Below are 72,089 nucleotides of genomic sequence, written 5' to 3' on the forward strand. Positions count from 1 at the left end.
CATATATTGCATTTAAATGATTCGTACTCAATGCCTTGTTTATATGCTTTAAATTTATGGCCCTTTTTGTTGTTGCCAAAAGGGGGAGAAAAGACAAAATTGGGGTACTTTGAAAAAAAATTGAAAAATGTTGAACCTTTAAATCTTTAAAATCCTCATTATGCATATTGTCAAGGGGAGTCTTTCTTGGCTGTATCGACTTTTGCATGATGTATTTGTCATTATCAAACAAGGGGAGAATGTTGACCTTATAGGTCATACCCTGTTTTGATTATGACAAATACTCTGGTATTTAATGTCTATCAGGTTTGTGTGCAGGTTCATATCAGTAAGATGGCATGATGACATATGTTATCTTGAAGCAAAAGAAGACCCAAAAGATTCATTTTTTGTAGTTTATATTATGTTCTATTCGGGTCTGTAATAGTAAAGTAGGAAAGGTCTATAATAATTATTGATATCATGCATTAGGATCTGATAAGCTCAAAGACCTTAGAAAAACCGTAGGTCCATGCACTAGCACTTAGGTTGGTCCCCAAAATCACATATGCTATCAGAGGAACCTATTGAATTGAAACAGAACTTAAAGGACTAGAATAGTGAGCTTTCGAGCGATCGAACCTTGGTGTTCAAAACACCTCAATCAACCAAGCTGTTGAATAGTCAGCGTATTGACCTAATTTAAGGGACCGAACTCATAATGAACTGAGTGTCCACGGTCAACCAAACTTGAACCCTAACTTTTTCCAACAACTCAGGTGCCTGAATATTAGCGTTCAAATCACCCTCGGGTGGCCAAACATAGAACTTTGGTAAACCGAACTTGAGACCGGGCGATCGAATCTTAGACAAATTGAAAAATTGGTTTGGTCAGCAAACCAAATCCTCATTCAGGCACCTCCCAAACATTCAAAATTTACTTTTTCTGTTGTGTCTATTTGGGCAACCAAACCTTTGGCTCAGTCGACCAAAACTCTCGGGTTGGCCTAATTTTTATTGAGGTTAAATGGGGTAAAACAGGGTTAAATTTCTTAAACTCTTTTAAAATAAATTTAATAATTCCCTATGTATCCCCAATAGTTATAAAATTGGCCAAGTCTATAAATACAAGTTCATTTGCTCAGATTAAGCATTGATTAACATTTTGATTAATAGCAAAATCCTTTGAAATTTTTCAAAGCCTATTTTTCATACAAAGCTTATACTCTCTCATACAATCATTCCTTTGCTAAATCAATCTTTGTGAGAGCTCATTGAGTGATTATACATTGTTCTATTTTTCTAGAAACTTGCATTGTATTTGTTTGAAAACTAAGGTGTAGTCCCAAAAGTTGGGGGGGGGGGGGGTTTAATTGGGTTTAAAAAAAATATTTCTTTTAATACTTTTCAAGAATCCTTAATCTCTTTTTAAATCTTTTAGTGAATTCTTGACTTCTTGTTGATTTATCCAATACACAAGAAATACTTAAGTCATTATACAATTCTAAAAAACAATATTCAATCCACAACCATATGCCAACAAAGTAACCAATCAATCAAACATTCAATCAAGAAAACTTTAGAACAATTCTCAGCTTTTTTTAACCGCCCTACGTATATAAATTTGATTTAAGATCTGTAGTAATGAATATGTAGGCCCTGTAGAGAATGCAATTTTCCTATTAATTGAAAATCAAAATAACATCCAATCACTCTTTCCAAAATCAGAATTCAAATAAACTTTCAGTTAATAGGTTTTGGATTGTTAACCAATCAACGTACTCCCTTAAGGTTTCCGTAAAATATTGATTAACCAATGTACTCCCATTCGGTTTCTGCAAGCCCAAGAATAAATTAAACTTTGGTTTACTTAATTTCCAATATACGTTGTTTTTATAATTGAAAGAATTACAACATCCACATAGTTTATATTTTTTCTGGAATTCAAAGAGAGTAAGGGAAAGAGAGTGACACCACTGTTTTTACGAGGTTTGGCTTGTCCCCAACCTACATCCTCGCCTTAGGAAAACCACCTAAGGATTCTACTATACCTATTCCTTTCCAAGTGGAACAAAACCATTACAAATAACCTCTTTTTCAGGAAGAGAAACCTCTCCAAGTGACAACCCATCCTTGGTCCAACGATCCAAATCAATCTTGAATAGTCAAAGAACTACTAAACAGAAGTAAGAATATATGTACAAGAACACTCTAAAGAAAAAAAAAATTTGTACAAGTTAAAGCACCTAATATACTTCAAATAAAATACTATATAGAAAATACGAAGCTCAAGATTTAGATGTCACCAAAGGTTCTTTCTTATAGATAGAGACAACTTAGTTGCAAATCAGAACCAAGACTCTTAATCAACCAACAATTTTGTAGAGTTCTCCTAGCAAGAGTGTAAGCACGTGTGGATTTAGGAGAGTATGAACGAGAATGCTTTGTATTGCTTGAGCGTTTATTTTCATTGAGCAAGGGAGGTATTTATAGACTCTTTTGTGGAAGAGTTTCCTTATTTACCAAGTTGACTTGGAGTGTTTGGTCAATTTCACAAAATATTTGAAATCATAGAATTTATTTTGAAAAAATTCCCTTTTAGTTCGAATTTCAAAATCTCCGTGGAGTCAGTCGACTGACTCACTCAACTGGGTCAAATTTTGTGAAGGTCAGTTGGCTGGACAGGCGGCTGACAACGTTTTGTCTGTCCAAGAATTATTTCAATAAATATTCAGTCGGTTGACTAAACTAGGGTGTCAATCGGCTGACTAATCCTAGTTCAAATTATCAATCGGCTGGGCAGGTCTTTCATTCTTTATGTTTGTCAGTCGGCTGACTGAACTTAGTTAAAGCCTGGTCAATCGGCTGGATAGACCATTCTTTTTAAATATTTTCATCTCTGATTTTTAAACTCTAGTTTATTTTGAAAAACTCAAATACAACTTCTTCAAAATCATTTTCAAGAGTTTGTTTAAGAGATGGTCTCTAAGTCTTTTGATCATAAAGAGCTTCATATATTTAAATAGTATTGGATTGAAGTACTTACAAATATCTTTCTAAGCATAAACTCATTTAGCTCTAAGTCTTCAAGTTTCTTGATGTTCATATTTACTTCAAGTCCCACTTAGCCTTTAAGCTCTTCATTTTTATTTTATTGCTTCACTATTCTAAGAAACTTTCACTTGATTGACTTTAATTTCTGGCTTGCTTCCATGATCATGAGTGTTGTTTTACTTAATCTTGAAATAAAGTCACTCAACAACACATGTTAAAATATCCTTCATTTTTTTTTCATCAAAATAGGATTGAAAAGCCTAGTTAGGCCAATAATCTCCCCCTTTTTGATGATGAAGAACGAGGAACAAAGATGAGGATAAAATAATCTCCCCTTTACTATTAGCATTCTTTAACATGTGACATCAAATATGTATAGCGTGTGGAAGAGTTCGATATGCTCAAAGTCAAAGATAACAATATGCTCAAAGTCAAATAAGGCTCCTCATTGTTCAACATGTTCATTATAAAAATTCCATACACATCATAAATATAACATCTTTGCTTTTCACAATCTCTCCCCCTTTGGACATAATTCAAAAACAAGGGGAAATAAATAAGAAAAGCAACCAAGCTAAGTGTTTTGTCATACAATGTGCCAAAATACAAAAAGGTTACAAATGTTAGAGTTTTAAAAAACATCAGTTTTCTTCATCAAAATAATGTTCTTCATCAGCTGCATTCCCTTCTTCTTCCCTTGAGTTATCATCTTCTTCTTCTTCAAAACCATGCTCTTCTTCCGTGTCTTCCTTATCACCATCATCTCCATTTTTGGAGTCCTCATCATCACTTCCATCATCACTAGCAAGAGCGGAACTGATATCCATAGGATTAGTGGTACGAGAGGAACTGGCTAAGTGTTTCTCGATGCGACTTAAATGATCATCTAGTGACAAGTAATTAGCTTGAAGGGAAGAAAAGTTGGTTTGAAGGGATTGGAGCCTTGTTTGCATATTTTGGCTAAAGGTAGTGAATTGCTTGTAGAAAGGATTAAACCATGCAAGAGGAGCGATAATAGGGGGTTGATGCACTTGACTGCCACTTCCCTTTAGAATCCATCCATTGTTATACTTTTCATAACCCATTAATTTGAGAGTTGTGGAATTGAAAATGTCATAATGGGTGTGTTTGACAAAGAAATCAGAAGAGGATGATATGTGAAGTTTTGCAAAAAGCATATTTAGGATTCCTCCATAGGGAAGTGTAACTTGCTGTGCCTCTACATGCGATAGCATCCATTTAAGCATAAGACTCGGTAAGTCTAGTTTCTTGCCCTTGAGCAAGCACCAGAAGACGAAGCAGTTGGCTTAAGAGATATATACGTGGGATCCAGCTTGAGGGAGTATATTATATGTAATGATTTTTTGTAAAATTTGAGCTTGATGATTCAAATGTTTGTATAATGGAGGATTGTCAAAAGAAACGGACTCAAAATTTAATATCAAAGGAAGAAATTCTTCCAGAGTGAAGTGCTGTTCTAGAATCCAAGAAGTACCAAAAGTAGGACACTCAAAATCTCCATTGGTGATTTTAAAAATTTTGGCAAGGGATTTGGGAGTGAGAGAAATAGAATTTCCCATCACTTTGGTAGAAAGTCTGTGTTCTTCCTTAACAAGATTTGCGTAGAAAATTTTGACAAGGTTTGGGAAGTGTCCTTTAGCTTGATAAAGAACGAAGTTTTTCCATCCTAGGGCCTCGAATAAAGAAATTATTTGTAGGAAATCAGATGTGAAAAAAGAACCATCAAGGACTTTACCTAGGATTGGGTCCGCCAAACTTAGTTGATTTCGATAAAAGCTTTTGGCATGTGGGGCTACAAGGCATTGCTCAATTGATGGATCTTTAGTGGGTTGAGATGAGGTGGAAGGTTTCTTACTTCCAACAGATTTGATCCTTGGCATTGTGGAGCTTTTCTATGGAAAAATGAAGGTGGTAATGCTAGATTTTGGAAATGGAAGATAAGGTTTTAGTGATTTTTGGAGGATGAGGAACTAAAGAAAGGAAGAGAATGAGAGCACAGGTGAGTAGAAACCCTAGGTTAGTTGGATGACAACTCGAACGACTCGGTTTTTTATAAACGAGTCTAGGGTTTTTCCGTCAGTTAGTTAGCTGACTGTAGGGTTAGTTGACTGACTACTCTCTGTTTCAGAAACCATAGCTCAGTCAGTCAACTGGGTCATGGGTCAGGCGGCTGACTGTAATGCTCTTCTCATTCATTTTTTCAGTCAGTCAGCTGGGCTTGTGATCAGTCGGTTGACTTGTTAATCTTTCTTAAATTTTGACTTTTTACTCAATTTCTCTACTGTGCAATAGGCCAATCTATCTTCTAATGTTTATGAACCTATCTTTTGAGAGAGGTTTAGTAAAGATATAAGCTCATTGATCATTTGTTTTAATAAATTCAAGAGTTACGTCTTCTTTTTGAACATGATCTCTTAAAAAATGATGTCTTATGTCAATATGCTTAGTTCTTGAGTGTAAAATGGGATTTTTAGATATGTTTATCGCACTTGTGTTGTCACACTTAATTGGTATTATTTGATAATCTAGATTGAAATCTTTTAACTGTTGTTTCATGTATAGTATTTGTGCACAACAACTCCCGGCTGCTACATATTCAGCCTCGGCGGTTGACAAGGCCACGAAATTTTGTTTCTTTGAAAACCAAGATACTAATGATCTTCCTAAAAAGTGACACGTGCCACTGGTGTTCTTTCTATCAATTTTGCATCCGACATTATCTGCATCTGAATATCTAATTATTTCAAAGTCGGTGTCTTTTGGATACCATAGTCCTAGTTCAATTGTGCCTAATAAGTATCTTAGAATTCTTTTTACAACAACTTGATGAGATTCCTTAGGTTCTGATTGAAAACGTGCACACATACACATAGTAAACATTATGTCGGGTCTACTGGCTATTAAATATAGTAAACTTCCAATCATGCCTTTATAATACTTTATATCTACAAATTTTCCTTTCTCATCTTTATCTAGGTTGATTGAGGTACTCATAGGGGTTCCTATGGGTTTACTATTTTCCGTATCGAATTTTTTTATCATTTCTTTTATGTATTTGGATTGACTTATAAAAGTCTCATTCTTTGCTTGTTTAATTTGTAGTCCAAGAAAATAGTTTAATTCTTATATCATGCTCATTTCAAATTCTTCTTGCATACATTTTGCAAATTCTTTACATAGATGTTCATTAGTAGCACCAAATATTATATCATCTACGTAGATTAAATTAAAAGTATGTCATCTTTATTGGTTTTAATGAACAAGATACTATCAATTTTTCCTCTTGAAAACCCCTTTTCTATTAAAAATCCACTAAGTCTTTCATACCAAGTCCTAGGGGCTTACTTTAACCCATACAAAGCCTTAATTAGTTTAAACACATAATCAGAATTTTCTATATCTTCAAATCTAGGGGCTTGTTCAACATATACCTCTTCATTAATATACCCATTTAAGAAGGCACTTTTAACTTCCATTTGGTATAACTTAAATTCTTTGTAGGAGGCATAAGCTAATAGCATCCTTATAGCTTCCATTCTAGCTACAGGGAAAAAAGTTTTGAAATAAGGAATAGCTTCCCGAGAGGGGGGGGGGTGAATTGGGTTCTTTTTATATTTTAATAATTTTTAAGCTTTTAATTTTAATTACCCAGAAAACAAGATATATATGTATGATAACCACACTTAAGAAATACTGAAGTTTAAATTCACAAGTCAATCAATGAAACCAAGATAATTAAATCACTCAATCAAAAATATTAATGCTTTTGTTGATTTCCTTGTAAACTCTTAGTATGCACTCTACTTGATTAAGATTTCTGCAGATTAACCAACGTACTCCCTCTTTGGGTTTCCACAAACGATTAATCAAAACGTACTTTCTAAATATCAAGTACCTTTGTTTCTTTCTCATTTAAGAACCTGCAACCTGCACTTTTAAATCATACAACTATAGCAAGTAAAGAATATAAAGTAAAGTAGAGAGAAAGAGACAAGAATTTTTACGAGGTTCGGCTTCAACACAGCCTACGTCCTCGCCTTTGGCAAAACACCAAAGGATTCCACTTTATCAGTTCCTTTACTTGGTGGAACAATACCTATTTACAACCACTCCTTCTGTTAGGTTAGAGCTTGCCTCTCCAAACAATAACCCCTTGTTTGGTCCAACGATTCAACAACTCTGAATTGGTTAAGAATGATGATAAAGAAATTTGTGTACAAAAGAGAACTCTCACAATAGAGTAAATTAGTACAATGATCAGCACACTTATACTTCAAGGAAATTCAAATATAAGAAATTTGAAACTCAATGCTTAGTATGAATTACTAAATGATTTTTCAAAGAAAATGAAAGATTCTGATTTTTGAAAGCTTTGCTTCAAAGTATGAATCAATATTAGATCAGAAATTTAAACTCAAGAAAGTTTTAGATCCTTTGAGAATTTTGAATACTTGAAGATCAATTGATCTAAAAAACCTTTGAAAAACTTTGCTTGATCTAAAAACCTTTGAAAGTTTCTTGATCTAAGAACTTTGAAGATTGTTGGATCTGAAAACCTTTGGAGATTGCTTGATTTCAAAAACCTTTGAATATTGCTTTAATAATAATCATCATATTAAACCTTTGAAGATTTTGACTATTTATAGATGTTTTAGAACCCATCCATTACTCCCAAAGATTCCTAAAAATCGTTTCCAATTATTTTGAAATAAATATGTTCAAAAACGTGGTTTAAAAAATCTTCCCGTTGAGAGATTTAATGCCAACGTTCAAGTGGCAGTCGCCTGTCATAGAGTACTCTCTCAACACAGAATGCTAACAGTCGCCAACCAGAACCAAGGCAGTTGCCTGGCTTGTTCACGTAGGCGTCTGACAGGTTAGGCAGTCGCCTGTCTAGCTACTGACTTTTTAAAAAAATCATTTTCTTAATATGGCAGTTGCCTGCCTCATCATGGCAGTCGCCTGACCCTTCATTATTTCAAAAAGTTTTTCTTTTCTGAAACCCTTTCTTTTTATTGATTTAAAAAACATTCTTTAGAGTATATATATAAAAACATATTTTTGAATTTCTATGAGCTTCAAACCACTTTATACTTGAGATTAACTTTGAAGTACTTACATTAAAAAAACTATAATTCTTTTAGTCTTCAAAACTTGTTCTTCCATCATCTTTGTTGTTGCAATCTTTCCTTTGAGCTTTTCACAGTATAACTTTGTTCTTCATGCTCTTTATAATCCATAGGCTTTACTTTGTGTTCTTTAAGGATTCTTTTTAATCCATAAACTTCCTTATGCACTTGAGTTTTCCTGAAAACTTTTATTTAAAACATATTAAGCATATCATTTATTTGTTATCATCAAAATAAGAATTGTAAGCCTTATTACGCCAACAAGTTTTATCATAGTTTATCCCTTCCTCTTGGTTATACCCTTTAGCTACAAGTCTAGCTTTATTCCTAATGACTATACCATTTTCATCCTTTTTGTTTCTAAATACCCATTTAGTTCCAATGATCGAGCAATTTCCAGGTTTGGGTACTAATTGCCATACTTTACTCTTTTCATATTGATTTAATTCTTCTTGCATAGAAATTATCCAAGAGTCATCTTTAAGGGCTTCTTCAACATTCATAGGTTCATCTTGAGATAGGAATGCATAGTGATTACATAAATTCTTTAAAGAATATCTAATAGTTACACCTCTAGATGGTTCACCTATAATTTGATCTTGAGGGTAATTTCTTACATACTTCTACTCTCTTGGTAATTCAAGATTTTCTCTAGGTTTGTCTCTTGAGGTTTCTTCATTTTCTTCTTTTTCTTCCTTAATTTCTAGATCATCCTCCTTTTTGAAAATATCATCCTTTTTCTTCATTTTTGATTTCTTTTGAAAAAGGGTTTGATTCATCAAAGTTTACATGAATTGATTCAATAATGGTTAGTGTTCTTTTGTTGTAGATCCTATAGGCCTTACTATTTGTAGAATATCCCAGGAAAATTCCTTCATCTAATTTAGCATCAAATTTTCCTAAGTCATCTTTGTTATTTAGAACAAAACACTTACACCTAGAAACATGGAAGTAAGCTATGTTAGGCCTTCTTCCTTTCCATAATTCATAAGGTGTCTTGTTTAGGCTTGCTTTAATAGAAACCATATTAATTACATAGCAAGCTGTATTTACAGTTTTGGCCTAAAAATACTTGGGTAGGTTATTCTAATTTAGCATAGTTCTTACCATTTCTTGAAGGGTTCTATTTTTCCTCTCAACAACTCCATTTTTCCTCTCAACAACTCCATTTTGTTGAGGGGTTCTAGGTGCTGAAAAGTTATGGCTTATACCGTAATCATTGCAAAATTTTTCAAGGTTCTTATTTTTAAACTCTCTTCCTTGGCCATTTCTTAGGTTTGAATCATTGTAACCTTCCTCATTTTGAAGTTTCTTGCATAGAGTTATTAGCAAATCACAAGCTTCATCTTTGTTAGCTAAGAATAGTACCCATGTGTATCTAGAGTAGCCATCAACAATTATGAAAGCATATTGTTTTCCTCCTAAACTTTGAGTTCTAGTAGGTCTAAATAAATCTAAGTGTATGAGTTCTAGGGGTCTACTAGTCGATATATATTTCTTCTTTTTAAAACTTGTCTTGATTTGTTTTCCTAGTTGGCAAGCATCACAAACTTTATCTTTGATAAACTTAGCATTAGGCAAGCCCTTTACTAAATTCTTTTTAGAAAGCTTGGATATAAGATCCATGCTAGCATATCCTAATATTTTATGCCAAAGCCAGCTATTTTCACTCTTGGAAGCCAAGCAAGTTACATCTTGAGAAATTAGGCTATCAAGGTTTATACAATTATTCATTTTATGTGCTGTGAATAGTAGTACATGATCCTTAGGATTTTGTATTACACATTTTTCTTTCTTAAAAGATTATTTCAAATCTTTATTCACTAAGTTGACTAATACTTAATAGATTATGATTTAGACCGTCCACTAGCAAAACATTATCAATAGTGAGTGAGGAATCTTTACCTATTTTACCAGTTCCAATAATTTTTCCTTTTGCGTTGTCACCAAAGGTTATGTATCCTCCATCCTTTTGAATAAAAGAAGTGAACTTTGATTTATCCCCCATCATATGTCTTGAACAATCGCTATCCAAGTACCATTTTTCTCTAGATGGAGTGGACCTAAAGCAAACCTACAAGAAAGGATTTATGTTGTTACTTTTGGAACCCAAACTTTCTTAACTCTCTTTAAGTCTTGTCTAGTGTTAGCGTTTATCTTCCATTCATTTTTTACTTTGATGTATTTTTTCTTAAGTGGACAATTAAACATTGTATGTCCTTTATTTTTACACATGTAGCCAGTAGTATGCTCATAAATGTTTGTCGATGAAGTACTTGCATTGTGTTTAGATTGATTTACAAAATATCCCATAAACAAGTTTTTCTTTCTTTTGTTTGGTGATCCATTGTAACCAATTCCTTCTTTATTGTTGGCCATCCTTTGTTGTCCTACCATTTTTTCAAAGTTTTCTTTACCTCTGGTAAACTTGTAAATAATCTTTTCCTTATCTTGAATTTGGTTTTTAAGGTCAACTATTTCTAGTTCTTTCTTGCCATCTTCATTCACTTGAGATTTTGCTAATTTTTGAGACATGCCATTTACTTTCTTCTCAAGCTCATCAATTGTTAAGTCTTTTTCTTTTTCAACAATTTTTGAGGATTCAAGCTGATTTCTAAGTGATTCATTTTGTTCTTTTAAAATTATGTTCCTTTTTAAGACCTTGATAAACTTATTATGAAGAGAGAATAATTCAGCTTGAAGTTCTTTATCAGAGTGCATACTTTCACATGAATCATTATATGATTCATCACACGAATCTTTTGAGAAGGAGTAATAAGAGTTTACCTCTTTGTTGTGTGCCATGAAGCACATGTTTGCCACTTCTTGTTTTCTGGATTCACTCTCCGATTCACTTGAACTTGTGTCGTCCCATGTTGCTTTCATTGCAGGGTTCTTTTTCTTCTTGAGCTGAGGGCAGTCCGGTTTGACGTGTCCGGCCTTTTTACAGTGATAGCAAGTGGGAGGTTCATTTTTGCTCTTGTATTCCTTTTTATTATTTTCACCTTTTTCAGTTTTTGACCCTTTGAATTTTCTAGTGTATTTTTTATTTCTTTTGAAGAGTTTTCCAAGTCTTCTAGTTATGAAAGCTAATTTTTCATCGTCTAATTCACTGGAGTCATTATCTTCTTCACTTGAAAGTTCTTTCAAGGCTTTTAGAGTTATAGACTTCTTATTTTTATTTTCAATGTTTCTTTCTTTTATAACCATTTCATAGGTTAAAAGTGATCCTATGAGTTCATCTAATGAGGTTATTTTAAGGTTTCTACCTTCTGTTATGGTTGTGGCTTTTGGTTCCCAAATAGGTTGAAGTGCTCTTAGAATTTTTTGAATCATCTCATGGGTGGAATATGTTTTTCCTAAGGCACTTAGTGAGTTTATGATATGTGTAAACCTAGTGTACATGCTTGTTATGGTTTCATAGGAATTCATTCTAAAAGCTTCGTATTCAGTAGTCAATATATCAATTCTACTATCTCTAACATCTACTGTGCCTTCGTAGGTTACTTCCAATTTATCCCAAATTTCTTTTTCCATTTTACATGCCATCACTCTATTGAATTCATTAACATCAAGTGCACAATAGAGGGTGTTTATTGCACTAGAGTTAACTTACAACTTTTTATGATCTATTTCGGTCATCTCCTTATCTTCCTTAGGTACTTCTTTTCCATCCACTAGTTTAGTGGGGATTAGGTTACCATTTGTGACAATCTTCCATGCCTTCAAATTCATTGTTCGAAGGTAGATTCTTATATGTTGTTTCCAAAAGGTGTAGTCGAGTCCACAAAAAAATGTGTGGTCTAGTTGAGGATTGACCCTCACCAATGCGAGATACACCTATTTGTACCATCTAGATCTCTATATAGATTCTTGTTAGGATTTACTATAATGAGGCTCTGATACCAATTGAAAACTAAGGTGTAGTCCCAAGAGGGGGGTGAATTGGGTTTAAAAAAATATGTCTTTTAATACTTTCAAGAATCCTTAACCTCTTTTTAAATCTTTTAATAAATTCTTGACTTCTTGTTGATTTATCCAATACACAACAAATACTTAGGTCTTTATACAATTCTCAAAAACAATATTCAATCCATAACCATATGCCAACAAAGTAACCAATCAATCAAACATTCAATCAAGAAAACTTTAGAACAATTCTCAGCTTTTGTTAACCACCCTATGTATATAAATTTGATTTAAGTCTTGTAGTAATGAATACATAGGCCCTGTACAGAATGCAATTTACCTTTCAATTGATAATCAAAATAACATCCAATCACTCTTTCTAAAATTATAATTCAAATAAACTTTTAGTTAATAGGTTTTGGGTTGTTAACCAATCAACGTACTCCCTTACGATTTTTGCAAAATATTGATTAACCAACGTACTCCCTTTCAGTTTTCGCAAGCCCAAGAACAAATTTAGCTTTGGTTTACTTAATTTCTAATATACATTGTTTTTTATGATTAAAAGAATTACAACTTCCTCATAGTTTATATTTTTGCTGGAATTTAAAGAGAGTAAGGGAAAGAGAGTAACACCGCTGTTTTTAGGAGGTTCGGCTTATCCCTAGCCTACGTCCTTGCCTTATGCAAACCACCTAAGGATTCTACTATACTTGTTCCTTTCCAGGTGGAACAAAACCATTAAAAATAACCTCTTTTTCAGGGAGTGAAACCTCTCCAAGAGACAACCCACGCTTGGTCTAACAACCCAAATCAATCTTGATTCGTCAAAGAACTGCTAAACAGAAGTAAGAATCTGCGTACAAGAACACTCTCAAAACAGAGCAAATTTGCACAAGTTAGAGCACTTAATATACTTCAAAGCAAATACTATATAGAAAATACAAAGCTCAAGATTTAGATGTCACCAAAGGTTCTTTCTTATAGATAGAGACAACTTAGTTGCAAATTAAAACCCAAGACTCTTAATCAACAAACAATTTCGTATAGTTCTCCCAGCAAGAGTGTAAGCACATGTGGATTTAGGTGAGTATGAACGTAGAATGCTTCGTGTTGCTTGAGCATTAAGTTTCATTGAGCAAGGGAGGTATTTATAGACTTTTTTATGGAAGAGTTTCCTTATTTACCAAGTTGACTTGAAGTGTTTGGTCAATTTCACAAAAGATTTGAAATCATAGAATTAATTTTGAAAAACTTCCCTTTTAGTTTGAATTTCAAAATCTCCTCGGGGTCAGTCGATTGACTCACTCTTCTGGGTCAAATTTTGTGAAGGTCAATCGGATGTATAGGCGACTGACGGCGTTTTGTCTGTCCAAGAATTATTTTAATAAATATTCAGTCGGCTGACTAAACATAGTTAAAAAATGGTCAGTCAGCTGGACATACTAGGGTGTCAGTCAGCTGACTAATCTTAGTTCAAATTATCAGTTGGCTGGGTAGGTCTTTCATTCTTTATGTTTGTCAGTCGGCTGGCTTAACTTAGTTGAAGCCTGGTCAGTCAGCTAGACAAACCATTCTTTTTCAAATATTTTCATCTTTGATTTTTAAACTCTAGTTTATTTTGAAAAACTCAAATACAACTTCTTCAAAATCATTTTCAAGAGTTTGTTTAAGATATGGTCTCTAAGTTTTTTGATCCTAAAGAGCTTCATATAATTAAATAGCATTGGATTGAAGTACTTAGAAATATCTTTCTAAGCATATGTTAGCTTTGGTGCAATCCCAAGAGGTGGCGTGAATTGGTATTTAAAAATTATCGCCTAGGTCAATTGGTTAATCAAAAATATACACGTGTGATAAAAGTGAAGTGCAGAAATGTAAAGAACACGCACGATATGTTATCGGGGTTCGGGCAACTGTGCCTATGTCCTCGCCTTGGCCACACTAGCACAAGGATTACCACTAGAATGCTCACTTAAACGGGTGGAGCGGCACCTAATACAACCAGGTCAATTTAAGGGACTGACATCAACCGACACGCCTTAACAGGATGACGCACCTAACTTTCCTAGTCGGGTCTAAGCCAATCCGAGACTATTCAACAGGGCTAGTCTCCCTCTTCAGGCTTGTGCCTGGAATACAGCCAATGTGTATAAAATGTTCATACACGGAAATATGCTGCTAGACAAGAAAATGTGTGCACCAATATAGTTCAGTCAATAATGCAAGCACGAATGATATGTAAATATGCTCAGTGCTCTAATGTGTGCTAACCACTCAATCAAGTATGATAATAAATCAAGATCTAGAGTTCGTATCTAAGCAAGATTTGAAACACAATATTTGAATATCACAATATCAGATCAAGGTTTCAAATATGCTAAGCAAGATAAATCAAACAAACTCAATAGGATATTTCAATGTATAAAGCACAATGAAGTTGTTTGAAAGACTAGCTTTTTACAAAAGGATTTTTGCACACAAAATCTAGTTTTAGGTAACTTGCAACAATAATGCAAGAACCAAAAACCCTCAAAGTATTTCCACACTAGATTTATCAAATGAAATCGGCGGAAGTACTTTTAGGCTATACTCTCAAATAAAATCAATCAATCAATATACCAAGAAAGAGTATTAGCTTGAAAGATTTAAGCACAATAGCCTTATAGAAATACTCACAATTTTTAGAGAAAAAGAATGAGGAGTATGTGAGTGTTTTCAAGAAGTATTTGGCTAATATAGGGTTTTTAGGATTTTGAGAGTTGAGAGAATTTTTGCCCTAATCAAGTTTGCTAATCCTTGCTAATTAAGACAAATGAATTGGTATATATAGGAAGGAGGATTTTTTGACCGTTGAGGACACAATGGGTAGAATTAGAATTTTCTAAAAGACCATTAAGAAAATTAACCCAGTTTACCCCATTTAAAAAATCAGTAAAACTTATTTTAACCTGCAAGGTTCGGGTGCCCGTCCTGAGTTTCGGGTGCCCGAATAGACACAGTCAAAAATTCAACTTTAAGAGGTTCGGGTGCCCGAATTGAGGACCGGTTGGCTGAACCAAAGTCAATAGCCAAATGTCCGAGGTTCAGGTGCCCGAAGCTAAGTTCGGTTAACCGAACCAGGTAGTTCGATCGCTCGAGCCTCCATTTGAACGTAAACCATTGGTCGCCCGAGTAGTTGAAAAGTGCCCTGATAGGCTTTCGGGTGCCCTAGGAAGGTACATTTAAAAAGGATCGGGTCCCCAAAGACCAAGTCAACATGTTGATTGGTTTGGTCGCCCGGGACACTTTAAATGGCAAAGGTTCGGTCGCCCGAACCCTCTCAGCTTTTTCCATTAAGTTCTTTTGAGCCTTATTTTGAATCCCCTGAATAAGATAAGTGATGTAGGGGACTTTGTGTCCTTTGTGTAGGTACCTAAGGTCCAACTAAGGTTGTTTTGAGCATACCTACATACCATGCATGATGTAAATTATTACAAGCCATACAAGCGCACAGTTCATAATAAATTACATCCAAGAATGAAGAAATAAAAAAAATTGAATACAGAATTCAACACAGAGATCTTCATTCTTCGGTACGAACACCGCACGTCATCATGATATGTCTTTTAGTCCTAAAGAGCGCACAAGGTGAACCTGCATGCAATTCTCAGTACAACCATTAGTACTAAGAGTATTTGTCATAATTAAAATTGGGTGTGACCTATAAGGTCAACAATCTCCTCCTTTTTGATGATGACAAATACTTTATGCCAAAGTGGGTTCAGCCAAGAAAGGCTCCCCTTGACTTTATGCATAAAGATAATTAAAGTAATGGGTAATAAGAGATGTAAATAAAATGAAGTACAGTAATACCCACTTTTGCCTCTTCTCCCCCTTTTGGAAATAGCAAAAAGGGTTAAGCAATAAAGCGCGAAGGCAAAGTATGTCATTTAGAGACAGAAGGTATATTGGGAGGAATTTAAAAAATTAGGCAGCATGCCGTTTGAATATAGACCATTCCCAATCATAACCCTATACCTAAGTGACCTGTTTGGAGTTTCCATAGACAAAATATAACATATTTCAATTAAGGAACCCAAATAGAGTATACATCAAGGAAGTAAGAATAGTAGGCAGTACATTTATAATTTTAATGTTCTATACTCCCCCAATGGATGATTGTGTAAGGATGAAGATTAAATGTCATTTGGCTTTCACTCATCCTTTCAAAAATATTGTCACGTGAATTTAATCATAATCATCTTTTGTTTGCCAAAAACAAGTTCGAATTTCCACAAGGTATAGTAAATGAAAACATGTCGGCAAGATACCAAGTGTTATACTTGTGTGATAGTGAGCCTACCAACTATAATCATGCTAACTAATAAAAAAAAAATATTTGCAAAAGCATGATATTTTGAAGTGAGCTTGATATCTAATATAGATGTTTTCAAGACATGCACATTTATATTACCTAGTTAATGTATTTGCCAAATGATATATAGAATGAAAGCACAATACATATTTATTTTTTAGGGCCTAATGATTTTAATGTTAAGTGCTCCCCCTAAGACTATGCATTTTATTTATAAATCAACTTGAGTAAAATTTAAATATTATTTAAGAAACATAACTCAAGTTTTAAGAAGTTTAGCATTTATAAATGATATAAAGTTATGTGCAGTAATTTTCAAAAATTTTGGTAGCATTTTGTTTGAAAACATGATCAATCCATAAGAACCTGCCAATGTCCAAGCACTTCAAATATATACGCATAATCAGCTCTAAGGAATTTAGAATTTTAAAACAAGTGAGCTAAGTGTAAATACTTAAAGTCTAAGATCAAATTATACTTGCACACTAGGTATTCAAAGACCGTTTCAACTAATTGGGCAAGTGCTACAGAAAATTCGGCAGCATGCCGACTGTAAACAGGACATTTCCCAAATTTTACCTGCACAAAAATGATTCTCAAACAAGCAATATTTCAAGATCAAGGCATGTGAGAACCTATAATCTACCAGCAGTCAATTCTCATCAACTGCATCTGTCATGCAAGAGGCTTTCTATACTAAGCATGCATTTCAATAGAATAGTCATCCAGGCATAAATACATGCAAATCAAGGTACTGCAGATATATATCATAATCAAAAGCACAATCATCATATCATAGTATCTGCATGTGTGTGATGAGTGTGATCATCAAAAGAACCAAATATGAAAGTTGTTTTAAAAATAAATACAGTAAATACAGACCAAATGAAAAATGTATCTGAATAAAACATAACAAATGATCAAATAAGGAGCCGTAGTATAATGGAATGGATCCTCATGAAGCACTCCTAGGTCTCTCCGTCATCATGATCATCATCCTCCTCCTCACCGCTCACCTCCATCTGGTCATCCTCCCCAATGTCCTCTTCATTCATCTCTCGCAATCGCTCACCAAGGATATGGAAGTTAGCCCAAACTTCAGACTGGAATTCAGTGAACTCACTGTATAGGGAGTCTAGTGTAGCCTATGAAGAAGAAATCTGGTTAGTCATGGAGATACGAAACTCCTGAAATGAGGCAGAGAGATCGGTGATAGCTGCCATGATCTCGGCGTTAGAAGGTACATAAGGTAGCTCATGTGGGGCCTCCTGAGCTCCTGGGTCTCTATCGTGTGTAGTGTGCAACCACATGTTGCTAGTGAGCTCGTAACCTATAAACTTTAAGGTGGTGGAGTTGAATACATTGGAGGGACGGACTTTCTTCATGGTAGCTAGTGGTGACCTATTCAACCTTTCCCTGACAAATATCTTAGATAGAATCCCACCGTAGGGCAAAATGATCCTATTTTCCACGGTTTTGAAAAACATCCACCATAGGATCAATCTAGGTAGGTCTAGCTTCTTCCTGGTGAAGAGGCACCACATGACGAAGCAGTCCAAGTAGGACACATGATCCCTCGATCCTGACTTGGGCAAAATATTATAGGAAATCAGGTGGTGTACCACCTTTGCCTCCAGAGTCAAGGATCTATAGCTGGGGGTATGGGTTAAGTCAGCTATTGGATTTTTCATGACCAAATTAACAAATCTACTCATAGTGAAGTCCTTCTTGGCTATCCAGGTGGAGGAAGAATCAGGGCAGATGAAGTCGCCACGCTGGATATCAAAAGTCTTTGCCAGGTAGGCATCATCAAAGTGGATATCTATCTCCAGCACCCTGGTGTAGTAGCCCTGGCCATCTTGAGCAAGATTGGCATAGAAGAGCCGGATGAGCAATAGGTACATCCCCCTGGGCTGAAAGGCGATGAACTCATACCATCCTTGATATTGAAACATGTCAAGGACATTGCTAAATTGGGTCTACATGAACTCAATATCAAGGATTTTTCCTAGAATGGGATCCTTGAGGCGAAATACTCTCTCACATTTTATTCACCGATTGGGTGCGGGAAACCACTCGTTTAATGGAACACTCGTGGAAACTCGTCTTTGTTCTCTGGCCATGGGAACAAATCTCAAGTAAGACTGGGCTAGACTCAGGAAAAAAATAGAGGAAGCACTCAAAGGAATGAGAGAAAATGAGCTAAAACTCGTGGAGAGCTTTATATATCAGTGTGATTCGGGCGCCTGAGCATAAGTTTGGTCACCTGAACAACTTTAAATATGAGAACATTCTGAGTCTTTTCGGTAGCCTGAAGAAAGGTTCGGTCGGTTGAATTTCAGGCGCCATTTTGTATTTTCGAGGATCGGATGCCTGAATTAATTTTGAACTGATCCAATCGGTCGCCCGAAACCTCAGTTAGGTAGCCCAAAAATATATGCGGGGACCCGAAGATAGGTCAGCAGCCCAAGATGATTTGAACACGAACGCTTAGCCGCCCAAAGTGGTCAAAAGTTTGGTCAAACTTCTTGTTCAGTCAATCGAGTACAAATATACTTATGGGCTTGGTCGCCCAACCTTGGTCTATTTATTTGTATTTTATCTAATTTTTAAAGCAAGAGACCCCATGGATTATCTGTAGGATTTAGGGCAATGATATGGCTTCAAGGTAAGATTAGGGCAGGATTTTTGACTTTAATTTCCAAACCTCAAGGCTGAACAATTGATAAAGTATGCTTAATGTTAGATGTTCATATTTAAGCAAGGGGTTAAGCAATTTGAAGTTTAAATGCAAGGCACACATGCCATGTTCACTTAGGAGAGGATTTTTATTCAAATAGCCAATAATTTATATTTAAGCCAACAAGAATATTCACTTAGACTTGAATTTACATATTGGCTTAATTCTCCAAGATACTTGGTGTGCTTTTGAATGGTGAATATACTAAGAATTTATATTTATTAGTCCTAAACCACTACCTAATCCTTTTGAGAATGCTACCCCTTATGACTAATCCTAATTATTAGGGAAGAACTATGTGATCATGTAATTTTTGTTTGAGCAAGTTCTTCCTTGTTTTTCAAGGGATTTTCTTTCTTAACTACCCATACCATTTTTCTTCTTTTTATTTTAGATGGGTTAGGGGTAGGTGATTCTTTAACTTTCCAAACCTATTTGGGTTTCACACCTTTCCTTTTAAACAGGCAGTCAAATTTTGTGTGCCCCTTCTTTTTACATAAGATGCATGTGGTGTGAATGTATGGACTAGATGAGGTACTAGCATAATATTTTGATTCTTTTACGAAGTACCCCATGTATAGGTTTTTTTTTTCTTATTTTCAATTCCATTATAACTTATACCTTTCTTATCTAAGGTCATCTTTTGTGCACCTAGCAGTTTATCAAAGTTTTCTTTGTCTCTAGTAAACGTGTAGATGATCTTAGATTGATCTTTTATTTTCTTTTTTAGATCTTGAATTTTTGAGTTCTTCAAATTTTTGCAAACACTTTGAAGTTTCAAAAGTTCTTTAGACATGTTTGCTTTACTTTCAAGATCTGCAATTAAGTAATTTTTATTATCATCATTAGAAACTTTAGATTTCAAAACAGTTAATTCATTTTCTAATAATTCATTCTTGCTTTCTAGTCTATTGATTTTCAAAATATTTTCTCTTTCAGCGAGAACTTTAGAGTCACATTCTTTCATGCATGCTTCATACTTGTTTTCCAAAACAGAATATTTCTTATTACATTTAACAAATAACTTACGAGTCCAAAGATATTCAATTTGCAATTCTTAATAAGTAGGCATACTCTCACTATCAATGCTATCATATGATTCAATATCAGATGCATCATTCAATTCATCACATGAATCGTCACCAGATTTATCTACTAAAACAGAAGGAACGGAGATAACTTCATTTTCAGTTAAGGCAACAAGGCACTGGTTACCACCCTTAAGATCAGTAGAGCTTGAGTCTTATGGAGAGATCACATTGTTTTTCCTGGGTGCACCATATCTCCTTTGAAGTTCATCCCATATCTGCTTAGAAATACTACATGCCATAACTTCACATAAAACGTTAGAATCTAAAGTGTGCAGTAGGGTATTCATGGCATCAAAATTTGTTTGCACTAAGTTCCTATCATGATCATTCAATTCATACTTAGATTTAGGAACATCAGTACACCCAATAGCTTTCATTGGCACATAATCACCCTGATCAATGACTTTCCATAGTTTCCAATTCAAAGTTTTCACATATATAGTCATTCTGAATTTCCATATAGCATAATCAATACCACAGAATACAGGTGGGTGTGTGACCAGTCTTCCCTCACATGAAGGGGATGCACTAATACGAGCCATCATGACCTTTTAATTAAGTGACGTCTAAGTCTAAGTTACGAGGCTCGGATACCAATTGTTAGCTTTGGTGCAATCCCAAGAGGGGGGGGGGAATTGGTATTTAAAAATTATCGCCTAGGTCAATTGGTTTATCAACAACATTACACAACCTAGGGTTTATTTATGCAATCAATAAACAAACATACATATGCGATAAAAGTGAAGTACATAAATGTAAAGAACACACACGATATGTTATCGGGGTTCAGCCAACTGTGCCTATGTCCCTGCCTTGGCCACACCAGCACAAGGATTACCAGTAGAATGCTCACTTAAACGGGTGGAGTAACACCTAATACAACCAGGTCAATTTAAGGGGCTGACCTCAACTGACACGTCTTAACAGGAAGACGCACCTAGCTTTCCTAACCGGGTCTAAGCCAATCCGGTACTATTCAACAGGGCTAGTCTCCCTCTTCAGGCCCGTGCTTGGAATATAACCAATGTGTATAAAATGTTCGTACACGAAAATACGCTTCTAGAGAAGAAAATGTGTGCACCAATATAGTTCAGTCAATAATGCAAGCACGAATGATATGTAAATATGCTTAGTGCTCTAATGTGTGCTAACCACTCAATCAAGTATGATAATAAATCAAGATCTAGAGTGTGTATCTAAGCAAGATTTGAAACACAATATTTGAATATCACAATCTCAAATCAGGGTTTCAAATATGCTAAGCAAGATAAATCAAACAAAATCAATAGGATATTTCAATGTATAAAGCACAATGAAGTTGTTTGAAAGACTAACTTTTTACAAAAGGATTTTTGCACACAAAATCTAGGTTTAGGTAACTTGCAATAATAATGCAAGAACCAAAAACCCTCAAAGTCTTTCCACACTAGATTTATCAAATGAAATCGGTGGAAGTACTTTTAGGCTATACTCTCAAATAAAATCAATCAATCAATATACCAAGAGAGAGTATAGGCTAGAGAGATTTAAGCACAATAGCCTTATAGAAATACTCACAGTATTTAGAGAAAAAGAATGAGGAGTATGTGAGTGTTTTCAAGAAGTATTTGGCTAATATAGGGTTTTTAGGATTTTGAGAGTTGAGAGAATTTTTACCCTAATCAAGTTTGCTAATTAAGACAAATGAACTGGTATATATAGGCAAGGAGGATTTTTTGACCGTTGGGGACACAATGGGTATAATTAAAATTATCTAAAAGACCATTAAGAAAATTAACCCAGTTTACCCCATTTAAAAAATCAGCAAAAATTATTTTAACCCGCAAGGTTCGGGTGCTCGGCCTGAGTTTCGGTTGCCAGAACAGACACAGTATAAAATTCAACTTTAAGAGGTTCAAGTGCCCGAATTGAGGACCGGTTGGATGAACCAAAGTTAGTAGCCAAATGTCCGAGGTTCGGGTGCCCAAAGCTGAGTTCGGTTAACCAAACTAGGCAATTCGGTCGCCCGAGTAGTTGAAAAGTGCCTTGACAATCTTTCACGTGCCCGAGGAAGGTATGTTCAAAAAGGTTCGGGTGCCCAAAGACCAAGTCAACATGTTGACTGGTTCGGTCACCTGGGACACTTTAAATGGCAAAGGTTCGATCGCCTGAACCCTCTTAGCTTTTTTCCATTAAGTTCTTTTGAGCCTTATTTTGAATACCCTGAATAAGATAAGTGATGTAAGGGACTTTGTGTCATTTGTGTAGGTACCTAAGGTCCAACTAAGGTTGTTTTGAGCATACCTACGTACCATGCATGATGCAAATTATTACAAGCCATACACGTGCATAGTTCATAATAAATTACATCCAAGAATGAAGAAATAAAAAAATTGAATAGAGAATTCAACACAGAGATCTTCATTCTTTGGTACGAACACCGCACGTCATCATGATATGTCTTTTAGTCCTAAAGAGCACACAAGGTGAACCTACTTGCAATTTTCAGTACAACCATTAGTACTAAGAGTATTTGTCATAATCAAAACTAGGTATGATCTATAAGGTCAATAGCATAAACTCATTTAGCTCTAAGTATTCAAGTCTCTTGAGGTTCAGATTTACATTAAGTCGCACTTAGCCTTTAAGCTCGTCATTTTTATTTTATTGCTTCACTGAGAAACTTTCACTTGATTGACTTTGATTTCTGGATTGCTTCCATGATCGTGAGTGTTATTTTACTTAATCCTGAAATAAAGTCACTCAATAACACATGTTAAAATATCCTTCATTTGTTATTATCAAAACAAGATTGAAAAGCCTAGTTAGGCCAACATTGTTGTTGTTTGATTTTCAGATTGAGAGTTGAGCAAAGATTTTTTTCTCAATTTTATTTAATAAATCTTTGTATGGGAAAAATCTTGTAACTAGTGAATCTTTGCATCGTTATTGCAAAACTCATTGAGCTTGTATTTTTGAGTGTGCAAAAATCTTTTGATTATCTCTTGTGCTTGAATATTGAGAAAATAGTTTTTAGAGATATTTAGAATTCTTTTGGTAAAAATCTTTGAAACCCTAAACTGTGATTGAGATTTACATCTATACATAGTTTTAAAGATTAGCTTGTTGATACACTCTCTTGCTTGATTGGATATAGTCATTACTGTTGAGTATTGATTGTACACATATAACACTGAGCTTATTGTTCTTACATTTTTTGTGTGCATTGATTGTTACTAGTACAAATCTGCTTGATTAAGATGCAAACATTTTGTACACAAATTGTATTGTGATTCTATTGTATTCCAGATGTGGCCTAAGGGGGCGTTGATCCAACTCGGAAGGATTGGTTGTAAAAGGTTGAGGTCAGACCTGTTTTAATTTGACCTGGTTATATTATGATGCCGCTCCACCCATGAAGTGAGCCTTAGTGTAATCATTATGCTTGTGATCTAAGGCGGGGACGTAGGCAGTTTGCCGAACCTTGATAACATATTTGGTGTTATCTCTCTTTACCTACTTTACCTTGCATGCGTAATTAGCTTACTTGTATAATTTAATTTCAGCATATATATATATATATATATATATATTGATTTATTTTATATCTGCACTAGATTGACCCTAGGGTTGTGTAATACTGTTGCTAGTTAATTGACCAAGGGGAGAAATTTTAAAATACCAATTCACCCCCCTCTTGGGATTATAGTAAAGCTAACAGACCTGAGTCACCCTGACTAGGGTCGAAGTTAATATATCCAAGGACCCAGGTCTGACCTAACTACCCAAGCCCAGGTTAACTTTGACCTGGGTCAATTGACTTATCTAGGACCCTAAAAACCTCAACTTTGGCTCATCTCAACTGGAGCTAGCCCATCTACCCACGACTCAACCTCAAACTCAATTGACCCATCCCACATCTTAAAACCTAGCCCAAAAGGACTAAGTCCAATCTCTCAACCCAATCCTAGATCAGACCCAACTGGACCTAACTTAACTAGCCTAACCAAATCAACTTAGACCTAACTCGAACCAATATTGAACCTCAACCAACCCAAACTAGAAAAAAAAAAAAAAAAAAACCCTTATGACCCAATTTAATTAAACCAAGCCCCTTTCCTATAAGCCCAAACTCCCAATGCCTAAACATAAGCCCATTCTTAAGCTAAGCCCCCTGTGTTGACCTTATATTTCATATCCCATTTTGATAATGAAAAATATCTGTATATCTTATCTTTGACCTGAGTTTGAGTGCAAGATCTCTCTACATATGAAATGGAAAAGGATCATATCACTTGGTTGTGTATGGAGAGGCTCAAAGAAAAATGAAGACAAAGTGTTTACATTTGTATTTTATATTTTTAATCATTTGGGTCATAATAATCAAAGTTCTGTAATAATTAATGCATGGTATGCATCGTAGAAACTATAAGCTCAAAGACCTTAGATCGACCCTAGGTCCCCACACAATCACTTGCACAAATCCCCTCTATCTTACAAATCATACCATGTGTATCAGGGGTAGACTCTAGCAAGAATCTGGACTTAAAATAAAATTTGAAAGAGTCTCGGTCGACCAAACCCAGCTATGCATATTCATCTCAATCGACCAAACCACTCAAGGGTCAACAATTTGACCAAGGTTCAGCCAACCGAACAGTTTTGAACACATCTTCCACAATCGACCGAACTGGCTCGTGTCTGACACCCAAATGTTCAGCCAACTGAACCTCTAGTTCATTTTTGTTTGGGTCAACCAAACTATATGATTAATAGACTAAACTTAAAATATAGTCGACCGAACCTTGAACGCTTTCAAAATCGTCTTAATTCATCGACTATATCTGTAGTTCAAAAGTGCCTCGGTCGACCGAACTTGGCAATTGGGTTGACCGAACTTAAAATATACTCGACCGAAACTCTCAGGTTGCCATAATTTTTAACTGTGATAACTGAGGTTAATTAAGGGTAAGTTAGATTAAAAGCTTATTTAAAAAATTTAATAATTCCCTCTATGTCCCAACGGTCATTTTTTTTATAGAGTCTATATATATACCCTCATTTGCACAGATTAAGGATTGATTAGCACCTTGATTAAGAACCTTTTTCTCTGAATTTCCTTAAGCTACACATTCCTATACAAGCCTATATTCCTCACCTTTTACCCATTCCATTACAAAATCATATTGAGTGAGAAGTATGTTGAGATTACCTACATTTCTATTGCAAGCTTATACTCTCTTGTTTGTGATTGTTTGTTGATTTTTTAAAAGAGAGTTAAGCCCAAAATTTTCCCCCATTGATTTAATTCATATATCCATTTTGTGGGGAAACTTTTATTAGCTTGTGAGTCTTTGCATTTTTATTGCAAGACTCTTGAGCTTGTTTTGTGTTTTCTTTGAATAAAATATTTTTGACAAGTTTGTGTTCCAAGTATCTCTTGTGCTTGATTTTCTGGAAATCTTTTTGAGATATATGATTATATTGTTGAAATCTTTGAAACCCTATTTGTGGGTGATATACTTATATATATTGTTTCAAAGATATTATCATATCACACTCTCACACTTTGATTGCCACACTGACATTATCTTGAGAGTTGTAATACTGTCTTTAGTGAGCTTATAGATCTTATCATTGTGAAGTGCATTGGTTATAGTTGTACAAATTTGCTTATTGGAGAAGCACGTATTTTTGTACACAAAATTTGTATTGATTATTTGTTGTATTCTAGACGTGGCCTGAAGGGTTGATAATCTAAGCCAGAATGATTGTATGTAAAGGTTGAGGTCACCCCAATAATTTGACCTGGTTGTAACCGGTGCCACTTCACCCATTAAGTGAGCCATAGGGGAATCCCTGAGGCAGGGACGTAGGCACATTTTCCGAACCTCAATAACATATATGGTGTTATCTCTACTTTACTTGCTTTATTATTCTGTACATGCTTGGGTAATTTACTTGTGCAAATTTAATTTAGTTGTATTTATCAGTTTATTTTATATATACTCTAGATTGACCCTAGGGTTGTGAAATACTACTTCTGGCTATTTGACTTAGGAGTGAAAGAAATTTAAAAATCCAGTTCACCCCTCTCTTAGGATTACAGTAAAGTCAACAATTGGTATCAAAGCCTAGTTGCTTAGACTTAACCGTTTTTCTGCATAAAGATCAAAATGTCTCATCATACTGTAACCCCCTTTCCTAAGGGACCCTCATCCACACGTCCTCTTGTTTTCAGTGGTGTGAATTACACCTTCTAGAATTAAAGGTCGTGCATTTACCTTCAAATTGTTGATTGGAAGGTGTAGAGAGTTGTCTTTAAAGTAAATTTTGTTCCCATGAAAACTGAAGATGAGGTTAGAGTTCTTAAGACTGAAGAAGAATACATTGACGATGATATGAAAGTTGTAAGTATAAATGCAACTATAATGAATATCTTATACTGTGGACTTGATGTAAGTGAATTTAACAGGGTCATGGCATGCTCTACAACCAAGGAAATTTGGGATAAGTTGGAGGTGACTTATGAAGGCACTAGAGATGTCAAGGATTGTAGAATTGATATGTTGACTAGTGAATATGAAGCATTTAGGATGAACACTAGTGAATCTATTCTGAGCATGTACACACATTTCACTCATATCATTAACTCACTACATGCATTAGGCAAGGCATATCCCATGTAGGAGATGATTAGGAAAATTCTTAGGGGCTTGCCACTTGTGTGGGAAGCTAAGGCTATTGTTATAGCTGAGGGTAGAGACTTAAAAGCAATGTCCCTAGATGAACTAATAGGGTCACTCATCACATACAAGTTGGCTATTAATGAAAGAGTAAACGAGCAAAATAAAATAAAGAAGGTGATTGCTTTGAAAACATCAACTAATATGTCTAGTGATTGTAGTGAACCAGAATTAGGAGATGACATGGCTATGCTTACCAGAAAATTCAATAGGTTCTTTAGAAAGAATAGCAAGCCATATAAAAGGTCTAGAGATTCAATATCTGAAAAGGGAGAACCAAGGAAAAGAAAAGAAAAATCAAATGCTCCTATATGCTACCACTGCAACAAAGTCAGGCATATCAAACCAGATTGCCCGTTGCTGAAAAAAAAATCAAAGAGAAAGAAGAAAGCAATGAAAGATGGCACATCGTGGGACAAACAAAATAGTAGTGATTAAAACACTAACGGTAGTGACTCTGAGGTTGCAAACCTGTGCATGATGGCATATGATGATGAGGTATTATCATCTTACTCCTTATCCTCTTATTATTTTGATGATGATGATTGTGATTCTGATAGCATGCCAACATATAAAGAATTGTAATATGAATACATTCGTGTGTCAATATTTCTAAATAAGATGACCAAGGAAAATGATACTTTGAAAAAGAAATGTGAAAATTGATCAAAGCTTTTTGAAATGAGAAAATCTGTTCACTCTACTTGGCAAGAAGAAAAGAATTTGAAAATGGCTGAACTTGAAAGAAAATTGGAGGATAACTTCAAAATTATCTACAAATTTACAGAAGGCCAAAACAATTTTAAAAAACTTCTCAGGGCCCAAAGAAATTTGCTTAGTAAAGAATGTCTCAGATTTAATGGAATTTGGAATGTTAGGCAAAATGATCTTTAAAGAAATTTTCTTAGTAAAGAATGTCTCAGATTTAATGGAATTTCGAAAGTTAGGCGAAATGATCTTTACATGGGATATTTTACTCGTAAATCAAAATCCTACATTCCACCAAAAGAATCAGTCAGGAAAATAACATGTTATAAATGCAAACAGATGGGTCATATTCAATTTGACTGTCCTTTTAGAAATAAACATGTGAAAATTAAGAAAGTGTGGAGACTCAAAGGTGAATCAAGCACTAACCCCTTTGGACCCAACAGAATTGGGGGACCAACATCAGTTACTTAGATACTTTTCTAGGTGTGCTTAAGATCGTCCTCATCTAAGGACAAGTGGTATATGGATAGCGGTTGTTCACGACACATGACTGGTGACAAGGCCAAGTTCGCATCCATTACTCCCAAGGAAGGAGGGTTCGTGACATTTGGGGACAACACAAAGGGCAGAATCATCAGCATAAGTAAGGTTGGTAAGGAACCTTCCCTCGTTATAGATAATGTCTTACTTGTTGATGGCTTAAAACATAATTTTCTAAGTATTAGTCCATTGTGTGACACTGGCTAAAAAGTATCCTTTGAAAATGACAAATGCTTTGTTGAGAATAAATTTGATAACAAAGTTCTATTTACTGCTGATTGTCATGAAAATGTGTACACCACTAGTTTTGATAACTTAGCTTCACATCATGTAACATGTTTTTTTGCTATAAATGAAGCAAGTTGGTTGTGACATAGACGTTTAGAGCATGCTAGCATGGATCTCTTGTCAAAACTTGTGAAAAATGACTTAGTTAAAGGCTTACCAAAAACACCTTTTGTGAAAAATAAAATTTGTGATGCATGTTAAATGGGTAATCAAATAAGATCAAGTTTTAAGAAAAATAAAATCATATCCACCACTAGACCACTTGAAATGCTACACTTAGACTTGTTTGGTCCTAATTAGGTTCAAAGTCTAGGAGGAAAATTGTATGCATTTGTAATTGTAGATGATTTGTCTAGGTTCACATGGGTACTATTTCTTACACATAAAGATGAATCATGTGATCAATTTACTAGACTTTGTAGATGAATTTAAAATGAAAAGGGCTACAAAATAGCGCACAGTAGAAGTGATAGGGGAACTAAATTCAAAATGATGGCATAGAGAACTACTATGACCTTGATGGTATATCTCATAATTTCTCTGCACCTAGGACCCCACAACAAAATGGTGTTGTAGAATGAAAGAATAGGTCCTTGTAAGAAATGGGTAGAACAATGCATAATGAACATAAAGTACCTAAATATTTCTAGGCCAAAGAAGTGAACACTACTTGTTATGTAATGAACAGAGTATTAATCAGGCGCTCTCTAAATAAGACTCTCTATGAGTTATGGAATAGCCATAGACCAAACATATCTTATTTTCATGTCTCTGGATGTAAATGATTTGTACTTAGGGATAATGAGCACCTAGGAAAGTTTAACTCCAAATCTGATAAAGGAATTTTTTTTGGGTTATTCTATTTATAGTAAATCATACAGGGTATTTAATAAAAGAACATTAACTGTTATTGAATCCATTCATGTTGTCTTTGATGAATCTAATCCTTTTTCAAAAAGAGCTGATGAAGACGATATTGAAATTAGAAAAGGATTAGATAGGCTCTCCATGGAAAATAATGTAGATAAAGGTTCAAAGATTAATGATAAATCCATTGAAGATAATAAAGTTGAAAATGAGGTTCAGGAACTTCCTAGAGACTTTAAATTTATTAGGAACCATCCCTCAGATAAAATCATAGGTGAACCCTCTTATGGTGTTGCCGCACGGTCTTCCTTAAGAAACTTAGTTAGTCATTTGCATTCTTATCTCAAGAAAAGCCCAAAAATATTAAGGAATTCCTAGAGGATAAATCATGGGTAATGTCTACGCAGGAAGAGCTAAATGAATTTGAAAGAAGCAAAGTTTGGACCCTAATTCCTAGGCCCGACGATCACACTATTATTGGAACCAAATGGGTTTATAAAAACAAAAAGGATGAAAATGCTGTAGTGACTAGAAACAAAGTTAGCCTAGTAGCCCAGGGGTATAATCAAGAGGAAGGAGTAGACTTTGAGGAAACCTATGCTCACGTGGCTAGGATGGAAGCCATTCGCATGATTCTTGCATATGCCACTTTTAAGAACTTTAAACTATATCAAATGGATGTCAAAACGGCCTTTTTGAATGGTTATATAAATGAGGAAGTCTATGTAGAACAACCACCGGGATTTGAAAATCATAAATATCCTAATCATGTGTACAGGTTGTCTAAAGCGTTGTATGGATTGAAACAAGCTCCTAGAGCTTGGTGTGAGAGGCTTAGTGGCTTTCTTCTAGAAAAAGGTTTTACCAATGGCAAAATTGAAATGACACTTTTCATTAAATCTAAAAATGATCATATGCTCCTTGTCCAAATATATGTTGATGATATGATCTTTAGAGCAACAAATGATGAATTGTGTTATGAGTTTGCCAAATGTATGCAAAACGAATTTGAAATGAGCATGATGGGTGAACTAAGCTTCTTCCTAGGACTGGAGATCAAATAAGCCAAACATGGGACTTTCATATGCCAATTAAAATATATTAGGGACTTTCTCAAGAAATTTAATATGGAAGATAGTAAAATGCTAGGAACTCCTATGAGTTATTCTACTAAACTTGACAAAGATGAGCAAGGCATCCCTGTTGATGACAAACTTTATCATGGCATGATTGGTAGTCTCTTGTATCTTACTGCTAGCAGACCTAATATTATGTTTAGTATTTGTATATGTGCAAGATTTCAGGTTGCACCTAAGGAGTCTCACTTGTTAGCAGTTAAGAGGATACTTAGGTACCTTGTTGGCACTATTGAGTTAGGTGTGTGGTACCCTAAGCATACTTCATTTGAGATTGTTAGTTATACGGATGCTGACTTTTCTGGTAGTAAAGTTGATCGAAAAGCACTAGCGGCACTTGTCATTATTTAGGACAATCTATGGTTTCTTAGTTCTCCAAGAAAAAGAACTCTGTTGCCTTATCCACAGCCGAACCTAATAATATATTGTGGCTGGAAGTTGTTGTGCTCAAACGCTTTATATGAAGCAACAACTTATGGACTTTGGGTTGCTTTATGACACGGTTCCAATCAAATGTGATAACACTAGTATAATCAATATTTCAAAGAATCCCATCTCACATTCATGAACCAAACACATTGAAATTAGACATCATTTTATATGTGATCATGTGCAAAAGGGGGATGTGGCACTTGAGTTCATGTGCACTAATGAACAGTGGGTTGACATACTCACAAAACCTCTTTAGGAGGATAGATGTATACAGATTAGACGTGAGTTAGGTCTAATGCATAGTAGAGATGCCACTTAGGAATATGACAGGGTGCACAAACTAAGGGGGAGCTATTTAATTTTGCAAACTACGACTCTGAAAATTAAAGTCTATCATTGCTATATTTCATACTTTGTAAGATTATTTATGTTATTTATTTTGCATTGCATGATTGTTCTATCTTTTGGCTGTTGATAGTTCTACTTATATTGATTGTTTTGATCCATAACTGACTGTTTGAGCTGATTGTTGTGAATTATTGTAAACTTGAACTCAATCGGGTCCTTGATATATAGTTTTTTTTTTTTTTTTGGGAAATGCTCCACCTTCAAATGGCATGCTACCAAAATTTCTAAAAATTCTTTTCACCAACACCATATCTTGTATTTGAATGACTATTATCCATTGCTTGCCTATAAGCTTTTATCATTTCTACCTTGGCCCTTTTGCTGATGCCAAAAGGGGGAGAAGTAGGCAAAACTAGGGTAAAAAATTTGATTGCACATCTTCCTTTCCTTATATCCTTGAACTTTAAAATTTCTTTATACATATTCTTAGGGAGAGCCTTTCTTGGTTATACCCACTTTTGCATGAAGTATTTGTCATCATCAAAAAGAAGGAGAATGTTGACCTTATAGGTCATATCCCATTTTGATAATGACAAATATCTGTATATCTTATCTTTGCCCTAAGTTTGTGTGCAGGATCTCTCTATGCATGAAATGGAAAAGGATCATATCACTTGGTGGTGCATGGAGAGGCTCAAAGAAAAATGAAAACAAATTATTTACATTTGTATTTTATATTTTTAATCATTCAGGTCTATAATAACAATCAAAGGTCTGTAATAATTAATGCATGTCATGCATCATAGGAACTACAAGCTCAAAGACCTTAGATCGACCCTAGGTCCCCACACAATCACTTGCACAAATCCCCTCTATCTTACAAATCATACCATGTGTATTAGGGGTAAACTCTAGCAAGAATTTGGACTTAAAATAAAATTTAAAGTTGTGCATATAAAGCTCAATCGACCGAACCAATCAGGGTTCAATAGTTTGACCAAGGTTCAGCCAACTGGACAATTTTGAACACATCTTTCACAATTGAACGAACTGGCTCGTGTCTAACACCCAACTCTTCAGCCGACCGAACCTCTAGTTCATTCTTTTTTGGGTCGACCGAACTATATGATTAGTAGGCCGAACTTAAAATATAGTCGACCGAACCTCGAACGCTTTCAAAATCGCCTTAATTCAATCGACTATATTTGTAGTTCAAAAGTGCCTCGGTCGACCAAACTTGGCAATTGGGTCGACTGAACTAAAAGTATAGTCGATCGAAACTCTCATGTTGCCATAAATTTTAACCGCGGTAACGGAGGTTAATTAAGGGTAAATAGGATTAAAAGCTTAATAAGAAAATTTAAGAATTCCCTCTATGTCCCAACAATCATTTTTTTGATAGAGTTTATATATATATATCCTTATTTGCACAGATTAATGATTAATTAGCACCTTGATTAAGAAAATTTTTCTCTGAATTTCTTTGAACTACACATTCCTATACAAGCCTATATTCCTCACCTTTTACTCATTCCATTGCAAAATCATATTGGGTGCGAAGTATCTTGAGATTACTTACATTTCTATTGCAAGCTTATACTCTCTCGTTTGTGATTGTTCGTTGATTTTTTAAAAGAGAGTTAAGCCCAAAAGTTTTCCCCATTGATTTAATTCATAAATCTATTTTGTGGGGAAACTTTTAGTAGCATGTGAGTCTTTGCATTTTTATTGCAAGACTCTTGAGCTTGTCTTATGTTTTCTTTGAAGAAAATATTTTTGACAAGCTTGTGTTCCAAATATTTCTTGTGCTTGATTTTCCGGAAATCTTTTTGAGATATTTGATTTTACTATTGAAATCTTTGAAACCCTATTTGTGGTTGATATACTTATACATATTGTTTCAAAGATATTATCATATCACACTCTCACACTTTGATCGCCACACTGACATTATCTTGAGAGTTGCAATATTGTCTTCAGTGAGCTTATAGATCTTATCATTGTGAAGTGCATTAGTTAAAATTTGTAGAAAAATCTTGAAAAATTCTAAAAAATATTCTAGAAATTTTTTTTTAGAAATTTCGGATTGTTTTGGAGATTATTTTTTATAAATTTAATGTATTTGCATGATCATTTTTCAAAGGGTAATGTGTGTGTGTGTGTGTGTGTGTGTGTGTGTGTGTGTGTGTGCATATGTGTGTCATAATGATAAAACAAAGGGTAAAGATGTGTTGCCAACCACATCTATTGTAGACTTTTTGAGTTTGATCCCTATTTTGATACTGACAAACCACTTGTATCTTATGTGTGTATTTAGTATGTGAACATGTCTTTAATTCAAACACACACATAAGGGGAAGTGGAAGCCAGGAGGAACTTCAAGTTTATCATCATTTTGGAGCATTCCATGAAGACTAAAGAACAAAAGAAGAAGACATCTATTTTAATTTGTATTGCATTTAAATTTTATTTTGGTCTGTAATAATGCATGCATCTGCATGATATGATTGAATGCTCAGATAGGACGAACCATAGATTGACCATAGGGAATTAAGGCCATAAATAGACTTTAGGAGACCAAATCTTTCGAATAAAAACCTTTTCATGAGAACTAAAAATCATACACAAAGAGGTCGACTGATGTTGCATTTTTAGGCTTAATTAAAAAGCCTTGGTCGACCGACTCATTGACGTTTAAATCACCAGGGTTGACCGACCACACCTCAAGCCATAAAGTCAAAAGTTTAACTAGCCTTGGCCGATTGACCCTAATTTTAACATAGCGTCCACGATCGACTGACCAAAGAAATTGAATTTTCCACCTTCCCCAGTTGATCGTATTTTTAGTTCAAAATCAGCCTTAACCGACTGGCCTTCAAGGCTTGGCCGATCGGCCATTTGGCCAGCTGACCAAATCCACGAAGAAAGAGAAATTGCCCTTTGCTCGGCCAACCGGACCCTTGCTCGGTCAATCAAACCCTTTAGAAATTCCATATCCTTGTGAGAGGACAATTGACCGACGCCTTCGTATGGTCGATCAAACCTCTTGAGTTTCGGTAATTACCCGCATTAAAACATAATTAATTTTTCATTAAACAAATTCCAAAATACCAAGTGTGTCCCCAATGGTCATAATTTTTGGAAAATCTATAAATACCCCTTCATAAGATTTAATTAGCAACTATGATTAGCCAAAATTTTCTCTCAAATATCATGCTTCATCAACGAAGCCAGTGTTTTCATCGACGAAGGCCCTTCTATTGTTCGGTGATGAAATGCAGAGGTTCATCGACAAGGAGAAGCTGAGAGGTTTTGGGAAATCCTAAAATCTTAGGATCGTTGATGAGGCCACCACTATCGACGAATTTCCTTTGTTGGATAGTCGACGAAGATGCCGCCTCGTCGACGAGGTTGGTCGGGTCAAAGGCTCTATAAATATCCATTTCCTTTGCTTCCTAGCTAAGATATCAAAAATTCTCTCTCTCTCTCTCTCTCTCTCTCTCTCTCTCTCTCTCTCTCTCTCTCTCTCTCTCTCTCTCTCTCTCTCTCTTTCTCTAGAACTCGAAAGTTCACTCTCTCTCTCTCTAGATTTCTTTGTTGTTCGTTGTTAGAATCGACGAACTGAATTTACTGTGAGGATTAGGGAATGAATCTCTACGTGTTCTGTGGAACGGATCTTCATTTTGAAGTCTTCGGGTCTTGACCCAAAAATCGAGGTAAGGTTCGATTTTCATTTTCGTTTCGGTAAAACTGTAGGGAGTAAGATTGTAAGTAGTTATCGTACTGTGATTTAGAGGTTTTGGAAACTCGGTTCACTGTTTAGGAGTCGTAGAGTTAGTGTTTGGATTTTTGGGGAAAGGTAAGGATATTCTGTTTATATCAGTTATTTTTGAAATCGGATTCGGTAGAACTGTGGTTCACGATCCTGTGTATGTTTTGGATACTTGGTTGGGGAAATTTAACGAGTAAAAATTACAGGGTTTTCATGTTATAGTTTTGGGAAAAAGGGGGCGTCGAGTTGCATCTCTGGTTTTGTTGGAAAACCGTGGATATATTGTTGAGTATATTGTGTTATGGAGATGGCCATGTCTTGACTTGTTTTAAACTATATTTTGAAAATCATGATTTTGTGATTACCAAATAAGTGTGGAATGAACTGTTATATGAATATGCATTGAGTTATGATTTGTAGAAATGAGATATAGGAACGTGTGTTCCGAATTGTTCCAGGTTGTGAAAGAGTGGATCTATATCCAAGGGTGTAAAATACCACCTATCAGTGGCAAGAGTGTCTGGTTCTATATCCGAGGGTGTGAAATATCGCCTCTTACCGGTTGATCACCAAAGGATGTGGATCCACCAGAAGTGCCGATACGATGCCATAGGAGCCTTGGGCTACGCCATGTGTCGGGGATGCCGTGTAATGTGGGCTAACTTAGTGCAGAAGAGTATGATGACACTAGGTTGATTGATCATGTGTGTGTTGAGAACTATATTGGAATTGTTTTGTGAAAATAATGGAACTGAACTTCGTATGTTTTATGTCATGGTAACACTCATATGCCACACACCGATATAACCTCGATCTGCCTTATTGAGAGGTGTCTCACCCCTATCGTACGTACATGTTTTCAGGTCCTTCGAGTAACCGGAACTAGCGTTCTTGTGTTGGGAGCAAGGTGGTCAGTTTACTACGTGGAGTACTTGTGTAAGTACTAGGACTATAACAGGGTTGTTGTTTTGGGTATTGCTGGCTCCTTGGGTTATGTTTTGTAAAATGGAGCTTAGACTCTGGTATGGTACGATGTATGTATGGAATGAACTTTTCTGCTGCATATATGTTGTGTATGTGAAAGTGTATAGCGTGTACGGGAACCCCATGGGGTCAGACCCTCATTCATTATAGTATTATGTGTGTTTTGTATGATACAGGGACAGGTTAGGTTACTACATCACACCTTAGGTTCCATTGCCAGGTTCGGGGTGTGACAGCTTGGTATCAGAGCTAACCAAGTTGCTTGGTCTTGTAGACTTGGTTAGGCATTAATGTGTGTACATACCAGAGCATAGGATGTTGTGAATAGGTAGAGTTGGTCAAGGGTTGTCTTGTAGCTAGACAAGGATCATTGACCGAATTCTATGTTTTTTTTGGATTGACAATTTCAGTAATACTACAGAAAACCATTGATAGTTTCGTGTTAATGTAATAGGATAGACCTGGACTCATGAGATTGGTAGTTAACATGATTAGATGTCACTAATTATGTAAACTGTATATTCCATAGGAATTCTAACCCATTCTTATTCTATTTTCAGAATGGACCCCAAGGATAACAACTTGTATAGTGGCTCCAAGGGGACTGCGAGCGATGAGTCACCCTCTATGCCTCAAGGGTTGACGAGGTAGGTTATGCAGGAGACCGGGCGGAGTGTTAGGAGATGTGAACATTGTCTTACTACTGTTGGGTGTAGCATCAAGAGGTTCACACGTATGCACCCTTCGAAATTTTTAGGAGGACCCTATCTTATGATAGAGGAGGACTAGGTCAAGAAGACCGAAAGGATTCTGGAGGTCCTACACTACACAGATAAGCAAAGAGTCCTCTACACTACCTTCCAATTGTCTAGGGAGGTTGGGCGATGGTGGACTGTAGTGAGTCTTCTGGAGAAGTAGAGAGCCAATCCAGCAGAGATGATGTGGAGCCCCTTCAAGGAAGTGTTCTTTGAGAGATACTTCCTAGCCTCCATATGTGATGCTAAGGCAGATGAGTTCTCTGTTCTAACACAGGGAGATATGACGATGCAGGGGTATGTTGCTCAGTACATAAAGCTATCTCGTTTCATGCCGTGCTTGATCTCGAATGAGTACGAGAAGACTCGGAGGTTCGAAAAGGGCCTAAGGAAGGACATCCGCAAAATAGTGGGTATGCTGAAGATTCGTGAGTTCTCGATTTGGTGGATAAGGCCACTATGATCGAGACCGGCATCCGGGAGGATGAGGTGGATCAGGAATCGAAGAAGAAGCCAGTGCCATCAGGTTCTAGTCAGGGATCATGGAAGAAGAAGAAGAACAAGGCCTCGGGTTACCACCAGAATATCGAACGTCAGGGTGTTCAGGTGGATCAGTCACGCGATCGTTGTATCAGGTGCCACAGATGGTATGACAGTGAGTACCAGTCATTTGGGGGTAACTGTTACAATTATGGCAAACTAGGCCACATGGCTCATAACTGCCGCGCACCGAAGAGAGACACGCCTGCATCCAGTGTGAACCAGGGTAGCAATCAGATACCTTAGGTAACCATCCAAGCCAACACAACTCCAGCGAGGGTATATTCTTTTACTCCAACTGATGCGGACCATGCGGGAAATGTAGTAATAGGTACCTTGTTATTGCTTTCAAATAAAGCTATTGTTTTATTTGATTTGGGTGCAACCCATTCTTTTGTATTTGTGAGCTTCGTAAAGCTATGTGGGGTTGAGACCCAAGTTAAGAATAAGGGGTTATCTGTAGCTACACCATCTAGGAGTGTAACGTCTTGTAGGAGGATGTTAGGAGGCTGCCTAGTAGAAATTCAGGGAAAATAACTTTCTGAACTAGATACAGCCACTATGAGTTCTTAGTTATGCCTTTTGGATTGAAGAAATATTCATGGATCAGATGAACAGTGTTTTCCATGAGTACCTAGACCAGTTTGTGGTGGTATTTATTGATGACATTCTGGTATACTCGAGGAGTCCGTAAGAGCATGAAAACCACCTGAGGTTGGTACTGCAGATTTTGCGAGAGAGGAAGTTGTATGCCAAGCTAAAGAAGTGTGGGTTCTGGTTGAAGCAAGTTTCATTTTTAGGCTATGTGGTGTCTAAGGGTGGTATCTCAGTTGATCATAGCAAGATTGAAGCTATGGTTGACTGGGTGAGACCAAAGAGTGTGCAGGAGGTTTAGAGTTTCATAGGACTGACGGGCTATTATCGTTGGTTTGTGGAGGTATTCTCTAAGTTGTCTAGGCCTCTGACATGATTTACCAAGAAGGGGGTGAAGTTGATTTGACCAATGAGTGCGAGCAGTGTCTTTAGGAGTTGAAGCACCGACTGGTTACTGCACTGGTCTTGACCATTCCTTCTAGGGATGGCGGTTTTGTGCTTTATAGGATGCATCTCTGAAGGGTTTGGGTTGTGTGCTTATGTAGCAAGGTATGTTAATAGCTTATGCTTCTCGGCAACTCAAGGAATACGAGAAGAATTACCCTACACATGATCTGGAATTAGCTGTATATTTTATGCACTGAAGATCTGACGACACTACCTGTATGGTGTTTAGTTTCATTAACCACAAAAGCCTGAAGTAATTTTTCACGCAGAAGGAGTTGAACATGAGGCAACGGAGGTGGCTTGAGTTGATAAAAGACTATGATTGCACCATCAGTTATCACCCGGGAAAAGCTAACGTGGTAGCTGATGCGTTGAGTTGGAAGTCGGAGCATGCGATAGTATCTGTAGTTGTAGCTCAGCATCATATCAGAAGGGATCTAAAAACCCTTGGTATAGAGTTGGTGGTCGGAGATCATCAGGCCTTCATTGCTAACTTGGTGATCCAGCCGACTTTGTTTAAGCGTATTAAAGCCACGCAGGCTAGTGATGCGGAGTTGGTTTGGACTATGAAGAAAGTGCTGCAGGGGTTGGCTGTAGATTTTAACATCTCTAAGGGAGGTATGTTGAGGTTTGGAACCAGGTTGTGTGTTCCAATCGACGATGAGATCAGAAGGATGATTCTGGAGGAAGCGTATCGTTCTTTGTATACAGTATATCTTGGTAGCACGAAGATGTATCGAGATTTGCGCGAAACCTTCTGGTGGAGTGGTATGAAAAGGGAGATTGCTCGGTTCGTGGAGTAGTGTCTGACATGTCAGCAGGTGAAAGCTGAACATCAGAGGCTGGAAAAACCATTATAGCCTTTATCTATTCCGGAGTGGAAATGAGAGCATATTTCCATGGACTTTGTTACCGGATTGCCACCAGTGCTTCACGGGAAAAATGCCATTTGGGTAATTATGGACAGGTTGATGAAATCTGCTCACTTTGTACCGATCATGATTAGCTACTCTTTGAGTAAGCTAGCAGACCTGTAGGTGCATGAGATAGTCAGAATGCATGAGGTACTAGTGTCCATTGTGTCAGATCGAGACCCAAGGTTTACCTTTCGATTCTAGAAGAGCTTGCAGGAAGCACTGGGAATGAAGCTTCTTTTCAGTACAGCGTTCCACCCCTAGACTAATGGGTTGTCAGAGAGAACAACACAGATCTTGGAGGATATGCTACGGGCTTGCGTGTTAGATTTCGATGGTGGCTGGATGCAGTTTTTGCCACTAGTAGAGTTTGCCTATAACAATAGCTTCCAGGCTAGTATTTGTATGGCACCATTCGAGGCTCTGTATGGTTAGAGGTGTCGGTTTCCTCTGTATGGGGATGAGGTTGGTTAACATCAGGTTTTAGGACCTAAACTCGTGCAGCAGGCGTCTGAGAAGGTGGGTTTGATCCGAGATAGGATGAAATCAGCTCAGAGTCGGTAGAAAAGTTACGTGGATATTTGCCGCCATGAGTTCGATTTTGAGGTGGGGGGCTAAGATATCTTGAGAATCGCTCCGATGAAAGGGGTGATGAGATTCGAGAAGAAGGGAAAGCAGAGCCTGAGGTATATCAGACCATTTGAGGTTCTTGAGCGAGTAGGCCCGGTAGCCTACATAAATAAATGCTTTGGAGATTTTAGGGTTTCAAAACAAACCACTTGATGCAGGGAAATCAAGATATGATCCTTGTAAAAACAATCTTTAGTAACACTCAGATCTTCCAGCTATCAAATAATTTTCAAGATTAACTCTTCGAATAAAAATATGACTTGAAATATTTCAAAGATTTCTCACAAGTATATATTTAAACACTCTCAAATTTTGCAATTAAATAGTTTTTGTAGTAGTCAATCTTAGAATGAAAATTATATTCAAGAATATCTCAAAGAGTTTAGTTCAAACAAATTTTTCTCAAGTATGTAAATTCAATCAGTGAATAAACTATTCATATTGTTATTTTTGTTCCCAAGTAATATATATATATATATATATATATATATATATAATGAGCTATGGAAATAACAAAAATAAGATTTAAATATGTAAGACACTTTTACCAAACCTCAAACGTCAAGATGAATGAAACGTTGCAGTAAGATATGAGTGAAAGCTCTTGACTTTTGAACGAGAATAGCCAAAACTTGATGTATAGAAGTTGGAATGCAGGCCCGTAGAGAATTTTCGTTTAACACTCTCAAGATATGTTCAAAGTGTGAGGCACTAGGGTTCTTAGGTTAATTTTATATGAGTTCTCGACCCTAGGTTTAATCTTAGCCGTTGGATCAATTTAAATGGATGAAATTCCACGCGTATCCTCGCTGGATCGTAATTCTGCACTCGACATTTGTTGACGAGAGGAAACCTTCGTTGACGAGTATTTTGCACTCGTTCATCGATGTGAACTTGAGTTCATTGATGAGAGACCTATCTGAAATTTTTGGGTTCTCGGTATTTTCTTGTCGATGAAAACAAAGTGTTCATCGCTGAGTGGCCTTTATGAGTTCGTCGACAGGGCCATAGTCTTGTTGACGAGGCCTCTAAAAATTTGCCTCCAAAATTCTTTTTTAACTTAGGACATTGTAAATAAACATTTCATGATATGCATGTGTCCTAAAGTCAGTCTAGGGTATAATTTTGAGCTTTTAGATATATCATATAAATTATGTAAATACAATGAAATCTATATACCCATTCCCATGACTATCTTGAACTTGACGCTTGCATCTCCATTCTTCTATTCTTTTAGTTCCATGGATTGTGCCTGGTTGTATATTCTTTAATCCGGATGGTTCACATGACTTCCTCAACTTCTGTGCATGCTAAATAATGTTCTTGTTCACACTTTCAATGCATAGATCAAATACCAAGTGATTTGTCATTATCAAAATAGGATTGGACTCATAGAGTCAACAATCTCCCCATTTTTGATGATGAAAAATACATGATCAAAAATGGGTTACACATAACAAGGCTTGTCCTAAGATAATGCATAATTTAGAATTCAGCAATGTAACAATATAGTTTGCATACAATGAAGTTCATGCACATTGACTTATTTTGAAAATATTTTGTTTACTTCTCGCCCTTTATGGACAAAATAAAAAGACATTTTTGCTTACTACCTTCTCCACCTTTTTTCATCAACAAAAAGATGTAGAAATAAAATGTTCTGATAGTTCTCAGCTTAATTTTTTTTTTTCAACTTTTAGGTTTCAGAAGTTTCTTCTCCCCCTACATTATTCAATTTACTTCTCTCCCTTCCTAATATATCTGTGTTATTGAATCAAATTTCAATGTGAGCATACATAATGTTATTTATCCATAACATATTTAACATGTAATAACCATGCTTTGAATTTAATAACAAATGTAAACAACTTAATCAAATTTGAAAATTCTAACCAAATGTGAATATTAATTGATGTTACTCCTCCTGAGGTATGTAATCTAATATAATTCTAAGCAACTTCTCGACTATGCATCAGTCCTAATTCACGTCTGATTTGAATAAACCTATCCTCTGCAAGTGGTTTCGTGAATATGTCTGCCCATTGTTCATTTGTGAATACAAACTCAAGTGTCACATTTCCTTTTTGTACATGATCACGAAGAAAATGATGTCTAATTTCTATGTGTTTAGTTCGTGAATGTGATATAGGATTCTTTGAGATGTTTATTGCACTCGTATTGTCACATATTATAGGAATTGTGTCGTAGTTTAAACCATAATCCATAAGTTGTTCCTTTATGTATAACGTTTGAGCACAACAACTTCCAGCCGCTATGTATTCAGCCTCGGTTGTGGATAGTGCAACTGAATTCTACTTCTTTAAGAACCAATATACTAACAAATTTCCCAAGAAATGACATGTGTTGTTCATGCTTTTTCTATCTACTTTACTTCCAACAAAATTAACATCTGAATAGCTTACAATCTCAAAGGATGTATACTTAGGATACCATAATCCAAGTTCAATGGTTCGTATCGGGTATCTAAGTATCCTTTTAACAACAAATAGATGGGACTCTTTAGGTGCAGCTTGAGATCTTGCACATAAGCATACGCTAAACATTATATCAGGTCTACTGGAAATCAGATATAGTAATCTACCAATCATCCCGCGATAGAGCTTGACAACCACTGGTATACCTTGTTCGTCTTTGTCTAATTTCAATGAAGAGCTCATAGGTGTCCTTAGTATTTTTTCATCTTCCATATTAAACCTTTTGAGCAGTTCTATAATGTACTTCGATTGATTTATAAAAAATCCATGTTTTGCTTGTTTGATCTAAAGTCGTAGGAAGAAATTAAGTTCACCCATCATGCTCATCTCAAATTCATTTTGCATACTACTCACAAACTTATTGCACGACTCTTCATTTATTGCTCCAAATATAATATCATCTACGTATACTTGAACTAGGAGCATGTTATTATTCTTAGACTTTATGAAAAGTGTTGTGTCTATTTTTCCTCTGATAAATCTTTTATCTAGTAGAAAACTTCTTAGTCTTTCATACCAAGCTCTAGGAGCTTGCTTTAAACCGTACAAAGCTTTTGTTAGTTTATAAACGTGATTCGGATACTTATGGTTTTCAAAACCTAGGGGTTGTTCTACATAAACTTCTTCACTAATGTAGCCATTTAAAAATGCGCTTTTGATATCCATTTGATATAGCTTGAAGTCCTTAAAAGTAGCAAAGGCTAAAAGCATTCGAATGGCTTCCATTCGAGCTATAGGTGCAAAGGTTTTCTCAAATTTCATTCCTTCTTTCTAGTTATAACCCTGAGCTACTAGTCTTACCTTATTTCTAACAACTATCCCATGTTCATCTTTCTTGTTCTTATATATCCATTTTGTTCCAATAACTATCTTATCCCTAGGCCTAGGAACTAGTGTCCATACTTTATTTCTCTCAAACTAGTTTAACTCTTCTTGCATGGACATCACCCAAGATTCACCCTCAATTGCTTCACTCACATTCTTAGATTTTTCTTGAGATAGAAATGCATAATGATTAATCATATTTCTAAGTGATGATCGTGTGGCTATTTCACATGATGGTTCACCTATTATTTGATTAATGGGGTGATTCTTTATGTACTTCCATTCCCTAGGTAGTTCATTAACCTCATTTTCAGTTTGATTATTTTCAACAGATGGTTCCTTAGCTTCATTTCTCTTATTTGAATCATTTTCATTAGAGAAAATTTCAAATTCCTTATTTATTTCAATTTTATCCTCATCCGTATTTTTGAAGAAGGGATTTGACTCATCAAACACTACATGATTAGATTCTACAACAGTTAATGTTCGTTTCTTATATAACTTGTAGGCTTTACTATCTAAGGCATACCCTAGAAAGATACCTTCATCTGATTTTACATCAAACTTTCCTATGTGTTCATTGTCTCTAAGCACAAAACATTTACAAGAAAAGACATGAAAATACGATATGTTTGGTCTATGGCCATTTCAAAATTCGTAAGGAGTCTTATTTAGAGATGATATAATCAAAACTCTATTTAGAACATAGCAAGCGGTATTTATTGCCTCATCCCATAAGTACTTGGGTAGTTTATGTTCGTTAAGCATAGTTCTGGCCGTTTCTTGTATAGACCTATTTTTTCTTTAAACTACACCATTCTATTGTGATGTTCTAGGAGTAGAAAAGTTATGAGCTATTCCTAATGAATTGCAATAGTCTTCCATGCCTTGATTTTTAAATTCTCTACCCTTATCACTTCGAATTTTCGTGATAGTATGTCCCTTTTCATTTTGAATTTTCTTGCACGAATTTATGAATTGTTCGCACGCTTCGTCTTTGTGACCTAAAAATAGTACCCATGTATATCTTGAATAATCATCAACTATAAAGAAAGCATATGATTTTCCTCATAAACTCTGAGTTGGGTTTGGACCAAATAAGTCTAAGTGTAGCATTTGAAGTGGTATTGTAGTAGATCAACTTTCTTCTTCTTAAAACTAGATCTTGCTTGTTTTCCTAGTTGACATGCATCAAAGATTTTATCTTTCACAAATTTAGCTTTAGGCAATCCTTTAACTATGTCTCCCTTAACTAGTTTGGATACCAAGTCCATGTTTCCATGTCCTAGTCTCCTATGCCAAATCCAACTAATTTCATTCATAGTAGAAAAATAAGTAACATGTTGAGAAGCAAGATTTTCAAAGCTAGTGGTGTAGACATTTTCATTACGATCTGCATTAAATAGTACTTTGTTTTCAGATTTGTTCTCTACAATGCATTTGTCATGTTCAAATGAGACTTTATAACCTTTTCACATAATTGACTTATACTCAATAAGTTGTGTTTCAATCCATCAACTAATAACACGTTATCAATGACAAGTGAAGGTTCCTTACCAACCTTACCAACTCCAATGATTTAACCTTTCAAGTTATCCCCAAATGTAATGAATCCTCCATCTTTGGATATGATAGATGCAAATTTAGCTTTATCTCCTTTCATATGTCGCGAGCATCCACTATCCATATACCACTTGTCCTTCGAGGAGGACAATCTCAAGTGCATCTGCAAGACATAATCAGATAACTACTTTTGGTACCCAGATTTTCTTGGGTCCATGGGGGTTAGTACTAGATTCTCTTTTGACTTTCCAGACTTTCTTAATTTTGACATCTTTATTTTTAAAAGGACAGTCAAATTTTATGTGACCCAACTTCTTACATTCAAAACATGTAATATTTTTTTAGTAGTCTTTAATTGGAACATAAAATTTTGACTCTTTTATGAAATATCCCATGTAAATATGTCTCTATTTTAGGTTATCCTTTCCATTATAACCAAGGCCTTCCTTTTCTAGGGAGTTTCTTTGAATTCCAAGGAGTTTTTCAAAATTTATTTGTCCTTCTGTAAATTTATAGATAATCTTAGATTTATCTTTTAAATCCTTTTCTAACTCTTCAATTTTCAAATCCTTTGTTAGCTTTGATGCAATCCCAAGAGGGGGGGTGAATTGGTATTAAAAAATTATCACCTAGGTAAAACCAGATTAACAGTATTACTTAACCTAGAGTCTATCTATGCAAATGTAAACTCAATCATTCTCCTTTCACAATATTACATACACGTGCAGTAAATGGAAAGTGCGGAAAGTAAACAGTGCACGCAATATGTTATCGAGATTCAGCCAAATTGCCTACGTCTCCGCCTTGGCTAACAAGCACAAGAATTACCACTATAGGCTCACTTAACGGGTGGAGCGGCACCTATACAAACCAGGTCAATTAGCACAGAGCTGACCTTAACCTTTACAACCAAGCCAATTAACACAGGGTTGGCCTCAACCTACACACCTTAACAGGATGATGCACCTAACTTTTCTAAACGGGTCTAAGCCAATCCGAGACTATTTCAAAGGGTTAGTCTCCCTCTTTAGGCCCGTGCCTGGAAATACAATAGATTTGAAATACATTAAAATGGTACAGTGATTGTGCTTTCGTGTAAAACAGATATGTACCCAATATGCACAATATAACTAATGCACTACCAAAATATAGGATTTGATAAGCTCGATGTAGTCTAAGTGTTTACTCTCAAATATTTATGCAAATATAGCAATCAGTGCGTGGGAGTGTAAATGATAGGATCTTTGTGTCAAAATAATATTTCAATCACAATGCACCAACAAAGATCACAAGCACATTTCAAATATCTCAACAAATAATATTTCTCAATATAAACCACGAGAGATATTTAAAAATGGTTTGAAAAATATTTATTTGATCTTTGTAATAAAAAGATAATCTCAATCAAAAGGTGTAACAACAAAAATCTTTTAGCACTTAAGAAAATATCTCAAAATAGATTTCTCAAAGATACGCATAAGAGATTTTTTTGAAAATCATGTATTATATTTTTGCAACCAAAACACAATATGAACTCTTGAGTATTGCAATGAGAATGCAAAACTCAGAAGCCCAAAGAAGTTTTCCTATGGAAGGCTTATTTACGAATCCCCATACGAGAACTTGCAACTTACTCTCTAAGAAATATAAATCTCAAATAGAACAACCAAGAGAGAGTTTAAGCTTGGTGAGATAAGCACAAGAATACTCTTACAAAGAGGTATTTGCAATATGAATAAGTAAAAGTGGGAGTTTAAAAGTCGAATACGAAATATAGGCTTTTTGAGATTGAGAGAATATTGACTAATTATATTTTCTAATCTCATGCTAATTATTCCAAATGAGGGGGTATATATAGATAACCCCTAAAATATAACCATTAAGGACACATATGGAATTATTAGGAAAGTTTTAATACAATTTAATTATTTTAACCCCATTTAAAAAAATTAACCACGGTAAAAAAATTGAGGCAACCTGAGAGGTCCGGTCGACCAGAAAAAGTTTGGTCAACCAAAGTTCTTGAGGTTCGGTCAACCAGGCAAGAAATGAACTATATGGTCGGTCGACCAAGCATTAAGGTTCAAGGGCGATTTTCTCAGTTAGCGCAGTTCAACCAACTGAGAGTATTTGAACTGCAATGTTCGATCGACCAGATAGTTGGGACATCTCCCGAGGACCCTTGGTCTACCAGACAGTTGGAGTTCATTTTCGGCGTGGTCGACCAGGTGGTCAACAAGTTGACTAAAAGGGAGTTCGGTCGACTGGGCATAAATGAACTATATCAGTTCGGTCAACTGTACTGTGGTCAAACTGTTGATCTGGTCCGGGTTCGATCGACCGGGTGTATTTGTATATGGAAGTACGGTCGACCGAATGCACCTATTAGAGGATTTTAGTCTTGTTTAAGCATGCAAACACCCTATTCAAATGACCATTCATATATATGCATGAGTGAGTGTCCTAGGGTCATTTCTAGGTCCTTTTTAGTTTGAGGGCACCGAAAAAATTCAGTGTCAGTTGATCGAATTCCCTAAGGTCCATCTATGGTTTTGAGCTTATCGATCCTACCATGTATGTAAGGCATAAATTATTACAGACCATTTCCTATTTACTATTACAGACTCAGTATGATAAATATAAATTACAATGAATACACATTTTGAGTCTTCGTCTTCTACAAATCCATGTGCGTGCATCATTTGATACGTTCGATTGGTCCTGCATACAAACTCATCAAACCATTAAATACTAGAGTATTTGTCATAATCAAAATAGGGTATGACCCATAGGTTCAACAATCTCCCCCTTTTTGATGATGACAAATACTTGCCTACTTCTCCCCCTTTTGGCAGCAGCAAAAAAGGCCTAAATAAACATTTAAGCGTATAGGCAAATAATCATCTGAATACAGGAAATGTTTGGGAAAAGGTTTTTAGAAAATTCGGCTACATGTCGTTTGAAAATAGAACATTTCCCAAAAAATTTTGTATGCAAATGACCTGATTGAGTAAAATATTTTCATTATATCCACAAGAAAGTAATCAAACAGTTCAGTATTCTCAAAACATGAAATAGAAGTTTAACTTTTAGTCATTCAAGAGATGGAATAGTCATATAATGCAAAATGGTTGACGAAAAATAACTTCAGCAATTTAGCACACAAACAACACAACTGGTCATTTAAATGATTTAAATGACATGAAAAACTGAGTTAGACCATAAATATGCATAAGACATTTCAATTGACACAAATCATAAGACCCGTGAAATATTTGAATTAAAGAACACACGACATATGATACCAAAAAGGAAGTTTGGGCATCAATGCCGTCTAACTAGTTCGCATGCAATTTTATGTGTAGGTATAGAACTAGTTATGTGATTTTGAAAAACATTTATGTATATAATAGTAATAATGAGGCAAGAGAAAAAGTTTGAGTTTTGAAAATAGTTCTTGCCATAAAGCATTACAATAAATATATATATAAATATATATTAATATATCCCCTTTATGATATTTGCAAAAAGTACTGGGGGTTGCTTGCCAAAAACAATTTAAATATGATGCAGGCAAGTAACAAATTTTCTGGTTGGTCAATGAGGCACAAACAAAAGTATAACTAGAAAACCACAACCATGATGATCCAAAAGATTTAATAATCACATGCAAGATCACCACAACCATGATGATCCAAAAGATTTAATAATCACATGCAAGATCATATGGCAAACACAAACAACTTGTGGCAAAGCAACACATTTCAGAATATGATTTTCAATAAGAACAATACGTTTAAGCACATGCCATACACGATTTCAAAACATATCTAAGCTAAACAGTTGGTGAGCATAATATGATAGGCATTTCAATTTTAGATGCTCCCTCTATCAATTTGAATTATTGCTTAGATACTATACATTACTTATACTTTGCGAGGGATTGACTTCATTGAATATGCCAAAGTATAAGTGAGCACACAAACTATTCTTCAACAACTATACTGGATATTTAATTAACAATATTTATTTCAAATCAGTATAGTCATACCTATAGACAACACGTGCATCAAAAATAGATATTAAGGCATTCTATGCAATTCATGACCCAAGAACATTCCATATCAAATCATTAGACTTTAAGTACTGAATATAATGTTTAGGGTATTCTCAAGAGCCTCGATATTCAATAAATGAGAGTGATGCATATGGATCATTTATGCGCTTCCTATAGAGATGGATCTGAGCCTTTTTAAATGGTTGATGATTATGCTAGGATGAGGTTTAATTATCTATTTGGTTTCACTTATCCTTTAAAAAAATGTTTTAACATTAATTTTATCATAATCATCTTTAGCATAAGGTTTTATTTTGGAAAAATTCCTGTCAAAATTTCGGCAGCATGCCATCTGTAAATCGGACATTTCCCATAAAACTTGCACCTAATATGTTCAACTAAGCAATTTATAATTAAGTTCAAGGAACACAAGAACTTATATTTGCTACCAGCATGCAATACACAACATATTGCATCAGCCATGCAGTTGGCATACCATACAAGCATGCAAGTAAATAAGTTTCTGCAACAGCCTTGCAAATGACGTTCCATGCAATCCAGTATTATCAAACAATATATTCAACAACAGCTCACAATACTAGATAATCAAAAATCACTATCCATCAAGATATAATATGAACAATAAATAACTGTGGATAGTTAGGAATTTAGTGTTATAATTCATTAAGGCTTATAAGATGTGATCATAAGAGCATTTAATATAAATAGTCATAAAAGAGAAATGCTCTCCCTGAGTTATGTACTTATTCATTTTATGTCTTTTCTTAATTTCTAATTACTTAGCTAAGTGTTTTAGATTTTTCATGATTATATCTTGGCGGTGAATGCTTTAGGCTTATTGGACCACAAGCCATAATGAATATTTGTTGAGATGATAAGCCAATGTCTGCCTCTTTTCTTATGAATTACAATACGTGAGAGGCTTAACTTTAAATGACTTTTCATTTTAAGGTTCATGCATAAGTTTCTTTGAATTTTTGTTCTATTATCTAGATTGAAACCTATATCAATCATTTTAGCCATTTAACTTAATTCACAAAGTTGAAGCTTTAAAGGATTTGATTTAATGTTTGAGAGCTTATAAAAGAAATTTTGGATTGATACTCTTGAAAAATTAAAATTTAAGTTATGTTCAAAGAGTATTTATTATGAATGGACATGTTTCAAAATATTTGCATGGAAAATGTTATGTCCAAACCATTTAGACAAAGAGCAACTAGAAGTATATGAGTTTTTGAATACTGCTTTTTGGTGATTGGAAAGTATCCTTTAGATATGATCACACTTTTGTAGTAAGGATACGAACCAATGAGAGGGCGGATATTTACCTGATGTGATCGTGGTTGGTAAAGATTTCCTATGGAGGATACAAACCAAAAATAGAGGATTTATAATTTAAGCTTAAAGGGAATTTTTTATCTAACAATGAAACTTGAATCCCCTAGTGGATGCCTCTAGCTTTGATCAAGAAAGAAATGTCTTTTAATAAGCACCAGGAATATTTGAAAATTTATAATCAATAGTGTTTTAAGCCTAGAATGATGACTAAACATTTTATTAGGCATTTTAGGCTTTCAAGATGAGTTTAGGACAGAATTTTTAACTTCATTTCCTAAAATTCAAACTTGTGCAGTGGACAAGTATGCTTAACTTTAGATATTCATATTTAAGTGTGAGTTAAGTAATTTTAAAAAAATAAGGCAAACATGCCATGTCCATTTGGAAGTGGATTTTTATTCAAGCAGCAAATAATTTCATATTTTAACCAATGAATATATGCAATGAGTTCAGATTGGTTTTATACTTGAATTTGCAGATTGGCTTAATTTTTCAAAGTACTTAGTATGTAAAATTTTAAATAGTGTACAAATACTAAGATTTTACACTTTTAGCCCCGAACCACTTCCTAAGCCTTTAGAGGACATTACCCCCTATGGTTGATCCTAGATGCTAAGGAAGAATTATGTGATAATGTAACTCCGGTTTGAGTAAATTCTTCCTTGAGTTTCAAGGGGTTTGCTTTCTTGACAACCCATAATATTCTTCTATCTTTGATTTTTGATGGGTTAGGACTAGGTGGTACTTTGACTCTCCATACTTGTTTGGGTTTCACACCTTTTCTTTTAAATGGGCAATCAAATTTTGTGTGCCCCTTCTTTTTACATAAGATGCATGTGGTGTGAGTGTATGGACTGGAGGAGGTACTAGCATAGTGTTTCGATTCTTTTACAAAGTACCCCATGTATAGGTTCTTCATTTTCTTATTTTCAATCCCATTATAACCTATACCTTCTTTGTCTTAGGTCATCTTTTGTGAGCCTAAGAGTTTGTCAAAATTTTCTTTACCTCTAGTGAATATATAGATGATCTTAGACTGGTCTTTTATTTTCTTTTCTAGATCTTGAATTTTTGAGTTTTTCAAGTCTTTGCAAACACTTTGTAATTTTATGAATTCATTGGACATTGTATTTGCTTTGCTCTCAAGTTCTCCAATAAGAAGATCTTTATTATCATCATTAGAAGTTTGAGATCTTAATGCATTCAATTCTTTTTCTAATTTTTCATTCTTGTTTACTAATTGTTTGATTTTAAAATCATTTTCCCTTTCAACAAGTACTTTTGATTCACATTCTTTCTCACATGCCTCATACTTGTTTTTCAAAGTAGTATATCTTTTATCAGCTTTAACAAGTGACTTATGAATTCTAATATATTCAATTTTTAGTTCTTCATATGTAGGCATGCTCTCATTATCACCACTATGACATGATTTAGAATTAGATGCATCATTCAAATCATCACATGAATCATTGCTTGGATTATCTAATAACATAGAAGGAGATGGGTTTACCTCATCATTAGTTAGAGCTATGAAGCACGGTTTACCTCCTTCAAGATCTGTAGAGCTTGAATCACAAGGAGTGATCGCCTTTTCTTGCGTAGTTGCTCCATATCTCTTTTCAAGTTCCTCCCACATCTCCTTAGCTCTATTACTTGCCATAACCTCACAAAGAACATTAGAATCTAAAGCATGCAGTAAGGTATTCATGGCATCAAAATTAACCTACACTAAGTTCCTATCATAATCATTCATTTCACACTCAGATTTAGGAACACTAGTACACCCAGTAGATTTCATAGGCACACAATCACACTGATCAATGACTTTCCAAAATTTCTAGTTCAAGGCTTTTGCGTACACAGTCATTCTAAATTTCCATACAACATAATTATCCTCACAGAATACAGGTGGGTGTGTGACCAATCTTCCCTCACATGAAGGGGATGCACTAACACAAGCCATCATGATATTTTAACTAAATAACGTCTAAGTCTAAGTTACGAGGCTCTGATTCCAATTATTAACTTTGATGCAATCCCAAGAGGGGGTGTGAATTGGTATTTAAAAATTACCACCTAGATTAAACCAGATTAACAGTATTTCTTAACCTAGAGTCTATCTATGCAAATGTAAACTCAATCATTCACCTTTCACAATATAACATACACGTGCAGTAAATGTAAAGCGCAAAAAGTAAACAGTACACGCAATATGTTATCGAGGTTTGGCCAAATTGCCTACATCCCCACCTTGGCTAACAAGCACAAGGATTACTACTATAGGCTTACTTAACGGGTGGAGCGGCACCTATACAAACCAGGTCAATTAGCATAGGGCTGACCTCAACCTTTACAACTAGGTCAATTAACACAGGGCTGTCCTCAACCTACACGCCTTAATAGGATGATGCACCTAACTTTCCTAACCGGGTCTAAGCCAATCCGGGACTATTTCAAAGGGCTAGTCTCCCTCTTCAGGCCCGTTCCTAGAAATACAATAGATTTGAAATACAATAAAATGGTACAGTGATTATGCTTTCATGTAAAGAAGATATATACCCAATACACACAGTATAACTAATCCACTACCAAAAGATAGGATTTGATAAGCTCGGTATAGTCTAAGTGTTTCTTCTCAAATATTTTTGCAAATATAGCAATCAGTGCGTGAGAGTGTAAATGATAGGATCTTTGTGTCAAAATAATATTTCAATCACAATGCACTAACAAATATCACAAGCACACTTCAAATATTTCAACAAATAATATTTCTCAATATAAACCATGAGAGATATTTAAAAATGGTTTGTAAACTATTTATTTGATCTTTGCAATAAAAAGATAATCTCAATCAAAAGGTGCAGCAACAAAGATCTTTTAGCACTTAAGAAAATATCTCAAAATAGATTTCTCAAAGATACGCACAAAATATTTTTTTGAAAATGATGTATAATATTTTTGTAACCAAAACACAATATGAACTCTTGCGTATTGCAATGAGAATTCAAAACTCAGAAGCCCAAAGAAATTTTCCTACAGAAGGCTTATTTACGAAGCCCCCTAGGACAACTTGTAGCTTACTCTTTATGAAATATAAATCTCAAATAGAGCAACCAAGAAAGAGTTTAAGCTTGGTGAGATAAGCACAAGAATACTCTTACAAAGAGGTATTTGCAATGTGAATGAGTAAAAGTGGGAGTTTAAAACTTGAATACAAAATATAGGCTTTTTGAGATTGAGAGAATATTGACTAATTATATTTGCTAATCTCATGCTAATTATTCTAAATGAGGGGGTATATATAGACAACCCCTAAAATATAACCGTTAAGGACACATATGGAATTATTAGGAAAGTTTTAAAATAATTTAATTATTTTAACCCCATTTAAAAAAATTAACCACGATAAAAAAATTGGGACAACCCGAGAGGTCCGGTCGACCAGAACAAGTTTGGTCGACCGAAGTTCTTGAGGTTTGGTCGACCAGGCAAGAAATGAGCTTATGGTTGGTCGACCAAGCATTAAGGTTCAGGGGCGATTTTCTCAGTTAGCGCGGTTCAGTCGACCGGGAGTATTTGAACTGCAAAGTTCGGTCGACTAGGTAGTTGGGATATCTCCCGAGGACCCTCGGTCTACCAGACAGTTGCAGTTTATTTTGGGCTTGGCTGACCAGGTGGTCAACAAGTTGACTAAAAGGGAGTTCGGTCGACCGGGCATAAATGAACTATATCAGTTTGGTCGACCGGACTATGGTCAAACTGTTGACCTGGTCCGGGTTCGGTCAACTAGTAACTTTTGAACTAACAAGTTCGGTCGACCAAACTGTGGTCAAACTGTTGACCTCGTCCGGGTTCGGTCGACCGAGTGTATTTATACATGGAAGTACAGTCGACCGAATGCACCTATTTAGAGCATTTTAGTCCTATTTAAGCATGCAAACACCGTATTCAAATAACCATTCGTATATATGCATGAGTGAGTGTCCAAGGGTCATTTCTCGGTCCTTTTTAGTTTAAGAGCACCAAAAAAATCCGATGTCGGTCGACCAAAGCATGTTCTCTATGGTCCATCTATGGTTTTGAGCTTATCGATCCTACCATGTAGGTAAAACATTAATTATTACAGGCCATTTCCTATTTACTATTACAAACTCAGTATGATAAATATAAATTACAATGAATACACATTTTGAGTCTTCGTCTTCTACAAATCCATGTGCGTGTACCATATGATACGTTCGATTGGTCCTACGCATAAACCCATCAAACCATTAAATACTAGAGTATTTGTCATAATCAAAATAGGGTATGACCCATAGGTTCAACATCCTTGTCTTTCATGAGAGATGCATAAGATTTATTTTTACTTTCTACTAACTTTGAAAATTATTTTAATTTTAATTTCAACCCGAAATTTTTCTTATTTGTTTTCTCAAACATATGAAGGGTATACAGATATTCCTGATGTAGTTCATCATAAGAAAGCATGATATTTTCATTTTATGAATCATTGGAATAATTAGGTGAAGCAGAACAAAAAGATTGTACCTCATGGTTTTTGTGAGCCATCAGACATAGATTTGTGATCTCGTTGTCACTAGATTCAAAATCTGAACTACTGGTACTGTAAGTATCCCAACCAACCTTTAGTGTCTTCTTCTTCTTCTTCTTCTTAGACACTTTCTTTAGCTGGGGACAATCTAGCTTGATATGTCCAACTTCTCTACAGTTAAAGCACATGGGAAGATCATCCTTTTGCTTCGTTCTTCTTGACTTTCCCTTTTCTATTTTTAAGCCTTTGAATTTTCTAGTGTTTCTCTTATTCTTTCTCATGAACACTCCGAATTTCTTAGTGATAAGCGCCATTTTATCTTCTGATTCTGAATCACTTCCCTCACTGGAGCTTTTGGATGATGCCTTAAGCGCTGTAGCTCTTAGCTTTGTTTTGCTCATTCTTCCTTTCATTTATTACTAGTTCATAAGTAATAAGCGAACCGATCAATTCATCAATTGACATCTCCTTCAGGTTCCTCCCTTCTGCTATTGCAGTGGCCTTAGCTTCCCAAACTGGCGGTAGTCCCCTAAGTATCATCCTGACCAACTCATAAGTAGGGTAAGATTTACCAAGAGCATTTAAAGAATTCATGATGTGTGTGAATCTAGTGTACATGGATTGAATAGATTCCTTAGCGGTCATTTTAAGTGCCTCATTTTCACTAGTAAGCATGTCTATCCTACTATCTTTTACTTCCTTAGTACCTTCATATGTGACTTTTATTTTTTTCTGAATCTCTTTGGCAGTGTTACAGGCTATCAACCTATTAAACTCAGTTACATCTAGTGCATAGAATAGTAAGTTCATTGTAGTAGCATTTATTTGCACAAATTTTCGGTCTTCCTCTGTATATTCATCTTCAGTCTTAGGAACATTTACCTCATCAGCTACTTTCATGGGAACATGGTTTCCCTTGGAAACTATTTTTCATACTTTCTAGTCTACATTTAACAGGTATATACTCATCCTATGTTTCTAGTAAGTGTAATTTACACCACAGTAAGTGTCTCTCACCGAATGGAGTTACACCGATGTATGCCATGTGATCACTTTACAAAGATACCAATTAATTCTATGTAAACCTCACTCTGATACCAAATGTGAATTTAGGTGTAATCCCAAGAGGGGGGTGAATTGGGTATTTTGAAAATATTTAATTTTACTTCATCAATCAGTCCCTATTTTAAGATTTAACACAGACAATCACCAGGACTTGAAATTAATTCAATCCAATAATTTTATATTCAATTATACCCAATCAATTACCAAGTGCTTGTAAGGTTATTCAACATACACACATGCAAGATAGGTAATGAAATGAGTTTTGAAAATTAAAAGGAGTAAGGGAAGAGAGAAAGCAAACACAGTTTTTACGAGGTTCAGCCAATCTGGCCTACGACATTGCCTTGAGCAACCCACTCAACGATTTCACTAAATCCCTGCTCCTTTAACCGGGATGGAGCTTCCTTTACATCCGCTACTTACAAGAGGTACAACTTTCTCCTAATCTGCTGCTTACAAGAGATATAGGTCTCTCCTCAAACTCGGTTCACAACCCAAACTGTGATTACAATATAACAATTCTGTAAAAACTCAATAATGCTTCTACACAAGCTGATAAGTACAATAGAAATCCCTAATACATATTCATATGATAAAACTTGAAGCTCAGTATGTATGTAACGATATAATCGTTATATGTATGATAGCTCCACAAAATTACCTTCAAGATAATATCTCTGGAAAATTAATTTCTTATAAATAAATGCTTTGGAGATTTTAGGGTTTCAAACCAATCCACTTGATACAGGAAAATCAAGATATGATCCTTGTAAAAATAATCTTTAGTAACACTTAGATCTAGGTTCCAGCTATCAAGTAATTTTCAAGATTAACTCTTCGAATAAAAATATGACTTGAAATATTACAAAGCTTTCTCACAAGTGTATATTTAAACACTCTCAAATTTTGCAATCAAATAGTTTTTGTAGTAGTCAATCTTAGAAATAAAATTATATTCAAGAATATCTCAAAGAGTTTAGTTCAAACAAAATTTTATCAGGTATGTATATTCAATCAAAGAATAAACTATTCAGATTGTTATTTTTGTTCCCAAGTAATATATATATATATAAGAATTTAATGAGCTATGGGAATAACAAAAATAAGATTTAAATATGTAAGATATTTTTACCAAACCTCAAACCTTAAAATGAATGAAATATTGCAGTAAGATATGAGTGAAAGCTCTTGACTTTTGAACGAGAATGGCCAAAACTTGATGTATATAAGTTGGAATGGAAGCCCGTAGAGAATTTTCATTTAACGCTCTCAAGATATGTTCAAAGTGTGAGGCATTAGGGGTTCTTAGGTTAATTTTATATGAGTTCTCGACCCTAGGTTTAATCTCAGCCATTGGATCAATTTAAATGAGTGAAATTCCACGCGTATCCCCGCTAAATCGTAGCTTTGTGCTTGACATTCGTTGACAAGAGGACACCTTCGTCGATGAGTGTTCTACACTCGTTCATTGATGTGAACTTGAGTTCGTCGACGAGAGACCTGTCTAAAATTTTTGAAAATATTATAACTCATGGTTATTGAACTTGAAGATGAAAGAAAAGCATAAAATGAGTCGAGTGCATAACTTAGGGGGAGCATTTATCTTTCATGGTTATAAACTAAAATGCTCCTTTGATATCATATCTTTTATGCTCATATATCTTCCTAAACAACATTGCAAATTGCTATCCATAATGCATTAAATGATTGAATCTCTTTTATTGATGATTTATATATTATATGATTTGTTTTTTAGCTACTTGATTTTATGCTTGTATTGAAAGCCTCCTGCATGGCATATGCAGTTAATGTATATTACATGCTGATACTGGTTTTAGGTTCTCGTGTGCCTTGAAATGAATTATAAATTGCTTTATTGAACCTATCAGTTACAGGTTTTATAGGAAAATGTCTAATTTACAGATGACATGTTGCCGAATTTTTGTTAGAATTTTCCCAAGTTAAATCTTGTCTAAAGATGATTATAATAAAATGGAAGTTAAAATATTTTTGGAAGGATGAGTGAAAACAAATTGAATATTAAAATTCATCTTAGCATAATCATCGAATAGTTAGAGGAGTTCAGCTCCATCCCTAGAAAAGAGCATAAGAAATTCATATGGATCAATTCAAATTTTTTAATATTGAGGCTCTTCAAAAAAGCCTGAATATCATATCCAATGCTTAAGGTCTATGAATAGATATGGATTGTTCAAGGTTATGATTATTAGTTCATGCCTTAATATATTTTCTAAGATGCATCTGTGACCTATAGGGATGACCATACTAATCATAATATAGTTGATAAATCATCAATATGGTTGGTTTAAAAGATTTAAATTGATAGGCTTTTACTACTAGCATAATGAAATTTGTCTTTAACTGGTATAAGTAGTTTATTGCATCTAAGCTAGGATTCCAATCGAAAAGGGGAGCATCTAGAATTAAATATAAAAACCAATGTGTAGTCCCAAGAGGGGGTGAATTGGATTTTAAAATTTTCTTTTAATTCCTTTTAAGAATCCTTTAGACTTCTTTTATTTCTTTTAACCAACTCTTGACTTGTTTGTTTAATTTGTCAATCACACAAGAACTTAGTTTCCTTTATCCAATCAACAACACAATTAAACAACCAATCAATTAAGCACAATCTCCAAACCAAACAACCAATATATTTGCCAAGTTTGAGTTAACTGCAACACTTTTAGTTTAATAAAGTATGCAAGATTCAACACTCTTTGGAATATAAACACATTCAAACTTTAAACCATTTAACCACAATATATCAATATATTAAATTCAACTTTCATCTTTTGTTGTCATCCTTGGTTATAAATTTAAATCAAGCCCTGTAGCAATGGATTTGCTTCTTTAATAAGATGTGTAATATGAAATCCAATCAACACAGTAACCACATTCTTCCCAATATTCAGAATTCAAATAAACTCTCAATTAATTTATCTTTATGATGTTAACTAAGTAACGTACTCCCGTATGGTTTCCGAAAGATATGGTTTAACCAACGTACTCTCTTTCGGTTTCCACAACCCAAATCAAAATTAAAATTTAAGTTTACTTGATTCCCAAATGTACGTAGTACATATAATTTTCAATTTAAACCATCCACTCAATTTAAATATGTACTGAAAATAAAGAGTAGGGAAAGAAAGAGTGAGACGGATATTTTTACGAGGTTCGGCTTATACCCAACCTATGTCCTTGACTTTGGAAAACCACCAAAGGATTCACTAAACCTGTTCCTTTAACGGGCGGAAAAATACCTTTGCAACACTCCTTGGTTAAGGCTAGAGCCCGTCTTCTTCTAACAATATCCCCTCATCCGGTCACTTCTTAACTAGGCTAGAGCCCACCTCTCTAAGAAATATCCCCTTGCTTAACCAATGATCCAAACAATCCTTGGAATCATCAATCTATAAGAAATAAATCAAATATTTGTGTAGAAAGAATTGCTCACACAAAGAGCTTATTAGTACAACAATTCAGAACTATAATATAATTCAAAGTAAATAACAATATGAAATTTAACTTGAAGCTCAATGAAGTATATCACCAATTAATTATTTCAAATATTGAAAGATTTAGAATTTATAGCACAATTTCGGTGGAAAAAGATCAGCAAAAACTCAGTTGAATTCATGCAAGTTTAGAGCAAAAGAGAGCCTTGAGAATTTGAGAGCAATTGAGAGAAAATTTGAATTTTTGCTGAATTGAATTCTTTGTTCCATTGATTCAATGATATTTGAGGCCTATTTATAGACTTTAGAAAGTACGTAACTTGATCCCCAAGTGACTTGGAGTATTCCCCAAGTTTTCAAAAATTTTGAGCCCCATGCAACCTCATTTAAAAATTTGACTGTTATGAAAAAATTCAAAACAGCCGTGTGAAAGATGACTGTCCATTTTTGGTAGTCATCTATCGAGTTAAACCAAGGGACAGTAAGGTGGAATTTGGCTATCCAAAAACGAACAGATGCCTCAAAGTGCACTGGCAGTCGGCTGTCCAGTTCTTAACAGTCATCTATTAGGCTGTTAGATTCGAGTCATTTGATCATAACTTTTTCTATGTAACTCCAAATTTTACGTTCTTAGTGTCAAATGAAAGCTAAGAGAAAATCCTAAAACTTTCATGTTGAACAAATTTTAAAATAAATATTTTTTTATGGAGGAAAATATACATCAATGCGGATGTAGAAAAATTGACAACATTTAAGAAATCCTCTTTTTGGTACTTTTCATTCCAAAAATGATTCTAATCTTTTTGAAACAATCTTTGACCTTATAAAAATATTTTCCAAGTATGTTAAAAGGTATCTAGGTCCAATAAATTAACCTAAAAGTTTTATGCATTCATATTGAAATTCTTTGAAGTACTTACATGAAATTTCCTAGACTCTTTCAAATTTTCAATCATTGAATTCCTTGAGGTCTTTATGCTTGCTTCATCTTTCTTTGAGCTTTCCATGTTGATCACTTGGTCTTTCATTCTTGAAGCTTTTTCTTTAATATCAATGCTTTCATGATCTTCAAGTTTTAATCCATGCCTCAAGCTTTGATATAATCATCCTTCTTTGAAGTACAAGCTTTCATGAATTCTTCAACCTTACATTCATCATTGAATCCTGAAAATACATCACTTAAATAAAGCATGTTAAGTTCTACTTGTTTATTAGCATCAAAACAAGATGTTAAGCTTTGTAAGGCCAACAAAATCCTACCCTGTTATGCTCACCAATATCTTTAAGCTTAGATCTGCTTTGAATCAAGTGTGGCATGTGCTTAAATGAAATGATCTTTGTGAAAATCTTAAGTTGATATATATTGCTTTGCCACATGTTGTTTGTCTTTGCCATATGATCTTGCATGTGACTGTTAAGATCTTCTTTGGATCAATATGGTTATGATTCTGGTTATATTATGAATATGTTCAAAATGCTAAACTAGAAAAATATTGTTTGCTTGATCTTTAAAGTTTCTTTTTCAGCAAGCACCCCTAGCATTTCTTGACAATATCATAAAGGGGAAATATATATATATATATATATATATATATATATATATATATATATCTATTTACATATACTTTTTGGCAAAATCAAATTTCAAAACTAAACTCTTTATCTCTTGCCTTATTATTATTATACATATATAAAATTTTTAAAAAAAAATTGCATAACTAGTTCGATAACTACACATGAAAATGCTTACGAACTAGTTAGACTGTTTTATGCTCAAACCTTCTATTTGGTATCATATGTCGTATGTTTTAAAATCAAATCTTTTATAGGTCTTATGATATGATTTGAATTGCTATGGTTTGTGGATAATTCTAGTCTAAGCATATTTTTTATGTCATTTGAAATATGAATGACTAGTTATATTATTTGTGTGCTTAATTGCTATATTTTTCAAACACCATTTATATTTTATATATGCCCTTTTTGTTGTTGCCAAAAGGGAGAGAAGTGGCAAAACTGGGTATTTGGGGAATACTTTTAATTTTCTTTACATTTCCTTATGCATAGTTTCAAGGGGAGCCTTTCTTGGTTGTACCCACTTTTGCATAAGGTATTTGTCATCATCAAAAAGTGAGAGATAGTTGACCTTATAGGTCATACCCTGTTTTGATTATGACAAATACTCCAGTATTTAATATCTATCAAGTTTGTGTGCAGGCTCATATTAGTAAGATCACTTGATGGCATGTGAAGATTTGAAGACTTATTTATTATAATTTATATTATGTTCATTTTGGGTCTGTAATAGTAAAATAGGAAAGGTCTGTAATATTAATGCATATCATGCATCGTAAGAACTATAAGCTCAAATGACCTTAGTCAAGGCTTTGGTCGACTGATGCAAGGTGTTTGGGACTAACTCAAAGACCTTAGAATAACCCTAGGTCATTGCCCTTACACTTAGGACGATCCCCAATATCACGTATAATATTAGGGGAATTAATTAAATTAAAATATGACTTAAAAGGCTAAATGAACTGACTTCGGGCAACCGAACCAGGCAAGGCAAATTGCCTCGGTTGACCAAACCCTGGACCGATCAAAAAGTTGACCAAGATTTAGGAAACCAAACCCAAAAGGACTTCCCCGTCCATGGTCGACCGAACTCGTACCACGTTCTTTTCCATCATCTACGGGTGCCGAAATTCTTAGTTCATTTTCACCTCGGGTGACCAAACTTGGAAGTTTGGTAAACCGAACTAAGGACCAGACGACCGAACCTTGGACATAATGAAAATCGCCTTGGTTCAGCCACCCAAAGTTCTCACCGGGCACCCAAACTTCAAAATTATCTTTTCTTATTGTGAGTGTTCAAGCGACTGAACTTAGAGTTTGGGCAACCGAAACTTTTGGGTTGCACAATTTTTAACCGCAGTAACTCGGGTTAATTAAGGGTAAATTAGTTTTAAAATTCATTAAAAAAATTTAATAATACCCTTTGTGTCCTAATGGTAATATTTTTGAGTAAGGCTATATATATGTGATCATTTGCAAAAATTAAGATATGATTAGAGATTTTGATTAGGGAAATTTCCTTTGAAATTTTGAGAGCTCTATCTTCCCATACTAAGCCAAATACTCTTCGCTTGATCCTTCTTTTGTAAAACCTATTTGAGTGAGAGTATTTTAAATCACCCTATCTTACTCAAACTCTCATTAGTTTAATTGCTTGTTGAATTTTTTATAGAGAGTTTTGGCCAAAGTTCTCCCCCCCACCCCCCCCCCCCCCGGTTTAATTAATAAACTCATTGAGTGGGGAAAACTTTTAGCTAGTGAGTCTCTGCCCCATTATTGCAAGACTCATTAAGCTTGTCTTGTATTGTGTTATTGCAAAACTAATTTGACAAGCTTATTTTCAAATATCTCATGTTAGAATTTTGAGAAAATCACTTTAGAGATATTTTGATTAAACTATTTGGATATCTTTGAAACCCTACTTGTAATTGAGATATTGTGATATACTATTTTAAAGATTGATTGATAATACACTATTGTACTTGATTGCTTAATGACATTAACTTGAGTGTTATTACACACATATTTGCACTGAGCTTATAGTTTCTATCTGTTTGAGGTGCATTGATTATATTGTGCATAGTGGTACAAATCTTCTTGTGTAAGAAGCATTTCCATGTATGTAAATTTTTATATCTGTTGTATTATAGGCATGGGCCTGAAGAGGGAGACTAGCCCTGTTGAATAGTCCCAGATTGGCTTAGACCCGGTTAGAAAAGATAGGTGCACCATCCTGGTAAAGTGCGGTTGTAGGCTGATGTCAACCCTGTTAATTGACCTGATTGTAACCGGTTCCACTCCACCCATTAAGTGAGCATTAGTGGAATCCTCGAGCTTGCGAACTAGAGGTGGGGACGTAGGCAGTATTAGCCGAACCTCGATAACATATCGTGTGTGCACTGTTTATATTTCCGCAATTTATATTTCTGCATGTGTATTTTATAGTGTGAATGTTGCGCATGATTTAATTTCCACTTCTTACATTTATTTATGCATTTGGGTTTATGTGTATATAGAAAAACCCTAGGTTGAGTATTACTGTTGCCGGATTAGTTAAACCTAGGGAGAATTTTTTAATACCCAATTCACCCCCCTCTTGGGAATACACCAAAGTCAACACACTGTCTCCACTAGCAATGGTATCGTGCTCAATATCACAACCCATCATTAGGGTTTCCATATCCATCCATCAGGGTTATCATTACCACATGCCTGCAATCATTAGGTGGTATTGACATTCCATCAATCACATTTTAGTATTCATATTTCATAATTTCACATTTCAATTCTCACAATTCAATATTCATATTGTAGAATTTTACATTGTAATATTTCCCATTCTCATATTCATATTTACATACCAATATTCACATATCATTATTCTCATTGCAGCATTATCATTGCAATATTCACATTTTCAGTAATCACAACTCATTTCATCATTTCAATGGTATTTCATCAATTTAATACTCATTTCATCTCATAAATACATATACATACCTCGTTTCACATTATTCACAGTTCTCAATAAAACATTTTCATATCCTATATTCATCATTTCTCAAAAGATATACTTTTCGGTACATACTCACTTTTTATCATTTTTCCCCATTTCAAATTCCATATCTCAATTCACCTTTCATAATCTCATATTTTTAGTATAAACCAGTTAACCCAATTTCCAAAAAATTTTAGTATAAATCATATGCCATACAAATTTCATCTGATATTTATATCATAATAATTTTCAGGTAAAATATCATTATACCATTTTCTCATAATAACTCAATCAGTATTTCTCAAATCGATTGTAATAATTTATTCTCCTTACCTAACTTACTGAGAAGTCCACTAACACCCTAAATCTGATGCTCCTCGGTGTTCATAGCTTAAAAGCCTAAAAATCACATTTTCCCCAAATTAAACAACTCAACTCCCAGAACATTTAACATTCTGAAATCCCTAAACTCTATATACTCTAAATTAACTTTAAAACCCTTAAAGTATCTCACTTGCCCTGGTTTTGGGATGGTGCCCCGAAACTACAATTGCAAATCTACTCCACCTAGGTTGCAGAGAATTTTCTCAGGAACCTCGTGGTGGTTCCTGATGGTCAAACCGGGTCGTAACGAAGTCAAAAACGAAGAGAGAAGGTGAGGATTTCAAGTTTCTAGAGAGAGCGAGGAGAGGGAAAACGCCGCTAAAAATGAGGGTTTGTAAATATATAGGTCAGTGTTCGTCAACAAGTTCAAGTAATTTGTCGACAAACCCATGAAGGCACTTCGTCAACGAGGAGGCTATTTCGTCGACGAACTTGAAATTTCCCCAAAACTCCCAAAACTCTCAGTATCTTCCCATTGACGGGACACGTGTACTTAGTCGACGAGAACTATAGATACATACGTCGATGAGGTCACTGAGTTCATCGACGAATCCCTGTTGTTCTCCCTTCCCTTTTTCCTTCTCTTTCATTTATTTTATTAATTTAATTTTTCAGGTCTCTACAAGTTACCCTCTAGGGTCCGAACCAAGAATGGGTAGGTCAATCCTACTACTGACGCGTACAGTTTTGATTTAACCTGGTAGGCCAACTTGTTGACTTTGGTGAAATCCGAAAGGGGGATGCATTGGAAATTTAAAGTTTTTCTCTCCTAGGTCAATTAGCCAATAGAAGTATTTCACAAGCCTAGGGTCGATCTAGAGTGTATATAAAATAAACTGATAAATACAACTAAATGAAATTTGCACAAATAAATTAACCAAGCATGCATAGAATAATAAAGCAAGCAAAGTAGAGATAACACTAGATATGTTATCAAGTTTCGGAAAATGTGCCAACATCCCCACCTCAGCTCGCAGCCTTGAGGATTCCACTATGACTCACTTAACGGGTGGAGTGGCACCTGTTACAACACCATGTCAAATTATCAGCACTAACCTCAACCTTTGCAACCTAATCCTTACGGACTAGATCAACACCCCCTCGAGCCATACCTGGAATACAACTAATTCACAATATAAATTTCATATACAAAATATGTGCTTCTCCAACAAGCAGATTTGTACCAGTATAATCAATGCACAAAAAATAGATAAGAACTATAAGCTCGGTGCAAATAGGTGAAATAACACTTAAGGTAATGTCAATATTCAATCAAGTTTGAGAGTGTATTATCAATATATCTTTGAAACAATATATAAATATATATCAACTACAAATAGGGTTTCAAATATTTCCAAGGATATAATCAAAATATCTCAAAATGATTTTCAAAAGTATAAGCACAAAAGATATTTTCAAAGCAAGCTTGTTAAAAATTTTTGTACAAAACACTAGACAAGCCTAAGAGTCTTGCAATAAAAAATGCAAAGACTTATAAGCTAATAAAAATTTTCCCCACAAAATGAATATTGACAAACTCAAGGGGGAGAGCTTTTGGACTTAATTCTCAATAAAAAAAATCAACAAGCAATTTGCAAGTATGAGAGTTTAAGCAATAGTAGGACGTGTAGGATCACTTAGAATACTCTCACTCAAAAATATTTTGCAATAGAATGAGTAAAAGAAGAGTATTTGGCTTATATGTGAAGAAAGTGCTCTCAAAATTTTGAAGGAAAATTTTCTTATTCAATTTACTAATTGGTTATTAATCTTTGCAAATGAACACATATATATATAGCTTCACCCAAAAAAATAATTGTTGGCATATAGAAAGGATTATTAAATTTGACTTAAAACGTTTTAACCTTAATTAACCTGAGTTATTGTAGTAAAAAATATAGCCACCCTAGAGTTTCAATCGCTTGGACCATAGGGTTGGTTGCCCGAACACACACAATTGAGAAAAGTTGAATTTTCAACTTCAGGTGCCCGATAGCAGGTTCAGGTGGCTGAACTAAGGTGATTTTCCAAACGCTCGAGGTTCGGTCGCCTAGCTCATAGTTTGGTCTTCCAAACTCTTCATTTCAGTCACCTGGGGTAGATTTGAACGTTGGGTTTGCGTGCACGAGGAAGGTGAAAAAGCTATTATTTGTGGTTCGGTCGACCGTGAACAGTGCGTTCATTTTGGGCCGATCGCCTAAGCCAAGTCAACTTTCTGACTCTTTAACTATTCGGTCAACTGAGGGGTTTTCAGTGCACAAGTTCGGTCGCCCGAAGTCCTTTTGAAACTTAACAACTAGATCCTTATTTTTCCAAGTGATTTTTGTAGGGACCTAGGGTCGATCTAAGGTCTTTGACCTTATAGTTCCTACCATGCATGTCATGCATTAATTATTACAAATCTTTGATAATAATTACAGACCCAAATGAATAAATATAAAATAAAAATGTAAACACTTTTTCTTCATTTTGCTTGGAGTCATCGTACGCCACCAAGAGATATGATTCTTCTCCATTTCATGCATAAAGTAATCCTACTCACAAACTCAGGGCATGGGTTAGATACAAAGGTATTTGTCATTATCGAAATGGGATATAACCAATAGGGTCAACATTCTTCCCCTTTTTGATGATGACAAATACTTTATGCAAAAGTGGGTACAACCATGAAAGGCTCCCCCTGAGAATATGCATAAAGGAAAGAAAGACATGCAATCAAATTAATTACCTAGTTTTTGCTACTTCTCCCCCTTGTGGCATCAACAAAAGGGCCAGGATAGAAAAGATAAGAGCATATAAGCAAGCAATGGATAATATTCATTCAAATACAAGACATAGTTTTGGAAAGATTTTATAAAAATTTGGCAGCATGTCGTTTGAAAATGGAGCATTTCCCAAAAAAATGTTTGTATAACAATGACCTGATTGATTTCAAGTTTACAATTATCCACATCAATCAACTCAAACAGTCCAGTATATCAATAAGTATGACTTTCAGTATCCAAAACGATAATATAATCATAAAGTGCAAAATGGATAACAAAATTGATCTCACAAAGTATGAAGTATATTACTAATTGATGTGAGAGAATTTTTTAAAATTTTCAAAGCCGTAGTTTTCTAAGTTAAGTGGTTCCCCCTAAATTAATGCACTTCTTCAGTTTTCTAGATAACTTATCTGTTATGCATTAGGTCTTAAGTAAAAGAGTTTGTGGCAAGTAATATTCTTCCATTTAAGATTTTCAAGACAATCATTATGCTTAAATAATCATACCTTAATAAACTCAATATAGATCTAAGCTAAAATTTTGGGTGAGCCAGAAGAGATAGAATTTTAACACAAAAAACTCCTCCTTTCAATTTGAATGCTAGCTTAGATGTAGACAAATGCTAATACCTATCAAGGATGATATTCCTAAACACAAAACAGTACAAGCAAACAGACTTAAATCCTTGAACGCTTTTAATGAATATAAGATTAAGCCATTTATATTCATCTAGCAATTTTATTCCTTTAGAACTCATATGCATTAGAATGCCAATGTTAAGGACATGTAAGGTTCATAGAACCAAGACCAATCCATATCATTTAATATTTCCAACAAAACGGGATATGATGCTCATGGATTTTACAAGAGTATTGGGACTTAAAACAAGCCAAAAAAAAAAAAGAAGTTTGGCTCCCTTGTATGTTCTTAATCACACACATACATGCATTTTAGTTAAGAATGACATTCAATTAGTAAGCTATCATGCTTTCATTCTTCATAATCATTCAACACACAGGAGCTCATTATACAACAAATTATAAGTATTTAGCACAAGGTCACTGCATATTACATTTTCACTGAGCAATTGATGTCCAATCAGGGCATTACTCAAAATTCATGCCAATGATTCTTTCAACATGTGAAGAATTTGGAATTTTAGATTAGTTTTATGAAGTGATGATCTTCATTAACTAACAAGCATGTGAGTCTATATGTGATCATTCAATTTCAATCATGCAAAGCCCTAGTTGTCTACTAACATGCACTTCACGAATATGCATCAACCATGCAAATGGCATTTAGGAAAAGCATGCGGTCCAGTATGGCTCAAAGTAGATCATGGACATGAATAACTATCGATCAGATAAAAATAAATCTTTCAGCACAAATGGATAGAGTGTTGCAGATCTCACAAGGAATCCAATAAACAAATCAAAGATATAATACAATAAAATGTTTATTAGAAACTGTTGCTCCCTCTTAATTATGCAGCCAAATCATTATTAACATATGCTCTCAAAATTAAATTTAGCTTTGAATTTTGAGAAATACACAGATTCGAATTGCTTCCAATTTAATTCCTTGTGCATAGATTTTCTTGATATTTGTGCCTTCTATTAGATAGAAGCCTAGTGCAATCATTTAAGCCATTCAACACCATTCAAGTGCACTAATTGATTTTATTTAAGTTCAAGAGCTTGTGACGAGAACCCACCATTGCTTTGATATTTGTCTACTTTCCTCTAAGGGTGTTAATTCTAAGTGTGTGGAATGCTAGCAATATTAGAATGTGAATTTATCTTGAATAAGCCTTTCAGATAGTTTAAATCACTACGACTCCATTTTAGGATTAAATAATATACAATGCAGGATTCTTTTCCCAAAACTCAAGCTAATGCAATGGACAAATATACTTAATTTTAGATTTTCATATCTAAGCCAAAAGTAAGCATTTAGTTTTAGCATTTGAAGATAAATTTGTCCTCTCTATATTTTTGACCATAAAATTCAAATAATATCCCTTCCATAAATTTATTTTGTTTTTGAAGCAAGTGAAGAGCATGATAAAGTTCTAGAGCCTAGGACCTAAGATGGAGTCATTGGGATTCTCTTTGGTACCCATATTTCTTTAAGCTTTGGAGATTTAAGACTCAGTGCTTCTTTGAATCTCCACACTTGTTTAGGTTTCATACATTTTCTTTTGAATGGGCAATCAAATTTGATATGACCCTTCTTTTTGCATAAAACGCAAGTAGTGTGATCATATGGACTGGAGGAGGTACTAGCATAATATTTAGATGCTCTCACAAAGTACCCCATGTATAGGTTCTTTCTCTTCCTATTTTCAATGCCATTAAAACCTATACCTTCTTTGTCCAAGGTCATCTTTTGAGAACCTAATAATTTTTTAAAGTTTTCTTGGCCCTTAGTGAATTTGTAGATGATCTTAGCTTGGTCTTCTAATTTTCTTTCTAGGCCTTGAATTTTTAAATCTTTTACGCCTTTTCAAAAACTTTACAAATTTACAAATTCTTTGGTCATGGTGTTTGCCTTACTCTCAAGTTCAGAAATTTGAAGTTCCTTTTTATTTTCAATAAAGACCTTGGATCTTAAATCTTTTAGCTCTTTATTCAACATTGCATTCTTGTTATCTAATCTTATGATTTTCAAATCCTTTTCTTTTACAACAAGAATTTTAGATTCTAGATCTTTCAATAAAGTCATATTCTTGTCTTTCAATGACATATATAGCTTGTTAATTTTAACAAGAGACGAGTTCTAATATATTCAGCTTTCAATTTTTCATAAGTAGACACGCTTTCACTACTAGAACTATCACATGATTCGGTGTCAGATATATAACAAGAATTGTCACATGAATCATTCAATGGAATAGAAGGTGTCACGACCCAAAATTCATACCATTTTTTTTTTCATATATATAAGAGCTGTAAAACTATGTTACTCTGATACCCTTCATAAAATCTACTATAGCATCCCGATCCCAAAGTGGCACCGAGGAATTCCTATTCATAAGATCAGACACCTATGTAGCGGAAAACATAAAATCATATCACCATAATTTCAATTCCAGAATTTAGTATTCTCCCAAAACATATATACATACACATCTTCCCAAAAATCCTCCACTAGATCTCCTAGAAACTATTAATAAATACATCCCTAAAAAACACTTACCCTTCAGACAGGGCAGTACAAAAGTCCCTTCTATCTCCAAGCCTGATCCGCTCGTCTAATTGAATCACCTAAAATGTGTTAATTTACTGGGATGAGACAACTCTCAGTAAGACGAAATATGCTATTACCAGTGTATGACAATTGAGTTTACATGAACAATATATTTTTAATCAACTGAAACTGAGATAACATGAAACATAATATATAATTAAACTCACACCTATGTAGCTTAAAATTCAAATGTTACTGAACTTTCCATATAATCATACTTTTAGTATCTGTAGGTATAACTGATGTTTTCTATAAATCTATATATATATATACATAATTGTGAAAACTTTCTTGGATGGTTAACTGTAAGTCATGATTTGACCCCTCATGACAAGGTTGTGTGGCTCGTAGGCGGGACTTAAGACTAGTTGGCCTACCAAGATAAGTCAATTGAAATCTCCCTGGCCAGATTGGCTTCCTCCCGGACTACTGTGGAGTCTGTAGTACCTCCCTAGGCATGATCGATTACTGATAAAATCCACACACTATCTGAGATATGTGATTGCACTCTGAACTAAAATAGCTATGGTACCGTGCTCTAAAATCTGATCTGATCCATCAGGGTCTAATACTATATATAATACTATTTATATATATAAATATTACTATTTTACCATGACTATGTTTCAACTGTAATAATTAAAAAATCTTATTTGAATAACTGCAATATCTGATTTGAATAAATTGTAATATTTGAATATCATGGTATTCTGTAAATTATGATTCTTTGAAAGTTGTGTAATTTCTTTACTGAACTAATATTTACTCATGCCACACAATTAAATAAATAAAAATCATATACTGCAACCTGTAAATTTTTTATAATAGAGATAATTTATAATCTATAGAATTTTACTAAAAACATATAATTTCATATCATAAAACATCCATAATTCATATCCCAAAATACTTATATTTTACAGGTAAAAAAATTCTAAAATTACTAGCATAGCATATTTCCCTTACCTGGCTAATTGAACTCATTTATTGATTCCTAACTCACGCCTACGGCGTTCAAGATTCCAAAACCCTGAAATTATACATATAAAACTCCCTGTCAATCAACTAAATATCCAAAATAATTATCATACTCACATCTCTCCCAAACACACATATCCATAATTTCCTAAACTATAAACTATTTATCATTTTTACCTGGGTTCCTGAAAAAACACCCACTAGGATCCTTAGCTTGTGCTTGCGGTGTACACACCAAACCCTGTGTTACACAAAATCCTAATTCCTCAATTCAACCCCAAAATTACATTCACATCCACAATCCTAAGCCTATACCTTCAATAAATTAAATAAATCAACCATAAACACCCAAATAACACCCTTACCTCAGTTTTGGGATGGTGCCCCAGAACCTCAAACTGAAATTCTGCTCCGCCTAGGTTGCAAAGAATCTTACCAAGAATGGTGGTTCCTGATCATCAATCCGGGCTTTAACGGAGTGGGAATCGAAGGAAATTGGTGGGAGGGTCGTAGGGTTTCTATAGAAAGAGAGAGAGAGAGCATTTGTTTTAATTTTTCAAATGAACTCTTGTGTTGGAATTGGTGCATTCCCAAGAGGGGGGTGAATTGGGTATTTAAAATTTTGTCCTAAGTTCAACTAATCTAACAATCAGTATTACACAAACCTAGGGTTTGTCTATGTAATTATAAACCCAATCATTCACAATAATAAATCACGAACATTCAAGTGCTAAAATTTAAATTGCAGAAATTAAAAATAGGCATAAAAAATGTTA

The sequence above is a fragment of the Malania oleifera genome, chromosome 4 (assembly GCF_029873635.1).
Source record: "Malania oleifera isolate guangnan ecotype guangnan chromosome 4, ASM2987363v1, whole genome shotgun sequence".
NCBI classification, from domain to species: Eukaryota; Viridiplantae; Streptophyta; class Magnoliopsida; order Santalales; family Ximeniaceae; genus Malania; species Malania oleifera.